Source organism: Magnolia sinica, chromosome 8 (assembly GCF_029962835.1).
Source record: "Magnolia sinica isolate HGM2019 chromosome 8, MsV1, whole genome shotgun sequence".
Classification (NCBI taxonomy): domain Eukaryota; kingdom Viridiplantae; phylum Streptophyta; class Magnoliopsida; order Magnoliales; family Magnoliaceae; genus Magnolia; species Magnolia sinica.
The window spans coordinates 21,293,117-21,365,205 of NC_080580.1; the positions used below are offsets into that span (position 1 = coordinate 21,293,117).

General features: G+C 40.3%; 2 protein-coding genes across 2 annotated transcripts; one reads left to right on the forward strand and one right to left on the reverse strand.

The window, feature by feature from the left end:
* Positions 1-779: 779 nt before the first annotated feature.
* LOC131254165 (putative receptor-like protein kinase At3g47110) lies at positions 780-31,172 on the forward strand. Its single transcript, XM_058255169.1, has 3 exons — positions 780-900; positions 28,599-30,307; positions 30,371-31,172. Exons 1-3 carry the CDS (start codon positions 780-782, stop codon positions 31,139-31,141), a joined length of 2,601 nt encoding a protein of 866 aa, XP_058111152.1. The 3' UTR covers positions 31,142-31,172.
* A 33,558-nt stretch (positions 31,173-64,730) lies between these two features.
* Positions 64,731-67,459, reverse strand: LOC131253061 (CAX-interacting protein 4). Its single transcript, XM_058253886.1, has 2 exons — positions 67,222-67,459; positions 64,731-66,140 (listed from the first exon to the last, which is right to left on the reverse strand). Exon 2 carries the CDS (start codon positions 66,115-66,117, stop codon positions 65,125-65,127), a length of 993 nt encoding a protein of 330 aa, XP_058109869.1. The 5' UTR covers positions 66,118-66,140; positions 67,222-67,459; the 3' UTR covers positions 64,731-65,124.
* Between the last annotated feature and the right edge of the window lie 4,630 nt (positions 67,460-72,089).

Consider the following 72,089-nt stretch of genomic DNA (forward strand, 5'->3'; position numbering starts at 1 on the left):
AAGCCTCCACATGCTTGGACGGGTCACCAGACCCAGAATATTGGATGACGGGAGGTATCCGGAACCTCTGAGGCATCACCTCACTCATGATCACAAAGGTGAAGGGAGGCTCAGTCTCTTCCATCATTGCTTGAACAACAACAGGAACTGACAACAGCTGCTGATTCCTTTCTAGCGTTAGGATCTTGTTGTTGAGCTCTGCGAACCGTGTTTCCCATAGATCTTTGTTTTCAGCCACTATCTCTTGGGTGTTTTCTATTTCGGGAGTTCTCCTTCTTCTCCTCCTTTCTAACTTGTGGCGGAGATCTGTTGGTGCCAGGGCCGAGGTGACCGAGGCATTCGTTGGAACCCGAGTTGCTATATTCCGAGCCAGAGCTTGGATTTGGGTTGGGGGAGGGTTCTTAACCGAAGCTGATGCCCGAGCGGGTTGTTGCTGAGACCCCTCGGGTCTCATACTCCTTGGCGTGGAATGGGCTTCCACCACCAGACTAACCATTTCCTGAACTGGGTCTTCCTGAATAGGACGTGGCCGCGGCTCTCGTTGCCGCTTCATTTGGTTAATTTCATCGTGTAGGGCTTATATCTTGCTTTACATAGCTCGATACTTGCTCGCCCGATTGCGAGAACGTTGGGAAGGCCCTGGGGCTGATTCAGTATGAAGTAGTGAAGAGGAACGGGTCTGATCATTTTGCTCTGGTTCCGCAGCTACCACTTTCTTCTTTCCTCTTGCCATTATGCTTAAGAATAGGAACCTGACCTTTCGTATCAGTTTTCCACAGATGGCGCCAAAAATGTTGATGAGTAAATCTGAATGGCTCTCCACTTTGACCCACGAACTCCGAACTGCTTCGACATCTCGAACCTGCACACTTGCAACGAGCAAAGGAGACTCTGGTCTAAGTAGGGGACCCTCTGATGCCTAAGTTAGGTCAAGGGAATTTAGGTCTAAGTTCAGGTATAGTTGGAGAGTGCAAGATATTGCGTCCCTGTAGCAATAGAGTCTCATCGTATTTATACCTGACTATCGGATGGTCTGGGTCCGTTAATCTTGGCACGATTCACTCAATTAGTGGGATACTATGATCGTGGAGATATTCTTCGTAATCCGGAGATCGTGTAACATATCGTGCGTATCTACGAGTGAAACGATCAGTCGTGTCCGCTTAAGGTAGTTTCTTAGTTTAGCGCATGGAGCGTCCACATCCCGCCTCGGCCTTGGATCGGGATCCCAAGCCAAAGAGGCCCTAACTCTGAGCCTCAGACCTAGACCAGCATACACATGGGCTTTTGCCATTGAGTTGTTAAGCGAGGACCACTTCCCGCGTCCGAGCCGAGCTCCGGCCTGGACTTATGGCGGACTCGGCCTTACTGTTTGTCAAGTATTCCGGAGATCTCCACTCCGAGCTCCGAGGTGGGCTGCAGACTTAACCTGCCGAGTTGAGTTTCCCCGCTACGAGTGACACACATGTGAGTGGTCGAACGATTCGTCTCTGGTCGAGCAAGTGGGACAGCCCAAGGTCTCGCAAATAAGTTCTAGAACGATCTTCATACCGACTGCCTTGGTCTTGGATTTCTCCGAACCGTCAACCTCAGTGCTAAAGCTCAACTAAGGCCGAGCCGAGCATCATCCTTCAGATCAGTCCAGTTTTACTCTTATGTATCCGATCCGGTTAGTGTGGCGTCAGATCTTGGAATTGAAGGGTCTCAGATATTCACATAACACCTATCATATATCCAAGTAAAGCATATATATTCTTATAACCCATCCGGGACTTGGAATTTCATCATTTCCAAGCAAAGTATATATTTCAACGGGCTTATTACAACCATTGTGTCAAACACACTAATTAAAAATATTAAAATCGATTTAGTAATTAAATTCAAACCCCTATATACCATGTATAGCTACTTTTGGATTACAAAGGATTTTAAATTTAAGGTGCCAAAACAGGAGGATTTCAAATCCAGGGGGTTCCAAATCCACACTCCTACATCTCTATTATATATAATGTAAAATGTTTACCATATATAACACGAGCAGTGACAATTTTCTAGCAATTAATTTTAGAAATGGTTAATTTATCAGGTTTTTTTTTTTTTATTTTTTTTTTTTTTTTATTTTTTTTATTTTTTAAATTTTATTTTAAAGATATGGGTATATAGAAAATTTCTTTCCTTCCAGCGATGAGAAAAAAGTTTGGATGCACTGGTACAATAATTATTATATGTTTGAGAATATAATGCTCCCCAACAAGTTGGGCTAGGCAAAGTTGAATTTCTATGGCTCATTTGTGGACAACCGCCCTACTGTGGGATTAGGTGTAATAATCAGAGAAGATAATGGAAAATTTGTTGCTGTCGTTTGTGATTCTTATAAATGGTGCTCCAATTACATGGCAGAATTTTACCTATTTCATGGACTACAGTTAACTAAGATAGTCCTGACCAAATAGATAGAGATTAAAGGTGACTACTGTTGATGTCTTAAATCTATCAACAATAAGGTCTTTCGATGCCATCAAGCAGATGTCAATGCCATTGATAGGTATTCGATTCCGTCAAAGTAAGTTCAATGCCATCGACAGGTGTTCGATTCCATTTGAGTAAGTTCGATGTTACGCCCCGAACTCAGAGACCGGGCTCACAAGGTTCCTGATCGCCGAATCCGGCGCCGACAGCCTCCATAGTATCTTATTCTCAGCTACCAGTGCCTATATGCCAGATTCCGATCCTAGGATCCTACAAGGAGGATTTTCAGAATGAATTTTTTTTATAATGGAGCATAACCACAAGTATGCCCAATTCACAAAGGCAACATCATCATCACGTATCTACTAATACAATCAATTGAATACGATGCTGAAAGTGAAATACATATATCAAAGCTCTAGAAGACAGCTGCACGCTCCAAGCTCAACGCTATTGCAACCTAACGCCAACTGCATGCATCTATCATGCATAAGCTTATAGAAAGCTTAGAGGGTAGTGAAAGTGTGTGTAAGGTAAGTGCTAAGCACACAAATATCAGAGTAAGCGGAAATACTAGCAAGTCTATAAGTCATTCAATGTCAGATATGCAGTGTAAATACATAATCAGGCAGTACCATGAACTGAGAAAGTAATGTAGATCAGCTATACAAATGCAGAAACATAGTAAGCCAAATATTAATCACCGAGAATACAATATAATATGCAACATCTAACAAGCCACAAATACCATCGGCCTCATCTAAGCCATGCAAAAACATAGTAAACCAAATGCTATGTGTTAAGGATAGATTATATGATATCAGAGTATGTAATGCGGATGGCCGAGCTATGGTGTGTAATCAGGAGGATATCGCGTAATATCGTAAGCGATGGGGGCCCATCACAAAGGACTTCTATCCAAACCAGTCACATACCTAAATTTAGATAGATAGACTCAATGTGGTAGACTCCTGATCTCAGGTTGGTCGCGTGCCCAACCAAAATCCTGGTCATTGTGAAGATACACATAATAATTTGGTTGTGCATCACCAGCTTGAGTGTATAGTAAATGAATGAATAAATGGATCAAGAGCTAAGTATGCAACTCCTATTAGCAAGTCCGCATGTGATCACCACAGTGTTCGATGTGGGGCAAGGTTTCGCCTTACTGTATGCACAGTAACCTGCCAGCACAGTAGCCTGCCAACTACTGGTAGCCGCCCAGGCCCTTAGGCCCCGCCCACATCAGCGTCCGCTCACGTGAGCCCGCCCACGTGTGTAACAGTGACGAATGATCATAATATCAAAACCGGACACCTCTGGGATCATCACCGGGGTCTAGTACACTACATACTAACTGCCGCTCTCCAAGCCGCATAGCTTAGCGAGCGTAAGAGACCTCACTACCTGCCCGTGGTCAGTCAATCACCAACAAGGCTCGGCAGTAGCGGACCCATTTACGAGCTGGTCAAACTCAGCCTAGCTACGCCCCCTCACTCAGGCGGGTAAGGCCACACCCCCTACCAACCGACCACGCTACAGTGGGAGATGCAACCTAAAGGTAAAGGCACTCGGGCGCTCATGTTTTTCACTCGATCTCGGCGTTGGGCCGTCTCCTGGTACTATGGAGGTTTAGGGGCTTTCACCCAAGGACATCCTAAGTGCCCTAAATGATCAAATAACATTTCCAGTGTCCCAACCGACCATCCACATTATGCCTGTGGAGGTCATGGCCCTGATGTCGTTAGGGCGTACGATGTTTATATCACAAAATGCTGAGGTATATGCGTCATATCATCCAGTCATGCAATAATCCGCCCAATAGCATGTGTTATGATCACTCCTCATAACACGCATACATATAATGCGTATTGCATGAAACATGAAGCTATGCATGATTATCGAACTTAACAATGATCGATCACACAATCACAATGGGCCTCTCACATCACAATGGGCCTCAACTAGTCACAATGGGCCTCACACAATCACATTGAGTCTCGTGCCATAGGCCTCATACAATCACAATGAGCCTCATACAACTTCAATGGGCCTCATACAAACACAATGGGCCTTATTCAAACACAATGGGCCTCATTCAAACACAATGGGCCTCACATGGTTACGATAGGCCTCAAATAATCACAATGAGTCTCGTGCAATGCACCTCATATATTCGCAATAGACCTCATACCATCACAACACAATGGTCTTCACACATCGCAATGGACCTCACATCATCACAACACAATGGTCTTCACCCATCGCAATGGGCCTCACATCATCACAACACAATGGTCTTCACCCAAGCAATGGGCCTCATACCATCACAATAGACCTCACACAATCACAATAAGCCTCATACAATCCTGACGGGCCTCATACAAATATAATGTTATGTTAACACATACCCAATGCGTATACTAACATAGTCGAAATCAATGATCGACCTACATACGGCGGGGTCCCTAGAAGGACAGGAGTTCTAATTCATAACATACCAAATTTGATACCACCGATCCTACCATCTACAGTGATGATGTACTGGCCCTATAACAAGGGTAAATCTAGATGGCCTACTCTTGGGCCTAATGATGGGCTTCTAGGTTTGGGTACTTCTACTAGCATTAATGGGGACCCAAAGAATTAGGATAGCCCAATAAGGTGGGATGGATCATACTAATAATAGTGGGGGCTCATCCGTTGGGCTAGCCCACTAAGGAGGGAATGAGAACGGGCCTAATCAATGGGCCCTAGTGTTCACTCCCCAAGTATAGGGTTGTGATGTAGTAATAAACTCGGTGAGACCGGGGTTGAATCCCAAGGGATTGATACCTGTACGTTATCTAAAACTAAGTAGAACTAGAACTAGACTAAGATGAAATCTAAACTGATTGTAATTTGAGGAATAATGGTGAAATATTAACCTAAAATTTAAGGAATTTGGAGGAAGGAAACTAGGGATTCAGAGGATCCACTTGTAGAGATCAGGGAGATCTTATTTGTTTCAAGAATTCAACTGAACTTATAATCCCATCTTCATCCAGTGAAGGGTGTAACCATGGAAATCAAAACTGAACTTCCTTTGATCAAGTTTTCAAGAGATGAAAGGTATATGAATTAGAATGGATTCCATCACCAAACCATGCCCAGGAGACAAAGTAAACAATAGAATTAAACTAATTACCAACCAATCAACAATGTATGAAGGTTAGGAAGGGTACCATCATCCGACCATGCCCAGGAGACGATGGTGAACAACGGAGCTACCTGACGTCATAAATATAAAAAGGAAAGGAACATGCTCAAAGCTATCATAGACCCATTGTAATTTTAGTCACAGCAGACCATTAAAAACTAAAAGCATTCCCTTAATTAAACTAAAATCAACATCAGTTCAATCTAAATTATAAAAAACACAAGCAAATAGTTCTCCCACCACGCTACAAGCTTCACCTCTTATCCCTAGCTAAGAGGTTTATCAACCCATAGACATGATTAACTAAAAGAAAACATATAGTAAAAGCAAAAGAAAAACTCTGTTATGGAAACTGTTCCACGTCCTGGCTTGGATTGCCTCTACGGCTGCACGTTCCAAAGGGATGCTGGATCCCTTGCTCTCTCTCTCTTTCTTTTATAGGCAATGGATGTGGTGGAAAGTTGTCGGTGGAAAACCGACCTTGATGGAGTCGGTGGAGTGCATGAACGCACTCCTTTCGTAGGTCGGTGACTCTGTTTACGCAGCAGAAAGCTCTTTACGCATCTGTGATGATTGGTGGGCCTATAATCAGTAGTGGCATGAAAATCCAGTCCATCCATCGATCTAATCATCATTAGTGGGCCACCACCTCCCGGAACTTCCAAAATTCTTGGACATGCGTAACTTTACGCACAGAAGCTGCGCTGATGCTTGGGGGGCCCACTTAGTCTTTCTTTCGAGAAATCCACGCCGTCCATTAGATGCGTCTTGAAAAACTAGTCAAGGATGGCGTGGTTCAACTCAGATTTAGTGTGGACCACGGAGTCTTTTATTACACCGTTCATCTTCTGTTTGAACCGTTGAAAATCCATCTCCACTGTCTTCTAGTAGCTTGACACCTAGGCTTCGATGAGCAACCCCGTAGGATTCCAATGGACAGTATGGATCAGGCTATTAATAGCCGGTGGTGACCCACAAAGATCTACCGCAAGCTCTGTTCGAGCTTTCGCGGACGAGGGAGATGAAGAAGGGATCGGTCAACAGCCCGTTGACCGATCTAGCTCATTTGGTGCACAGCCAGTGCACTTATGCACCGTGCACACGAACCCCCACGTGGGGTCCATCATGATATTTATTTAAAATCCGTGCCGTCCAATCACTGTGCCACCCCATTTAAGGAGTTGGACCCAACATTGAAGCATATCTAGATATCATGCGGGCCCCACTTTAACGATTTGTGGGCTGATCTGACTATTGGGCCACTTCCACAAGGATCTAAGGGCTGAAAGTCGATGTGTACAGTTAATTTGTGGTCCTCAGGCCATGTATGAAGTTTCGAGTAGAACAAATGGTGGGAACCCTGTGATCTAGCATTCTGGACCAATTTCGGGCCACTTGAGCTTCAGTTTCTCGATTTTCTCAGGTCTTTGGCGTGTAAATTAGTCGATCTTGGTCTCTTGGGGTCCGTTCCATGCTTTGGTGAATTCTGAGGGTTAAATCTCAGCTTTTAGCACCTTATTTCAGTCCAAGATCGTAAATACACCCTGTATCATAAATACGATTAAATCGGGCCGTTAAACAGTATTATGTTTGTAAATCCAGGCAATAACTGGGGTCTGATATGCAATATTTGACCCTCAACACAACCCCCAACCAGCATCTTGCTAGTCCCGAGCAAAGTATGCGAAAATAAAGTTAAGACTTATAGTAGAATTTCTCGAGTGATTTTTGAAAAATTATCCAGATCCCAGAATTCTAAGGTTCATGAATGTTGGGCATTACTTTCTCCGGGACTCAAGCGCACGATAAACTTCATAATTATGTTCAATGTATTAACCCATCAATTGGAAAAAATTCTAAACATTGAGTTTCATGGGTGTATAGTGTAATCTCGGCTTACCATCATTAAAATTCACTTCTCTATTTCAGGATATCATTGGTAACCAACAAGAGAATTCATGATAACCAAGGCTTAAACCAAAACTTGCTTCACAGATCACAGATCATCTTTTCATTCTTCCAGTTTTTAATTTTTCATTAAAAGTAACACCAAGAAGGGGAATCAAATCCTCACCTATAGGGAGCAAACCTATGGTGAAGATTGTACACCCAACCCTTTTCATATATCATCCATGGAGAATTAAATTTACACCTATAGGGAGCAAACCTGGGGTGAAGATTATTTGCCACCCCTTTCCAAAGGTTTTTTTTTTTTGGTCTAGGTATTTTCTTTTTCTACATTCTTCTTATTAAACATGATGGACAAATTCCTCAGGTTGGTTCCTTCCATGCTTAATGATCACCAAGTTACAATTCAATATCGAACTGAAACTTTAATGTGTAAGCGAGATGTGTCTTGTGAAATCATGACTCAATTAATGTTTAAAACTTCTAATCATAGATTAACAATTCAAACTTAACTATGAAATCTAACAAATAACTGAATCCAAGAGTTATAACTTACCAACATCACTTATCTTGTAATTCTAAATCAAAGATGGCTGTTAAATCACTTCGAATTCACCAGAAAGTCCAGGAAAATTTAAAAATTTTCACAATTTTTGCTCAAGACGAAGAAAACACTGATTAGGTAACCTAATCTCCCACCCCCAACCTAAAATCTACATTGTCCTCAATGTAAAAGATAGATGAGCATGCAATGCACATGGGACAACGAAAGTAAATGAGAAGTGATGGAAAAATAGTACCTGAATGAAGGAATCGAGAGAGATTTTTCAAAAGATCACAGTGTGAGAGCAGGTCAGCACGAGAGTGAAAACACGAAAGCAAACTATCTTAAAACAATGCAGGAAGCAAACTAACCTAATGGCAAAAAACCGTCTATCTTAGAACGGCATCAAGCAAACTATCCTAGTCCTATGAAAGCAGGGAAAAACTACTCGATCACGCCATAAGGTTTCTCTTCCGGCCAATATCTTGATAAGTTTCTCAGTAAGTTCCTCAACAAGATCATCCAAAAGCCATTTTTGCAATAGGCTTGGACGCCCTAGAGCATGACTTTCCAGAGAAACTTATGTACCTCATAAGAAATTTTTTGTTGAATTGCTTGAGGTATCCAGAGTATATACGATTCACCTGTAACATAAGAAGTTTCAATGTTAGTATCCCTTGGTGAATCAGAGACTACAAGTAAATAAAGTTCAGAAAACTTCTTAAGAAGTGATGTAGTCTCAACATATTTTGAAGTTCCAAACTTCGGTTCAATTTTCAGCTCATCTTCCTTTAAGGGTAGACATTTAGGATCAGGGGAAGAATAGGCTTCAGAATAAGGGTTCTCTCGGTCAGTGATGACTACCGAGATGTTTTCTTGCAAGGCATCCACCTTGTCTTTTGACATGGGATCGTTTGAATTTGCAAAGTGTGTCAAGCAATCATCCAAAGAGTTGGGAAGTTCAGCTGAGCGTGACTTATTTTCCACATTAGAGTTTGTGATGATTTGTTCAAGTATTCCATCGTCTTTAAATGTAGATGGAGGTATGCTCTCTTGCTCCAACCCTGCGCAAACAAATTGAGGGTCAAGAGACGAAGTATTGATGTGAGGATTCTGTTCATTGATACCACTCAGAAGAGGCATGGAATCATCAAAAGTATATAACTCAGATGGTGGCCTCAACTGAGTGGTTACAACTTCCAAAGTCATATCAGGTGGCTCGTTCATCTCCCGAATCATATCATCATCCAATTCAGGGGAGTGATCTAAACATGCCTCGCAAAGGTTGGAAGGTTTAGGTGAAAGTGGTTCATCCTCCACATTTAAATTAGCCATGTCAGATAGGTGGAGTAGAACTTCCTATGCCTTGTGATCACCTTCCTGGACCATAATTGAAGTTGATTCCAGTGAAATTTGGGCTGTGCTCTCATGAATCTCATCCCAATACTTATCAGCTTCCAATTCAGTGCAGTTAACACTTGGGATGTGATTGCTTTCCTCACATTCTATTCTTAAATTGTGTTGAGGTTCGAATAAACTGACCTCTTCCTCATCATTGAACTCGAGTGTGTCATGTAAGTGAAGTGTGTTATCATCATTGTATTTAAAAGACACCCATGTCTCTTCACCATTCCTTTGGACCGTCATCGAGATCGACTCATCAAGGAATTAAATCATTTGCTCATTAACACAATCCAACTCTTCATTCCAAATTCCAAAATTCTTCAAAAGCGAGTTAGGATCACTTTCCTCACATTGTATTTTTGGAATGAATTGTGGCTAGGATGACCGAGTCTCCTCTACCTTATCAAGGTAATTAAGCACTTCCAACGATTTTCTAATTTCCGTGAGACAGGCTATGCTATGCTGAATTGAATCCTGTTGGATCTTAAAGGTAGGGGATCAAAGAGAATAATCATTATAACATGTTGTTGGTTCATTTCTCCAATTTTGATGTTTCCATTGATTATAGTCATACGGATCATAGGTGAGAGAATCTGATAGTTGGTAATACATATTATCACTCATAATATAATCACGCATTGTTTTCTTTTTATTGGATGGGTGATAATAATTCTCACTCCTATAGTTATGATAATCCCCATACTCATGTACTGTTTTGTTAATCCGTGGGGTGTAATTGTTCTCCTGCATATGATCACGTAAGAACTTTTTAACTGGTGGATCTTTATATTCTGGTCAGTTCTTGATGATAGTTTTAGAAAAGTTTTGAGACATTGGTGGATTTCTATCATAATCATCATCCCAATATATGTTATTCTTCTCAGCATACTGACGTTCCCACTCGTGCATATACATGGTGAAACCCTAACTTTGAATCTAATTCTAAAGGAAAAATCCTACTGCAATAAGAAATCTAGAAATAGGAAGAGAGATACTTAGAAAGAAGTTACCAATTTGGAGGTCTATGTTAGAATCCTACAAAAGAAAACAAAACAAGTTAGTTTCTAAAAACAGAAAATCTAAAATTAGAAATTTTCTAAAGAACAAAGAAAAAGAGTCAGTTTCTAAAAAGGGAAAAAAATTTAAAACTAGAAAATAGAAAATTTATAAAATTAGAAAGAGTTTCTAAAAAGGGAAAATTTTCTAAAACTAGAAAATAGAAAGTTTCTAAAATTAGAAAGAGTTTCTAAAAAGGGAAATGATCACTAACCTAGATTCTAAAAGTAAAAGAAGAAAGTCTCTAAAAATAAAATAAAATAAAGGAAAGATGAAATAAATTAGGAAAATTCCTAGAACAAAACCTAATCTAGAAATAGAGGGTTAGAAAAACTAGAAAATCAGAAAGATACTACCAATTTAGAACATATATATTACAGTCCTACAAAACAGGAAAAATAGGTTATTTTCTAAAAATCAGGAAAACCTAAACCTAAAATCTAAGGTTAGAAAAGTCCTAATATTAAACTAATCCCAAATCCAATTAATTTCAGAAAAACGTATCCGTCAGTCCTCGGCAACGGCACCAAAAACTTGTTCACTCCCCAAGTATAGGGTTGTGATGTAGTAATAAACTCAGTGAGATTGAGGTCGAATCCCAAGGGACTGATACCTATACGTTATCTTAAACTAAGTAGAACTAGAACTAGACTAAGATGAAATCTAAACCGATTGTAATTTGAGAAATAATGATGAAATATTAATCTAAAATTTAAGGAATTCGGAGGAAGGAAACTAGGGATTCAGAGGATCCACTTGTAGAGATCAGGCTTGTTTCAAGAATTCAACTGAACTTATAATCCCATCTTCATCCAGTGAAGGGTGTAACCATGGAAATCAAAACTAAACTTCCTTTGATCAAGTTTTCAAGAGATGAAAGGTATATGAATTAGAATGGATTCCATCACCAAACCATGCCCAGGAGACAAAGTAAACAATAGAATTAAACTAATTACCAACCAATCAACAATGTATGAAGGTTAGGAAGGGTACCATCATCCGACCATACCTAGGAGACGATGGTGAACAACGGAGCTGCCTGACGTCATAAACATAAAAAGGAAAGGAACATGCTCAAAGTTATCGCAGACCCATTGTAATTTTAGTCACAACAGACCATTAAAAACTAAAAGCATTCCCTTAATTAAACTAAAATCAACATCAGTTCAATCTAAATTATAAAAGGTACAAGCAAATAGTTCTCCCACCACGCTACAAGCTTCACCTCTTAGCCCTAGCTAAGAGGTTTAGCAACCCATAGACATGATTAACTAAAAGAAAACATAAAGCAAAAGCAAAAGAAAAACTCTGTTATGAAAACTGCTCCACATTCTGGCTTGGATTGCCTCCATGGCTGCTCGTTCCAAAGGGATGCTGGATCCCTTGCTCTCTCTCTTTCTCTTTCTTTTATAGGCAATGGATGCGGTGGAAAGTTGTCGGTGGAAAACCGACCTTGATGGAGTCGGTGGAGTGCGTGAACGCACTCCTTTCGCAGGTCGGTGACTCTGTTTACGCAGCAGAAAGCTCTTTACGCATCTGTGATGATTGGTGGGCCCATAATCAGTAGTGGCACGAAAATCCAGTCCATCCATTGTCTTCTCCTCAGAATTTTAACTAGAGATGGAAAGTTTTGGTCGTCCGTTGATGCGGCCCAGGGAAGTAATCCTGTTGTAACGGCAGCTGACGGTCATCTGTTGATTGTTGTAGCGGGCACGTTTGCTTATGTGATCACAAATGGTCAACTAGAGTTCGACCTGCTCAAGATCATCTTCATGATAGACGGTCCAGATCATCGATCTAATCATCATTGGTGGGCCACCACCTCCCAGAACTTTCAGAATTCTTGGACGTGCGTAACTTTACGCACAGAAGCTGCGCTGATGCTTGGTGGGGCCCACTTAGTCTTTCTTTCGAGAAATCCACGCCGTCCATTAGATGCGTCTCGAAAAACCAGTCGAGGATGGCGTGGTTCAACTCAGATTCAGTGTGGACCACAGAGTCTTTCATTACACCGTTCATCTTCTGTTTGAACCGTTGAAAACCCATCTCCGCTGTCTTCTGGTAGCCTGACACCTAGGCTTCGATGAGCAGCCCCGTAGGATTCCAATGGACGGTATGGATCAGGCTATTAATAGCCGGTGGTGACCCACAAAGATCTACCACAAGCTCTGTTCGAGCTTTCGCGGACAAGGGAGATGAAGAAGGGATCAGTCAACAGCCTGTTGACCGATCTAGCTCATTTGGTGCACAACCAGTGCACTTATGCACCATGCACACGAACCCCCACGTGGGGTCCATCATGATGTTTATTTAAAATCCGTGCCATCCAATCACTGTGCCACCCCATTTAAGGGGTTGGACCCAACATTGAAGCATATCCAGATATCATGCGGGCCCCACTTTAACGATTTGTGGGCTGATCTGACTATTGGGCCTCTTCCACAAGGATTTGAGGGCTGAAATTCGACGTGTACGGTTAATTTGTGGTCCTCAGGCCATGTATGAAGTTTCGAGCCGAACGGATGGTGGGAACCCTGTAATCTAGCATTCTGGACCAATTTCGGGTCACTTCAGCTTCAGTTTCTCGATTTTCTCAGGTCTCTGGCATGTAAATTCATCGATCTTGGTCTCCTGGGGTCCGTTCCTTGCTCTGGTGACTTCGGAGCATTAAATCTCAGCTTTTAGCACCTTGTTTCAGTCCAAGCTTGTAAATATACCCTGTATCATAAACACTATTAAATCAGGCCATTAAACAGTACCATGTTTGTAAATCCAGGCAATAACTGGGGTCTGATATGCAATATTTGACCCTCAACACCTAGGAAGGATCACAAGATGGACATTTAACCACCATTGCCCTTACAATGTAAACATTTAACCATCATTGCTCCCAAGATATGCCCCATAAAATCTATCTCATGATGGGGCCCAAGGCTTATACTAACCAAGGGAATGATTGGGCAAACATAGTTATAGTGGATTTACACATTACAATGGCCTCATCACATAGGCCTCTTATATATCGCATTGGGCCTCAACAAGGGTCATAAATACATCATATCAGGCCTCTCTCAAGGGCCATAAATATATCATGTTGGGCCTCACACAAGAGCCATAAACATATCATGTTGGGCCTCATACAAGGGCCATAAACATATCATGTTGGCCCTCATACAAGGTTCTCATGAGACAACCCATGGCCCACACAAGAGCTGGAAAATTAATGGGCATCCACAATATTCTACATACCATGTTGGGCTCCAAGTAATGGCTCAAGGCCTAAATACATCAAAATGGGCTACATGAAGGGCAACCTATGGCCCAAAAACATCATGGCCAAGGGGAACATCCTACCCATGCATTATGTTGGACTTCATGGGTAACCCACATGCTCCAATTAAATACCCAAGGTGTAACCAACACCCACCAATGTGTACTTTACAATTCAGCCCAAAACTAGGCAAGTTGGGTGGGCGGCAAGGATTTAGACACATATATCATATTGGGCCTTTATGGGACGACCCATAAAAGCCACAAAATAGATGGGCAGCATGTGCAACACATACATCATAACAGGCCCTCATGGGGCAGTCCGTGACCAGGGAACTGATAAACAGTGTGTTTCCAATTCACACATCAAGGTGGGCCTCACAATTGTACAATGTGCAACCAATCATACAACAGATGGGGCCCTTGCACATCATATATGGCCTTACCAAAGGTGGCCAGCATGAATATGGTATATTCAATATGGTACAGCCCAATTGGAATATGGAATCTAACTCATAATGGGGTCCACGGCCCATACACAATCTGGTAAACAGATGGACAACATGTGCATACTACTTATTTATATGGCAGCCTCGCAAGGTGGCCCACTACCCCCAAATGGATGAATAGAATGGATATGACATATTCGTCATAGTGGGCCTCATAAGGCAGCCCATGGCCTAGGAAAATAGATGGAGAGCATGCATATACATATAACTCATGGCGGGCCTCACAAGACCATGGACCCACGACCCTAAGAACAAAAGAACAGTGTGTGTAACACACATAAATCATGGTGGGCCTGCATAAGGCAGCCCATGATTGGGCACATATATAAGGTGGGCCTCTCAAAACAGTGGGGCCCACAGCCCTAAACATGGATGAACGGTTTACATTTATCACGTACATCATAGTGGGCCTTACAGGTCAGTCCATGGTCCAACAAATTGGATGGCAACCTGTACATATTATGTATACAACAAGGTGAGCTCGATAGCCGGACGTCCAGCCCATCTGGGCCTACTAGACGTCTAGCAATCTAGACACCTAACTGGGCCCATATATATAAGGTGGACCTGTCCCACGGCCTTAGAGGTGTGTATATAATCATACTCATCATGGTGGGCCCTGGGACTTAAAAATCAAGTCAATCAGTGGCTTGTGTGGGCCACACCATGCACAACAGTTGAGACGTTTACCCTCCATTAGAGCTTTCATAATTATTTGTTGGGCCCACCAAGCTGTGGTTCACAATCCAGCCCATCAATTATGTGTGTGCCACTAGGTTAAGGGGTCAGACCGAGTTTTAGGTGCATCCAAATCTCAAATGGACCCCAACAAGTGCTTTTATATGATTTAACACGTCTTCACATGATTTTTGATGGTGTGGGCCACCTGAGTTCTGTGTACGGCTGATTTTTGGAGTGTCCTAATTTCTAAAGGGGACCCATCAAATGCACGGTGTGGATGTTTGACATACATCATGGTGGGTTCTACTGCTGGGTCCCACGGACCCAGCCATATATATATATATATATATATATATATATATATCTATATATCTATATATATATATATATATATATATATATATATATATATATATATATATATATATATATTCATGGTTTATAATCTAACTGGAAGTGTGACCCAAATGATCGCTGGAATGGCCTCAGACTTACAGGCCAAGCAATGGGTTCAGCTTTGGCCTGAATTTTACACTGATCTGTCGGGGACTGTTTAAAATGTTGATTTTGTCTGATCCAGTTAGGGGTGTATACGAATTGAGCTAGATCGGTTAGCTCGCTCGACTTGGATCGAAAAAACTTGAATTAACTTGATTTGAAGCTGAGTTCGAGCCGAGTCGAGCTGAGTTTTTTAGCTCAAAAATGAGCTCGAGCTGAGTTCTAGTTGTGGGCAACTTCTTGTACATCTTAAACGTAACTGAAATCTTCTATTATGTATGATTTATCCATTCTATGCTCATCTGCTTACTCTGATAATTGTATATATATATATATATATATATATATATATATATATATATATATATATATATATATATATATATATATATATATTGACATTTCAGATCTGAGATGCCGTGTAGTTGATGGAGAGGTTGCAATTCCGGCAGGTGCACCTAGGTTTTGAGTTGTGATTTCAGCCTGTGGATACCCGCTGCACACAACTCAGTGCTAACTTGACTCAAGCCGATATTTATGTTTTCCCACCAGACAGCCCTGCATGGCCGGCCGGCCATGCAGGTCCTATGACGGCAGCACGGCGGGCCCACTAGGTGGACAGCATGGGTAAAATACATGCATCAAAGGGGTCCATGTAGGCGGGCCACCCAGCATTGGACCAAGTTGATCTTTGTGTTTCCCTTTATCCAAGCTTGTCCAAACGGTCCAACAAGGTGGACCGGCTGGTGGACAGCAACACGCCCCAAGATATGGGCAACGTGAATAAAACCCATACAATCAAGGTGGGCCGCAAGATGGGAAGGAGAAAAAGAGAGAGGAGTAGAGAGAAGGGAAGAGAGAAAGAGAGAGAGAAGCACCCACCTTAAGGCTCTAGATCTCCTTCTTCTTCCACACTTGGGTTCTATGGCCTTCTAAGATCCTTTCCAATGGTGGAGATGGGCTTCCAAGGGCTAGATTAGAAGGGATTTATAGTGGAATGTGGCTGAATTTTTGATGAGTTTCTCTCTCTGGCTTTGGATGTTCATGGCTTCTCTTGCTAGGGGAGATGAAAATGAAGAGAAAGGGAGAGAGATAAGAAAGAGAGATGTGTAATGATGGCTTTATAAGAGCCTAGGGAAGAGAAGAAAGCATGCTTGTACTTATTACATGTAAGGCATGCTCATAAGGATGATGTCATCAACCTAGTCTAGATGGGCTAGGCTATAGGTAGCTCTCATAGGAAACGATGAACCTAGGGTGGGTTCACCTACGAAAATGTGCATGAGCACAAGGTGGGCCCCACATCATCATCAATAGTTCCAATGATGCGTGGCCTACAACTTTGATCTACAACTCGGATTGACGAATGAGACATGGCGTTAGGACCACGGCGATGATGCAGTCGCTATGACGCAAGTTTCGGGTCAGATCGGATCAGGTTTATAAGATGGAACTTAAGGATAATCGTAAATAAAATCTATAGGTCGCGGGTCGCCAGAATTCAACCGGTAGGACCGCAGGACCTAATGGAATAGAACAGATACCGGGTTAAGGGTCTAACATTCGATGCCATCGACAAATCCTTGATGGGTTGTTGATGCCATCAAAGGTCCCATCGAGTGTGCAAGGAGAGTTTTGTAAGTACGAAATTTATTTCCTATTCTGACTGTGATAGTATATATAATATCGAGTGTAATTGGGATTATGGATATCAAGGAGGTGTATTAGGGTTTTCTAAATTGTTCATAAGGGTTTTAAGGGAATAGGTAGGGCTGGTGAATTAGATTGGAGGCTTGTTCGAATTAGTAACACCCTATCTCTTGTAATTTCTATTTTTATAGTGCATTACTCGTCGCTTTTTGCCATGGTTTTCTCTCATATGGATTTTTCCATGTAAAATTCGAATTGTTCTTATTTGGACTTTGTTGTGTGAATGTGAGTACTTTGCTTGATTTGTTTTTGAGTGTTTTTGTGGTTCTCCAATAGTGGCTATACATCCTAGTTGGCAACACACTCAATGGTGAATGAGACCTGTTATGGGTATAATTGGACTGACTTAATACCTGGAACGAAGAAGAGAGATCATGGAAAACTCCCTAAGGAAGGGTTAGAGTACCGACCCGACCTCATGTGTTGACTTCAACCTCCGCGACCAGCCCAAGTGGCAGCAGCAAGTGCCAAGCTCAGCGTACTGACCTCGACCACCAAAGCTGCCAAGTGTTGAGCTCTATGTACTAACCTCAACTGCCAAACTAATATCTCACATAACAGTCTTGACCATCAACCTTGGAGGTCCGCTTTTCCTGTCGAACATAAGGAACGACCTTGGCCGTCAACCTCGGATGTCGGCTTCAACTAATGTCCTCCGCCTCGGCCTCGAGTACCAATCACTACCTTGGGATAGAAAGTATCCAGGGAGGATCCCCACCATATGCGGGTGGGATTGCCCACCAAGATCTTAGTTGAAGATCACGCCAAACGAGGTATGATCTATCCAGGGATAGATCCATTCCACGATACCGGTCTATCTGGCAAATTCATTACGTACACGTAAGTGATCCAAAAGGTTTATAAATAAAGGCCCCACTGAAGAGAAAGGTATGCGCAACCACTCTAATCCAACTAAGCTGAATGTATGTATGCCCTGACTTAGCCATCGGAAAGTTCCCGGCTATAACCGGTGCCCCTAGTATCTTCTTTGTTTTGTAGGTGCGTGACGGGATAGCAAGAGGAAGTGTAGGACCGACCGGATTACAATATTAACAGTTTAGGCTAGCAAGAGGAAGAGTAGGACCGGCAACATTGACCTAAGTTGGGAGGCCAGCATCCTAGTTGCAAGCTAACATAGAGCTTCTAACAGGCTTTGACAAGTGGAGCATATTCATGCAGTTGCTGATAGCCTGGCTGCTGTCCATCCACATTCAACGCATATGGTTTGGTATTCCCCTTTTCTTTTTCTTTTAAAGTATTGTAGGATACACGTCAGCGCTTACGTACGTTTGTTCAGCGTGTGTGCGCGGATACACATTCTTCATGCTGACTATACACCCAAATTATAAATAGAATTGTCTGTGCCCCCTCATGCTGACTATACACCCAAATTATAATAATCATGATAAAAAACTTCCATGGGACACACCAGAGGAAGTAATGTATGATCATACCTAAAACTTATACATTCGTATGGTTTGGCCTGCTTGTGTTTTACAATGACCTAAGTTTTTGTTTGTCTTTTCATCCTAATGGTGATAAATGGGTTGGATGGTAGATGTCACATTCCCCTTGGCCTCTATTGTTCTATTTGGTGTTGCCACTTGAGTTACAAATCAAGCTGGGTTATGAGATTTAGGACTACTATGCTGAGGCACATCTGATGGGTTGGATGGCACTCCCACATTACAGTGAACCCACACAGCTATCACAGCCACCATATATTCAAGTGTACATTATTATTCATTTTCCCCTTAGCAATTCACTTCCTCTATTCATCGATTGCACCTGCTAAACCATGACCTCGATTGTTGTAGCCTGAATACTCTGTATTTCTTCTCAATTAGATACAATGAAGGTCAGTAATTGGCTGGACTTAGGCCTAGTAAAATCAAAATTTTTAATAGATCTGACCCAAAATTCCTGCAACCTAAACCATTGCCAGATCAATATGCAATGTGATTTTTACTTCGTTTCGGGTGAACAGAGAATTTGTAGATCACGTGATGTTGGTTTGTGGAAGATTTTCTTAGCATTTGGAATGCAACGGAAAAGGCAATAGAAGGCTTGTTCCGGGTTCTCTCTAATCCTAGATTTTGATCTAATCAGGCCAATTCAGATTTTCCATATTCCTTGGCCTGGGACCATCACCAAAGCACACAATGACTTAGATCTTCTCTATCAAGTCCTTGCTTCGAAACTAACTTAAATCCAGCCACAAGAAGGGAGACCACTTATAGGCAGCCAGCTTAGCAGGGACAAAAGTCTAATGTCCAATCACATTTAAGTTGGCCCACTAGAGATCCCTCCAGAGCCATCTATAGAATGCCCAGTCTGATCAAACCGCTACTTAAATCCATGACAATGATAAAGACTGCGATGAGAACAAAATCCATTCTGGGACTGTAGCATTTGAGGAATTTTGACCCTGGCCCATGATTTCCAGGATAAGAAAAGATCAGGGCTATTAGTTTGTAAGGTGCAGACCGGAACCTGACCTAGCCCATTTGTTTGTTTGAGGCTGAATTCTTCTTGTACATTGAAAAATGGTCTGAAATGCTTGAACAAACGCAGGCCATATTGACATTACAGTAATGTGATGGGCCCAACTCACATGATCTCGTACGTGCACATCTTTGAGGTATCTCAATCTAACGGTTCAAATTGCTAGACATACTATTGGCAGGTCGTAATTCAAAAATCATATGAATGCAATAACTAACATTCAACAAACAAATACACAGCAATCAAAGTTTGGTATCCTCCAATTACTCTGATTTGATCTATGCCCCTATCTAAGGTGGCTCCACTGGTTAGGCAGGTTTAAAATGCACTGGCCGTGTGCATGAATTCAAATTATTATGCTCCGCCCTGCATGCCAGTCCTGTCATTTCAAATAAACAAATGATCTTCTTGTGGCTAGAGGTGTACACGAGTTGAACCGAGTCAAGCTTGGCACAACTCGACTAGGCTTAGCCACTTGCTGACCCCAGCTCAAACTCGGCTAGGCTCGGTCCTTGAGCTTGACTGGCCAGCTCGGCTCAGTTCAATCAGTAGCTCGAGCCAGTTCGAGCCGAGTTTGCCTATGCAGCATTTTCACAAACACATGGGCTGCAACTTCAAAATCTTATGCATGTAAAACACAAGCAGTGGTTTTACAGGTATTTCATCAAACACCTTGTAAAGAACATAAAAATCAATAATAAAAATTTTTTAAAAAAAAAAGATATTTGTTTCATATACTTACCTTCATTGCCACCGGCCACACTTCATTGAGTCATTTCATCAAACACTTGGTGAACAACGACAATATCAAAGCAACCGAGTCATCGAACTGGTCCGATCCGAGTCGAGTCGAGCTCAGGCAAGCTCAAACTCGGTTCGAAAATTTTCCGAGCTAAAAAAATCAGCTCGAACTCAGTTTCGAACTGAGTCGAACCCAGCTTTAGCTAACTCTGCTCGTGTACAGCCATACTTGTGGCTTATCTTCCTGGGGAGACGTGAACTGAGTACCATAGCCCCTTTCATTTCTTTCTTTTTTTTAAAAAAAAAGAAAGCAGTCTTGGTCTTCTCATAGCTTATCTAACCGCAGATGGAGAGAATTACGAGCGAGTACCAAAGTCCTTCGTCTCTAATAAAATAAAAGACCTTGGTCTTGTTATATCTTGTCTTCTTGGATGTGAATTGCCTGGTATCCAACACCTTCCATGAGGCTCATTGTGATGTATGTATTTTATCTATGTCATCCATCCTTTTTTCCGGTTCATTGTAGAGCACGATGCTAAAATTGAAGCATATATAAAGCTGAATTAGATCACCAAAACATAAAAAATAATGGGAGAAAGATGTCTACTGTTGAAACCTTCTATAGGGGCCATAGTGATTTTTATTTATCATCAGACCTGATCATGAGGTCACACTGACATAGATGGTTGTAAAAAGCAAATATCAGCTTCATCCAAAACTCGTGTAGACCACAAAAAGCTTTCAATGTAGTCGTTAAATCCAAGTCTTCTCTAGTTGGGACGACCATAACCTTTCATTGAAGTCTATAACAAATAGGCGGTTACAAAGAGAAATATGGAAATGGTCCACGTTCAGCTAGGAAAAAGGCCAATAATCAGTGGCTAGGGCCATGATGCGTCCATGGTGGAGCCCATCAGACCATTGATCTGATCATTGAACCATCGATCCCAGTCCACAAGTTGAAAACTCGAAAATATTTTTTGAAGTATCGTGGTGTCAAGGATAAAAAAATTCCTCATACGTATAAGATATGTGGGGCCAGGTGGGCCCCATATATCACCACCGATGCTTCACTACAAATATGGGGCTGGGCAATGCTTGAAGAGTACAGCCCAATATCCTCCTTTGGAATGGAGGTGCCTTCTGTGAGTCCAAAGTTATTTTGGTCATTTCTGCTCCATACAACTCTCTTCTTGTGTCTGATCTAACGGTCCAGATTTGCCCCCGTCCCAACAAATGAAACCGATCGACTGGCTCTGCTCGCCTTCAAGGATCGAATAACCAAAGATCCTTTGGACGCCATGAGCTCGTGGAACCATTCTCTTCATTTCTGCACGTGGCGGGGAGTAACGTGCAATCTCAAGCATGAGAGGGTTGTTGCTTTTTTGTGGTTTAAAAAATAATTAAAAAATGAAAATTCAAAATTTTCAAAATTTCAGGATTTTCCCGCCAAAATACCTTTTTGAATTTTTTAAATTAAAAAGTGCGGTGTGTGTGCTTTGTCCCACATCGGAAATGCAGAGAAAAGTTTTGTGGTTTATATGAGATGTTGAGAAGGGTATTCTTACTTGGAGCTTTTTGGAAGAGATGAAACACAGGTTGCGTGTTCCAGTGCGAAACACTGGAACACACGCACGCACGCACGCGCGCACGCGCTAGCGCTCGGGCACGGGCGTGGGCAGTGAGGCAGTGAGGCAGTGTGGCTATAGTGGCGCTAGATGGCGCACTTTGCACTTCGCACTTGCGCATCGTGTCGCAAAGTGGTCGCTTCCTCGTGACCTTACTCAAATCGGTGCGAACTCGGTGCGATCTCGGTGTGATGGGTCTGGTCAGAGCCTTAGGGCAGTGTGGATCTGAAATGTTGGAAATGAGCTTGGGTTTTATAGGTGACTGAGAACGGTCGAATCTTAAATCCGAAACGTCTAGCCATTTCTTAAACGGATAGCTACCTTAAAAGCCACAACGGTCCGAAAATGGACGGGCCAGGATGATCCAACGGTCAAATCTACAGATCTAATGACCAGAAACGTCTGAGATTAATGGACAACGGCCAGAAACGTTTTTCAAACGTTCTGGACCATTGAATACCACACAGCAACGGGTCTAAACCTGAAACCTATATAAACTGGATCATTCCAATCCGATTTCATCATCTCAACACACCATCTCCCCATCAAATCAGATACAGTCCATAGCTTCATACTAGAATACTGTTATCATCTCCATAGTCTGCCAGAATAAATCTACTGCGTTAAAATTGTTCCATAGTGGACCTATCGTGATTGCTGCACGCTGGATCCAGATAAGGCTTGTCTTATCCTGGAAGCAATTCGCTTGTAACCCATCAGCAGTTGATAAGGGGGCGAATCACGCTTTAAGGACAGCGTATTTTATACGTGATTCAGCCTAGTGATAATTTTATTTATTTTATTATTTATTTTTCGGTGTATCCAAAAGAAGTTTTTCTAACAATCTTAAAGCGTGATTATGGACACCGAAAGTGTTGCATCAATCAAACTGATGAACCAGGATCTGATCCGATTGGACCGATTCGATGGTTCAAATTTCACTAGATGGCAGGACAAGCTGAAATTCCTACTGACCACGCTGAAGATCTTCTACATCTTGGACCCAACTCTCCAGCCTCTGCCTGAAGCAAAGGACACTGACACTCCAGAACAGATCGCTGCTAGGATCAAGCGACAAGAAGATGAACTGGTGTGTCGTGGCCACATCCTCAATGCTCTCTCTGATTGATTGTACGATTTGTACACGGGGACCACATCAGCAAAAGAAATTTGGAGCGCACTGAAATACAAATACAAGGCTGAAGAGGAAGGTACACAAAAATTTCTAATTGCCAGGTATTTCGACTTCACGATGGTAGACAATCTACCACTGCTTGCCCAAATCCAAGAACTGCAGCTTATTGTAAATAAAATAAAAGCCATAAAAATCGATCTTCTTGAATCCTTTTAAGTCGGAGCTATAATCGCAAAGTTGCTCCGAGCTGAAAGACTACAGGAAGAAACTACTGCATAAATCCGAAGAGTTCACCCTAGAACAAATCCAGAAGCATCTTCATATTGAAAAAGAATCTCGTAACCGAGATAAAAAAGATGACGCTAATGGTGCATTCTCATCTAAGGTGAATGCAGTAGAAAAGACATCCCAAAATAATACCTATGAGAAAGTTTATTCCCTTTTATTCCCTTAAACCTAACAAAGATCAAGGAAAATTCAAGAAAATCCAAAAGAAGAAAAATGGCAAACCTAAGGGAGCTTGCTATGTCTGCGGCAAGATCGGGCATTTCGCCCGAGTCTGTAAGGACCGAAAAAAGCCTAAGAAAGAGGCTAATGCAGTAGACGATGAAATCGTAGCCATGGTCACAGAAGTGAATCTAGTTCAAGAGAAAATCCCTGGTTGGTGGTATGATACAGGTGCCACAATCCATGTATGCAATGATCGATCTACTTTCAAAACCTATGAAAATGAGATCAATGGTCAAGAGGTTCAAATGGGAAATGAAGGACGATCGAAAGTTATAGGCAAAGGAACCGTGGAATTACTCTTTACCTCTGGAAAGAAGGTAATCCTGACCAACGTACTGCATGTCCCAGACATAAGAAGGAATCTTGTCTCACGGGATCTCTTAAGCAAGCCTGGGATTAGGGTTGTGTTTGAATCAGGCAAGCTGATCTTGTCTGAGAATGGGAACTTTGTGGGTAAGGGATTCGCTTGTAATGGGATGATTAAACTCTCTTTAAATGAAAAGAATTCTTCTGCTTACATGATTGAGTCTGTAACGCTATGGCATGGTAGACTAGCCCATATTGGTTACAGTACCATAAAACTTATGGCTAAGAACGGCCTAATATCATACAATGAAAGTGACAAAGATAAATGTGAAGTATGCATACGGTCTAAAATAATAAAGAAACCATTCCCTAGCGTTGAGAGATCGTCTCAAATATTAGACCTAGTGCATACTGACATATGTGAACTAAATGGCGTTCTTACCCGTGGAGGTAAAAGGTACTTTATAACTTTTATAGATGATTGTTCGAGATATGTATATATATATATATATATATATATATATATATATATATATCTGTTAAAATCGAAAGATGAAGCATTTAATGCATTCAAGATCTATAAAGTTGAAGTAAAAAATCAATTAGATAAAAATATTAAAATCCTTCATAGTGACCGAGGAGGAGAATATTTCTCTAATGAATTTTCTGACTATTGTGAAGAACACGACATAATACATCAGTGTACAACACCTTATACACCACAACAAAATGGTGTAGCAGAGAGAAAAATTGGACGTTAGTAGAAATGGTCAACTCAATGCTAATACAAGCACAGTTGCCATTAAACCTATGGGGAGAAGCGTTGTTAGCTTCATGTCATGTTTTAAACCGAATTTCATCTAAGAAAACCAAGACCTCTCCATACGAAATATGGAAAGGAAGAAAACCAAACAAAGGGTATTTTAAAGTGTGGGGGTGTCTTGCATATTGTAAAACTCTAGAACCTAAAAGAACTAAATTAGGACCAAGAGCTATCAAGTGCATCCTTGTGGGATATGCACAACATAGTAAGGCCTATAGACTTCTAGACTTAGACTCCAATATAATCATAGAGTCTAGAGATGTAGAGTTCTTTGAGAATTCTGTATTCACGGAGGAAAAGAATGCTGAGATTCAATCTCCTAATGAAAATATAAAAGAAACACAAATAGAAGAGAAAACTCCTAGTGAACCTCGTAGGAGTCAAAGAGCAAGAGTAGAAAAGAGTCTTGATCCTGATCAAATAGACTCTCAACGACTCTCTTTTCATCTAGTTAAGGGTGATAGAGAGAAGGTGATTAGGAAAATACCTATGGTTTTGACTATAGAAGATGAACCTAAAACCTTTAGTGAAGCTATGTCTTCAAGAGACTCCGCTTTTTGGAAAGAAGCCATTAACGATTAAATAGATTCTATAATATCTAACCAAACATGGGAATTGGTAGATCTACCTACAGGTTCTAAACCAATAGGTTATAAGTGGGTGTTTAAGAAATAATATCACACAGATGGTACAATTCAAACTTTTAAAGCAAGATTAGTTGCTAAGAGTTTTCGACAGAAAGAAGGAATTGATTATTTTGACACTTATTCACCAGTAGCTCGAATAACATCGATTAGGATCTTATTCGCTCTTGCTTCCATGCATCATCTTCATATCCATCAAATGGACGTGAAGACAGTATTCCTGAATGGTGATCTCGATGAGAAAGTTTACATGAAGCAACCAGAAGCGTTTGTTCTACCAGGAAATGAAAGAAAAGTATGTAGACTTGTTAAGTCTTTGTATGGATTAAAACAAGCACCAAAACAGTGGCATGATAAATTTGATTCTAAAGTTCTGTCTTATGGTTTTGAACACAATATTACTGATAAATACATATATTCAAAAGTATGTAATAATTATGTTGTAATCATATGCTTGTATGTAGATGATATGTTAATAATCAGTAATAAAATAGAAGGGGTAACTGAAACCAAAAAGTTTCTCTCTTCAGTTTTCAAAATGAAAGATCTTGGACAAGTGGATACCATATTAGGTATCAAAGTTAAAAAACATAGTGGGGGTTTTGTATTATGCCAGTCTCATTATATTGAGAAAATAATAAACAAGTTTAATTACTTGAAAATTAAAGAGGCAAAGACCTCATTTGATCCAAGTATCAAGTTAAAAGAAAACAGTGGAAGAGCAGTTGCACAACTAGAGTATGCTAGTACTATAGGTAGTCTTATGTATGTATGCAATGCACAAGACCGGATATAGCATACGCTGTGAGTAAACTAAGTAGGTTTACAAATAATCCCAGTGTTGAACACTGGAAAGCAATTAGTAAAATTCTAGGTTATCTTAAAGAAACCAAAGAACTAGGGCTATTTTACTCAGAATTTTCAGCAGTATTGGAAGGATATACCGATGCAAGTTAGATATCGAGTGCAGGGGACAACAAGTCCACTACAGGGTGGATATTCACCCTAGGAGGTGCAGCTGTATCTTGGGGATCCAATAAACAAACTTGCATAACGCACTCAACTATGGAATCTGAGTTCATAGCTTTAGCTGCTACAGGCAAAGAGGCAGAGTGGTTAAGGGATCTTCTTTTAGAAATCTCATTTTATGCGAAGTTTATACCGGCTGTTTCACTTCATTGTGATAATGAAGCTACTTTAGCAAGAGCCTATAGTAGTACCTATAATGGAAAGTCCAGGCACATAAGTTTGCGACATGACTATATTAGACAATTGATTCAAGATGGAATCATTGCGATCTCATATGTAAAATCAAGTAATAACTTGGCTGATCCTTTTACTAAACCTCTAACGAGAGAGGTAGTAAGGACAACATCTGGAGGGATGGGGTTGAAACTCTTTACTTAAAGTTTCACCAGTGAAAGAAACCCAACCCTAAATTAGAAAATCTCTAAATATTGGGTTCAATGGGTAACAACAATTCACTGATAAGTGAAAAGTTTCAGCACTAAATAAATTGATAACATCATCCAGGATGATAGTGCTAGCCATTATAAAGAGGGATGAGTATTGAACTCTTAATGAAATCCAATCAAACAAGACAAGTGTTTTAAACGGAAACACTGGAAGGATTTCACCTATGTGAACGTAGAAGTGGTGTCGCTTCTCATGAGACTTCGAGTTATCTCGGGATCGTTCATGAAACAGGATAAGCACATGGCCATAAAAAGTGCTAAGCGAGATTATAAAGGAACACCTAACGCATAAGCTATTATGTGTGTAGTATTTTCAGTTATATCATAAAAGAATAACTGGTTCAATGCTGCGGCAACCAGAAATTTCGAAATAACTTTAAAATGCTTACACTAAGGAAAGATTTAAATCGCAAGACATCTTTCTTTATGCATAATAACTATTATTATTCTGGCAGAGTTTTTATTATTTTAAAACCAGTGGGGGAATGTTGCTTTTTTGTGGTTTAAAAAATAATTAAAAAATGAAAATTTAAAATTTTTAAAATTTTGGGATTTTCCCGCCAAAATACCTTTTTGAATTTTTTAAATTAAAAAGTGCGGTGTGTGTGTTTTGTCCCACATCGAAAATGCAGAGAAAAGTTTTGTGATTTATATGAGATGTTGAGAAGGGTATTCTTACTTGGAGCTTTTTGGAAGAGATGAAACACAGGTTGCGTGTTCCAGTGTGAAGCACTGGAACACATGCACGCACGCACGCGCCCGAGCTCGGGCTCGGGCACGGGCACGGGCGTGGGCGAGGGCGAGGGCGTGGGCAGTGAGGCAGTGTGGCTGTAGTGTCGCAGAGTGGTCGCTCCCTCGCGACCTTACGCGGTCCGGCGCGAACTCGGTGCGATGGGTCTGGTCAGAGCCTTAGGGCGGTGTGGATCTGAAATGTTGGAAATGAGCCTGGGTTTTGTAGGTGACTGAGAACGGTTGGATCTTAAATCTGAAACGTCCAGCCGTTTCTTAAACAGATAACTACCTTAAAAGCCACAACGGTCCGAAAACGGACGGACCAGGATGATCCAACGGTCAGATCTACGGATCTAATGACTAGAAACGTCTAAGATTAATGGACAACGGCCAGAAACGTTTTTCAAACGTTCTGGACCATTGAATACCACACAGCAACGGGTCTAAACCTGAGGCCTATATAAACTGGACCATTCCAGTCCGATTTCATCATCTCAACACACCATCTCCCCATCAAATCAGATACAGTCCATAGCTTCATACTAGAATACTGTTATCATCTCCATAGTCTGCCAGAATAAATCTACTGCGTTAAAATTGTTCCATAGTGGACCTATCGTGATTGCTGCACGCTAGATCCAGATAAGGATTGTCTTATCCTGGAAGCAATTCGCTTGTAACCCATCAGCAGTTAATAAATGGGCGAATCATGCTTTAAGGATAGCGTATTTTATACGTGATTCAGCCTAGTGATAATTTTATTTATTTTATTATTTATTTTTGGGTGTATCCAAAAGAAGTTTTTCTAACAAGGGTCACCGTCCTCAACCTAACGTCCCTTGAATTGGAAGGTTTTATTCCTCCCCAAGTAGGCAATCTCACCTACCTCACGGTAATTACCCTCAGAGACAACAGCTTCCGCAGCGAAATTCCACAAGAAATAGGACGCCTTTTCCGTCTCCGGCGTCTCAATCTCCGCTCCAATTCATTTGGAGGAGAAATCCCATCCAATCTCACCTACTGCTCAAACCTCCGAGTCCTCGATTTTTCATTCAATGAGCTAGTAGGTGAGATTCCCATCGAGCTTAGCTCTTTATCGAATCTCGATGGGTTATCTCTCTTTAACAACCATCTCGTTGGAAGCATACCACCTTCTCTAGCAAACCTTTCGTCCCTCACTCAGCTTTCTTTAGGAAGAAATTACTTACAGGGAAGCATCCCAGGCGATTTGGGCCGCATCCCGAATTTAATAGCGCTCCAGGTATCTCAAAATAATCTGTCCGGCACAATCCCTTTCTCTATTTACAATCTCTCGACGCTACTTCTATTCTCAATCACCGCGAATCGGCTTCACGGCACGCTTCCTCCTGACTTAGGCATACGTCTTCCTAATCTCCAGTTGTTTTATGTGTCGGCAAACCTGTTTACTGGTTCGATTCCTGTTTCACTAGCCAATGCTTCAGTTCTTGAAGATCTCTATTTCACCAACAACGATTTCACTGGAGGGGTGCCTATGAATCTTGGGACTCTTCGATATCTTTATATACTCACCATTGGTGGTAATCGCCTAGGAACAGGGAAAGAAGATGACTTGAATTTCATCAATTCCCTGCCCAATTGCAGCTACTTGGAACAATTTGGATTTCATAACAATAGTTTCAAAGGCATGCTGCCTAATTCCATAGCCAATCTATCGACCCGGCTCCATTGGCTAGCGATGGGATTCAACCACCTGTATGGAAGGATCCCTGAAGGAATCGGGAATCTCGTCAGCTTAACCCAATTGAATCTGGATCATAACAATTTCACAGGTGACATTCCTTTCAGTATTGGGAAGCTTCATAAGCTGCAATTTTTAGACTTGTCAGGAAACAAATTTTCTGGGCAAATTCCGTCGTCCATTGGCAACTTCACGGAACTGAATGAATTTTCCTTGCAAGAAAACAACCTATCTGGTAACATACCTTCGAGTTTAGGAAATTGTCAAAAACTGATAGTTTTGAACCTTTCCCAAAATAACCTTAATGGTACAATACCCAAACAGCTTGTTAGCCTCACATCTCTGTCAATATCTCTCAACTTGGGTAGAAACTCTTTGATTGGGTCCTTACCCGTGGAAGTGGGTAGCTTGAAAAATCTTCAAGAACTAGACGTTTCGGAGAACAAATTTTCAGGCGAAATTCCCGAAACGCTAAGCAGATGCCAGAGCTTGGAACGCTTGCACATGGAAGGTAACGCCTTTCAAGGGACCATTCCCAAGTCTTTGAGGATTTTGAGAGGCCTTGTAGAGTTGGATTTCTCGCGGAATAACTTGATTGGACAAATTCCAGAATATCTAGAGAGTTTTACTCTGCAGAAACTAAATCTTTCTTTCAATGATTTTGAGGGCCAAGTGCCTATCCAAGGGGTGTTTGAAAATGCAAGTGGGATTTCTGTGATTGGAAACAGTAAACTCTGTGGTGGTATCCCAAAACTAGGCCTTCCCAAATGCCTTGTTCTGAGATCCAAATCGCGGAGGTCTTTAAGCCTGAAAATAATCATACCCGTCATTATCGTTGCTGTGTGTTTGATTTCATTATTGTTGTGTTTCGCCCTTCTTCGGAGAAGAAAATCAAGATAGAAGCATTTACACACTTCCTCCTCAGAAGACCGGTACAAGAACGTCTCTTATGCGGAGCTTCTCAAAGTAACAGATGGGTTCTCTTCACACAATTTGACCGACGTGGGAAGTTATGGTTTTGTTTATAAAGGATACTTTGTTTCAGAGGGCCAAATTGTTGCAGTGAAAGTACTCAATCTTCAAAGACAAGAAGCCTCGAGAAGCTTCCTCGCAGAATGCGAGGCATTGAGAAATGTCCGGCATCGAAATCTCGTCAAGATCTTAGCATCCTGCTCAAGCATTGATTTTAAGGGCAACGATTTCAAAGCACTAGCTTTCCAGTACATGCCGAATGGAAGTTTAGAGTGGTTGCATCCAAAAATCAACGAGGAACATCGATCAAGGACTTTGAACCTTATTCAGAGGTTAAACATAGCCATTGATGCAGCTTATGCTCTGGATTATCTTCATCACCATTGTCAAACGCCCATTGCTCACTGCGATCTCAAACCAAGTAATGTTCTACTTGATAATGACATGGTGGCCCATGTGAGTGATTTTGGCATCGCAAGGTTCCTTTATGAGGCTGTCGATGATCGCTCCACAAATAGAACTAACTCCATTGCAGTAAAGGGATCCATTGGCTATGTTCCCCCAGGTAACAACTCCTTCCATCTTTCTTTCATTCCTTTTCTTAGTGTTATTTTAAAAATTCTCAATAATTTCATATCGCTAGATGCTAAGATGAAGCTAAAATCAGCATTTTGTCTATTACACACAATATGTATGAGTTAGCTATACATTTTACTTAAAAATGACATTTATGCACTACTTGGGTGGACTCCTCACAGAGACTTCTCGAATCCACGAGGAAAGAAAGCAGAAAATAGAAATAAATTCTAATAAATTCGAAAGTGATTGATGAATGAATAAAAACGAGTTCACAACCCTTTAAATAAGGGTATCAAGCAATGGGAAAGAAATCATAATCAAACTACAACTCAAACTCCTAGAATCCGCGACTTACTATAAATAGTAAACTTACTATTTATAGACGGTCGTGATGTCTACTAGTGCGCAAGGTTTTGTGCCAAAAATAGTAAGTGTCCTATTTGGCTTCACCAAACCGTTCCCCTAATTATTCTAAGCTCTTTTCACGTTGGGCGCAACTCCTAAAGCCCAACGGATGAAGAGTTATAATCAAACTAAAACTTACTATTTATAGTAAAAACAAAATTAAAACAGGAAAACGACCGTCAATCAAGGGGTTTTTCGCAATTGGGGGCTGCGCAACCCGGCGTAGCGGGGTTGGTTGGCTAAAGTAGCTCGTTCACCTCAAAATCATATATTTTACGTCAGCTAACTCATTCCAGATTGCGAGATACGTCCGATCTAAGGTCCGATGGTCCGGATCACTTCTGTCGTCGACCGGGCCTTTTCTGATCCATCTTGGCCATGAAACTGTCGGCGACCCGCTCTACATCACACACACAATATGTATGAGTTACCTATACATTTTATTTAAAAATGACATTTATGCACAACTTGGGTGCCCAGATTCGTTCATCTCCTAAGGCTCAACAATTTTCAAATTTTCATTTTCTTGGAAAGTACTTGAAATTCCATGCCTACTTTTCTCTCCTCATTTCTCCCTGTGGTCCGGCCCACCTGAGATTTGGATTAGGTTGATTTTTGGGTTTTGAGACCAGCATCTAATGGATAGCTTGGATGGCATATCCAGATCACAGTGGGCCCTACACAAATCAATGGTTGGTGGACCAGATGTGAAATCACATGTGGTTGAAGTCGTATAATTAATCATTCCATGTTCTTTGAAACATGACATCTTCCAGAAAATATTGACAAAATTTCATTTCTTTCACGTGGTCTACTTTTTCATGGAGGTCAGCCCATCCATCCATCGATCCATCCATCCATGTAAATCTGCATATAAATACTGAAATCTCTAACCCAAAACTAGTTGGTGTGGGGTCCACGGTGCTGTAGGTATGGAATACAGAAGGTCTAACACGGTACCCCATCAAAATCATGCCCGTCCAATCATCATGTTGGTATAATTTTAATCTTAAAATGACTTTTCCTAGCCCGACTAGAGAAAATTCCGATTAGCTTCAGATAATTTAGAGAGAATGGGTTGTGCAGCCCTGCTGAGTTGCGTTGGAGGCTCCATGTTGGCACTTGCTCTGAATTTCTGCAGCTGTATTGCTCTGCCGCGTTTACAGACTGGTGTACGTCAGGCATGACTCGCTCATGGGCCGATATATATATATATATATATATATATATATATATAGATATATATATATATATATATATATAGATATATATATATATATATATATATATATATATAAAGTGAAGGTTATAATGTATGCTGAGATATAGAGCGGGTCACAGACAATTTCATAGAAAAGATGATGCGGACAATTTAATCACATGGGTCACCCACCCCGAGTGTGTTCCCGCATCCCACGGGCTACCTCACTTGAGCCCAGTGTGAAATGCACATTAATCACCCCTGGTAAGGAGTCTCGAACACGAGACCTCCCCCGTGAGCCCCAAATTGCATGGGTCACCCACCTCGAGTGTGCCCCTGCATCCCACAGGCGACCCCACTCGAGCCCAATGTGAAAATGTTCCTGCATTAAAAGATGGACCAGAGAAGGCCCAGGTAGAAATGATTTGGATCATCAGAACCTTAAAACAATGGTATCTCACAAATTGGGATGAGTTTTCGGACCTATCATATAGGATTTTGGTGTAGGAGAAGTTACTTTACGAGATCGAAGAAGCTGGCAGGGAGCCCCTTACCATCCCAGATATACGTGAGCGCTTCAATGCTCTCCAGGCCGATGTAGTAGAAATCAAGGAGAGCCAAGCAAGGATCGTGGAAAACCAAGCGAAGCAGGAGAAGTGGAACAAGAAGATGTATCGGGCTATAAAGGCCCTAATTTGCTGTAGCAAGGGGGAAGAAGCACCGCCACTTTCGCCCGACTCGGACAAGTAGCGGCACCACCTTATTGATGATTAGTAGTTTGCTTTCAGTTATTTATGTCTAAGTCTCATGTATTGGAAGATGGTTAGGACCTTTGCTTAATTAGCTTGAATTTCCTTTGCTTTTAGCCTATCTAGTTATGCTTGAAATCCATGTTGTAACATGTAATTGGTCATACCTATGGCAATTTGAAACTTATGTAAATGTATGGATTGCCTTACAAATTCCTTGTCGCCATGAGAATACTTGTATGTGAAGTTGCCTATGCCTACAAATAGAGTACAGATATGGATCTTGTATATGTACGCATGACCTTGGTATGAGCAATGTATAGTACCTAACCTATACTGGGACGTTCTTCCAGGAAATGCCTCTGTGAGAGGAGGGTCGATACGTCCACCTACCTCATGGCGGCTTGGTCGAGAGGGACCTCCTCCCCGACGATCAACAAGGCCCCCAAGGGGGGAATGGTTCCCAAAATATGGGTAGCACTACCCAGGAGGCGGCCTCGAGTGCTCCGCCACTACAAGCCGCGCACTCGTTCCTCCTACGCCACAGGTTATGGATCGAGTGGACCAGATGTTGCTCCTTATGCAACAACAGCAACAGATGATGGTCACTAATATGCAACAACAACAACAGATGATGGCCACTATGATGGGGGCCATGGCCCAGAACATGGGTATGCCGCAACCGGCATAACCCGGCTTAACTGCACCAGCAAACAACGTGAACAACCTATTTGAGCGGTTCCAGTGGTACAGGCCGCCTACATTTGCAGGCACCCACCGCCCCGAGGAAGTGGAGTACTGGCTCAATCGAGTCACCAAACTACTTAGGCCTCTCCATTGTATCGAGGCAGAGAATGTTGAACTCATTTCCTACCTCTTTGAGAATGAGGCGGACTTATAGTGGGAAAGCATTCTCCGCTCCATTCCCGAGAACCACGTGTGGACGTGAGAGGCGTTTGAGAGCCGTTTCAACGAGAAATACCTCCCTCAGACATACCAGCATGAGAGGAAAAATGAATTCCTCCACCTCCAACAAGGAGGAATAACTGAAGCGCAATACGAAAATCGATTTACGGAATTGTCGCGCTATGCTTCCGAGATGATCGCCAACGAGGCGATTAAGATGAGGCGATTCTCGGCGGGGTTGAGGAGCGGTATTCGCTCCAAGATGTGTTGTGCCAGCATCAGAACATATGCCGAGCTCGTTAAAATGTCGATTCAGGCAGAGCAGGATGGGGAGCATGTCTTAAGGACCCGTTCACGGCTAGGGCCACGCAACAGGATGGAGGGACCGTCCTCTTCTTTTGTCAAAAAAAGGTCGCGCCCAAACTCTCCACCCCGTCTAGCCACCACATCCGCCCCTTCTGCACGGCCGGCCCAGATATGTAATTACTGCAGGAGGGCGGGTCACTCTGAACCCTACTGCTTTACCAGAATGAGGGATCTTGGCTTCACGCCACTGCAACACAACAACAGGCCCTCACAGCAAGCATTACAAATTTTGCCCCTACAGGCGATGGGCCCTAACCAACAGTTCTGCCGTCTACCGTTACCTTAGGTTAGGCCACCATAACGGCCCATGTAGCGACCGAACCTTCCTCAACAGGCGCGAGTTCATGCCTTAGCGGCCGAGGGCCAAGATGCAGACATTCCCAATCCTACGGCCTTCGAGGTGACTGCCCACGTTCAAGGTACTCCTATATTTCTGCTAGTGGACACTGGATCTACTGTTTAGCTCGTATCGCATACAACCGTCAAGCGCTTAGAGCTATGCCTCACTCCTATCATAGGAGTGAAAATCATTACTGCAGCCAGAACTATTTCTTAAGCAACGAGGATGTGTTTTGACTGCCTCATAGACTTGGGGGGCAAGGTGGTACTCATCGATCTGATCACAAATAAGATTTTTCATTACGACATCATCCTGGGTATGGACTAGTTGACACCGATGAAGGCGGAAATCGATTGTGAAACAAGGACAGTGAAAATATACAAGGGCGACAAAGTTCCCATCATGTTCTCATTCCAGGTCAGCCACCAAGAAAGAATTTTGTGTTATGCTTCATTGGAGGAGGGTTATGATGGACCCTCAATAACGGACACACCCGTGGTCCAAGATTTTTGGGACGTGTTTAAGGCCATACCTGGACTTCCACCTCGACGTGAGATAGACTTCACGATTGACCTGGTTCCGGGTGCCAAGCCCATCTCCTTGCCTACTTACCGCATGCCCCTATGTGAGATGGACGGTTCTCCGCCAGCTTGAGAGGCGGGATGGGATCACTGAGCAGGGGGCTCAGTTCTATTCTTTTTTGACTTACTATCCTTTTGCGATTTTGTTGGGTAGCGTCATGTGCGACCCATTTATTCTTTTGGTCATGTATATATATATATATATATATATATATATATATATATATATATATATATATATATTGTATTTGGTCTCTTTCATTTCAGTGGACTTGTGTGGATGCACTTTATGTTTCAGGAGATTCCAGGCTGCGCATTTAGACTGGATCGCATATTAATAAAAACCGGCTATAAGTGACCCCGAGAACTCGGGAGTCAAGTATATACATGACCACCGATTTCTAGGGCGTTACACTCGTCATCTCGAGTACAACGGGATTTGAATGACACTTGGTCGAACACGGATGACATGATGAATGAAACTATGGATCTATCTTCAGATAATTTGGATGACTCAGGACCAGAATTACACTACTCAACTAACAATCACCATTCTAATTTAAATTATTCATTTCACAATAGTCCAACCCCAGCTTCAGCTTCTGATAATACTCATAGCGGTAGCTCTTCTAAGAAAAGGACGTGACATGCTCGTCCCCGTGAGGTACTCGGTGCATCTATAGATAATTTTGCCAATGCAATATTTGAATTTGGCATTTGCATGGGTGACGGTAAGGAAGCTAATCGAATGGCTGGAGTGTTAAGTACCTTAGAAGAGGTAGAAGGACTAACAAGTGTTAAGTGCCTTCGAAGAAGTAGAAGGACTGACACAAACTGACCTATTCAATGTCGATGAATTTCTCTCCAGGGATGAGCGGCTTGCAGCCATGTTCGTTAACCTGCGAGGACAACATCAGGATGATTGGCTGTAAAAAGTTGTTCGAAATGTATGGGGCTCACTTGGTGGAAATAATCTGCCTTAAGTTTCCACACCACGTCCATTGGAATTTCACGCTCCATTTCTCTTTATCGTAAAAGACAAATTTCAGTTTTAAGTTTAGTAGTTGTGTGTTTGAGTAAAAGACATATTTTGAATTTGCTTACATGTTATTATGATATTTGGATATAGACTTAACATAGGTGGACTTGTAATATTTTTACTTTTGTATGTAGTGGATATGACACTTAAACCTCTTGGACTTTATAATTTACTATATCATTTTACTCTCTATTTACTTAAATTAATTGTATAACTATTGGTATGTCATATGTGTTTATCCTTGTATTAGCAATATTGTATGTTCTAATTGTTAATGCAGATTCTGAAGGAAAAGTATTATGTTGTATTAGTTGGTCGTTGGCGTAGCATATATACTTCGTGGGAGGAAGCATAACTGCAGGTCGAAGGATTTAATGGCAGTAATCATCATTTGTTCAGACGTTTGAAGGATGCGACAGAGAAATGAGCGAATTTTTGAAGCTGTCGTACAACAATTGGATCAGGCCAGAGACGAGTGATGGAGATGTCTCCCCATGCCGACGTACGGTCCTACGTAAATAATCGGACTCCAAACTCAGACATCTAAACTTACATCGAACGTCAGACGACAATAATGGTTCCACAGGATACATCAAATGGAAGACTTGGAAATGACATTCGAGACGCCAACAACAGTTTTAAAGCTAACACTAACGTGAATCCAGCGGACATGCTAACCAAGGTGGTTCCTAAATAAAAGTTCAAGTTATGTGAAACTTCTTTGGGCTTGGTGAAGGCATAAAAGGAGGACGGAGTGTGCACAAGAAGCAATGATGGAGCTATGATGTAAGGCAGGATTAAAGACTGAGAAAAGAAGCTATGAAGGATGGTGACTGAAGACATGGTGTAGAAGGTTGATAAATGTCTTAAATCTATAATTCAACAGGCTTTCGATGACAAGTTCGATGCCAACAAGATTTTTTGAAATAAATTAATTTGATTGCTGGACACTTTGGTGCCCTTTTCGATGTCATCGAAGACCGTTTGATGTCATCAAAGGCCTGGTCAATGTCATCGGTAATATCCAAATTTTCATATTTATTTGTTAGAACATTTTGGTATTTTTTGATACCATCAAAGTGGCTTCGATGTCATCAAAGGTTAAGTTTCGATTACTTTGAAGTGTTCTCGATGTTATCGAACGATTCCGCACAGATTTTCGCAGATTTGCGAATTTGTAGGATTTATTTCCGATTTTGATCGGGATTCTCCTATAAGTTATATATAGGAGTATAATCGGGATTGAGAGGTAATCTAAGGCTTTCTAATTCGTTCCTGGGGTTTGAAGGGCTTGTAAAGGGAGATTATATAGGCTTGTTCGAATTGGGTATTCTCTTTATCTCTTATAATTTCTGCTTTCACAGTGCTTTTTGTCGCTTTGTGCCGTGGTTTTTTTCCCACAAGGGTTTTTCCACGTTAAATTCGGAGTGTCTATGTAGTGCTTGCTTGGTACTATTGGATTACTCCATTTGTTCATCTCTGTGTGCTTTCGAGGTCCCCCGCCTACCTGACAATAATGAGAGGCATAAGAGAGAAACTAAATAGAACTCTCTAAAAAAAGATAACATTTGTATTTTTCAAATGACTTAAGAAGGATATATTTAGAGGGTTCTTTTTCTATATACACCTAAGGTATAGTGGGAGACCCAAACTACTTCTACTTTATCAAAACTTACTTTTCTATGCTCAAAAAATATTTTTTTTTCTTTAAAAAAAAAAACAAACAAACAAAAATAACCTTACATCGATATTCCATAAGAAAAACTACACTCCTACCATGATACTCTCATGCCTTTTAATATCACATTCTCCTTCTTACTCACTCAAAATACTACACTCTAGCAATCTACTGCAAACTATCATGCAAACTACTCTTGCCGGCTACTAATCTTTTTCTGTTATGACTATTCTCTCTCAAATTCTCCTTCTTTTATGACTACTCTCTTACTACTCTCCACAATTCCCTTTTCTTCTTTTATGACTACCCAAACGTCATAATCAAGTAAGAAGATGATTTCTTTCATGACGATGGTGTAGGTTTGAATATGTGATCAATGAATATTAAAAAAGATGTTAAAAAAATTGAGAAACAATCATATCAACTTAGAAGCAGACACATACACCAATGATTCTTGCATTGCTAATGGTTAAAGGGTCGTGATTATGGGTTTCTAAGGTTTAGGTTGTAAGGGCACAATAGAAACTTGTTCACTTTAAGTACATCCATTGCTTTTGGGAACATTATTGAAAGCAAATGTGAGCGTATACTGAACGCGAGTGAGTGTTTACTAACGCGAACACAAGCCTATAGCGAACGTGAACACGAGTTTATGCTAGATGTGAAAATGAACTTTTGTTTGAAGCGAACGCAAACTTGTACTAAACGTGAATGAGAGCTTGTACTAAAAGCAAACATAACTTTATACTGAAAGCGAACTATATTTATTTTTTCTTTTTTATTTATTACGTTTATTTTTTGTATTCAATGATTTTTTATATTGTTAATAATGCCACTGTCATGTATTGAATTGTTTGTTTGTGCATGTATGCCTATATTTTCAATTTACGTCTCAAAAATCCATCTTAATCATTTATGATGGGGAGTGAGTATGTAAAAATGAGAGATTCTTATACAGGGGTGGGGCCTCGAAACTTAACTATTAGCAATGAAATTATTTAATAAGAGCTCGTACCTAGAGCTGGACACCGAGTCGAACTGAGTCGAGATGGGATCAGCTCGGCTCGGATCGATCAGCTGCCACCCCCAGCTTCGACTCGGCTTAGTAACAGCTCATTTGGCCAACTCAACTCGGCTCGGCTCAGTGATAGAGATCACTTGGCCAATACAACTCGGCTCGGTCAATAGCTCAGATCAGATTAATTCAAGTTCGAGCTCAAACTTTTAAGCTGACTTTGAGTTGAGTTTTCGAGATGAGTTTGAATTCGAGGTTGAGCATTCGAGTTAATGTTGTACTTGTATATAACATTTAATCAATAATACACTAAAAGTGAAAATAAAAAAACAACTTACAAACTGAAAAGTAAAAATGTTATAATTAAAATTTTATAAATTTACAACAACTTTAGATGTGTTTCTTTACTGTCGTTATTTACTACCGAATAGGAGATTCGTTTGTCGAGCTATAGCTGCTATCTAATTCTTCATATACACACTTGTTCACCTCTCCTGAAGCAAAAGGTGGAGAGAGCTTTTCATCGCGCTCTTGTATAATTTGAATTAGATTGTTCAAACTTTTTTGTGAGCTGATTTATATGTAGTTCTCAACACCTTGTAAAATGTATCAAGACTTGAGAGAAAGTTGGATGGTTCGTTACTCTTCTTTCTTTTATTTGTGCAACTTGATCCTATGTCGGCATCATATTGTCTTAGAGGACATCGTTGATGTCTAAAAGCTTCTTCTATATCACGTTTCAAAGTGGGTTGGAATTGTTCTTCCAATACCAATAATCTGGTTTCCTTCTCTGTCTTAAAACGTTTCGATGGGGGATGAAAGATTTTTTATTCGAATCAGTAAGGGCCTGAAAAATAAGTTTGACTTCCTTTGGGGCTTTAGGACACGGTTTTGCATATGCACCCTGACATGATAAGTGTAACCTGAATTAATTAGCTTAGTTAACAAACTTGGCCACATACAAATGACACAAAATTTTTAATTTTTCGAACTTTAGAGAGTGGACTAAGGAACTATAGTTTCAAACGTCGGTCCATAGTTCAATTGAAAGCATATCTATACTTTGTGTTGGAGAAATTAGTATTTTGATAATAATAAAATATGAAAAATATAAGAAAAAATGAAATATAATAAATAAAAGTAATAATGAAATATGAATTATAACATTAAAAAATATAATACGAGAATAAAATAAAAGTCATTGATGCATTGCACTTATAACCTCCATCAACATTAAATACAAGTACACATTACATTAATTTCAAGTTTCAACATAATAATAATAATTTTTAACATAACATTATTCACGTTATTATTGTTATTGTTGTTGCGCATGTAGTCGTATATAAATTAATGTTTCAAATATTTTTGTTGAAAGAGAGCTTCGATATTTGCTCACGACCCTACTCTCAATGCTAAAAGAAGATTCTGATGCCACCGTTGAAATTGTGATTGACAATATGTCCCGTATCATTGCCGATAGTGTAAGGTATTTTGCTTCACTAATTCTCAACTTCCACAACTCCAAAACATCGAAGTCTGAATCCTAACGCCTTATGATTGACTCTTTAAAATACAAGTCTAACTCTGATTTTGTTGTCTCATTTTCTGTATCTTCTTGTGCTAAGGAAGACATGTATTTATTGTTAAGCATATTATCATTGCTTGTAGAAATATCAGGAGCTCTAACTTCTTTATCACTTGATGTGGTTGTGTACGTAGTGTACAATTCTTGGATTGCGTCACGAGCTTTGGAGGTTTCGGTTATCTCCATTTGATCAAAATAAATCTTCATAAAAATGAACTTGACATTTCTTATATTGCACCAATGTCAAGAACAACCACTAGGGCCATTAACAAATGACATTCGTCCCAGTACTTATCGAACATCATTTGTATACCAAATGTTATAAGTTGTAGAAAATATGGACCCTCACTGGCTCTTTTTCTTTGAGTTTCATTGATATTCCAAATAGATGAAAGAAACATATTTATTGTGAGATACTTATTTTCAAAAAATATCTTTTTACAACCATAAAAAACCTTGAAAAACTTGTGAACTTCTTTTGCTTTACTCCAACCATCTTCAGTAGGCAACAAGAATACATTCTACCAAACATCGCGTATTCATAAAATACAAGTACCAATTCCATGGCCAAATTCAATATTTCAAAAGTTAAATTAAAACGCGATGTATTTTAACATTGGACTATATCACTACATATCACTGCATACATCTAACTTCAACGATTTTTGAGTCTTCACATTTAAACGTTGGACTATATCACTACATATACTCAATCTTAAAGGTAACCCCCTTATGTATTTTACACTCTTCCCTATATTCTCTATAGTGAACTTAATTATTTTTAGCCCTTCTTGTACAATTAAATTTAGTATATGGGCACAACACCGAATCTGGAATATTTTTTCCTTAAAAAATAAATTGTCGGTTGCCTTGTCCCATTACGTAAGAATGAAATTACATTGTCATTGCTGAAGTATTATCAAAAATTATTGAAAAGATTTTATTTTCGATACTCCAATCTCGTAGATAATTATAAATACAATTTGAAATAATAAAACCGGTATGAGGAGGAAGGTAGCAAAAGTTCAAAATTCTCTTACAAAGTTTCCAATCTTTATCAACATAGTATGTGGTCAATGAAATATATCAATTTATTTTATTAGATATTGTCTACAAATCATAAGTCAAACTTATTCTTGAGACTAATGTCAAAATTGCTCTCAGTTTAATTTTCTCACTTGTGTACATTTTCATGCACTCCCTCTTCATAGTAGTGCGGGAGGCCTTCTCAACCTGAGGATTAAGAAATTTACCGTATCCCATAAAAACTTTGCCCTCTATCATTCTAAATGGGTTTTTTTATCAACAATCACAAGTTTTACATACCACTCTTTCAACTTTTCTTTTTCAAACTCATGAGTGGAAAGTTTACCTTAAGACTCATCCCCTTCAGATTTACTAAATGAAAGCAGCTGTTGGCCTAAAATTGAAATTTTTAATTTTTTTGAACAACTTTGCCTGTGTTTGTTTAAATGAGTAATTGCCTCCAAGGATTCTTATCGTATAATGATTTGCAATGCATACATTTAATCTTTAGCATATTATTAACTAAAACTTCTTTAAAGTTATCCTACATAACTGATCTTTTCTTTCATTTGGTTGCAGTTGCAGCTAAAGACCCCTCTCCCTCTGCAATTAAAGGAATTGTAGCCGACGCACTGGCACCAGGGATATTTGAGACTTTCTCACAAGCCATGTATGCATATAAAGATAGAAAACTAACTTTTAGGCACTTATCAACACAAGTATTGTCTACTTAAATATTCTCTAAATTTTTTAAAAATTTCTTAAGTATATAAATCAATCATTCATTCAATGTTGAATAAATTAAAATGTTTTAATTTTTCAATTTAAATGTCACGCCAAAATTTCGACAGCATCTCCCATTATCTCTCCATATATATTATTTAATAATGTATTTAATTCTCACGTTAACTATCCACACAAAGTGTGGATATTCAATGGTGGAAACAAATGAAAGAAATATATCCAAATAGAAGAGGAGAGACGAACCGAAACTGGCATACACATTTAAATTAGAATAAATGAAAGCATTGTTATCTATCCAACATTGACTTGTCTAAAAATGGAACAATTTGAGATTTTTTTTGCCTCCAAAAGCACACTGAATATATGTTCGGTGATATAAAAATGTTCAAATAAACAACTGATTATCTTATACTAAAACATTAAATAATAATAATAAATAATAATAATATAACTGATTAAATAATCACATTATTTTAAATTAACATTAACAATCTAACATTGACATTAACAATAACAAAAAATTAATATTAACATTAATTTAACAATTTAACATTTAAATTCATATAATTGATAACTAACAATAACATTATAACAATATGTCAATAACAATAACAATATAACATTAAGTCATTAACAATCTAAATTCTAACATTAACATATATGAATCGCTTACTAATATAACATTAATATATAATAATAATATATTTATTATACAATATACATCATCCATCCATCCATCTATATAAAATTTTTAGGGTTTTTAATATATATATATATAATATAATATAACAATATAAATATATAATATATATTAACAATGCATCGACCAGTGATCGGGCTGCCATGGACACCATTTCCCTTGTTATGATTGCAGTCAAGCCATTGTCGTCTCCTCAGTTGTGATTTTAATACAGGAGTAAATCCTTCTTAGCTTTGAATCTTATTCACAATTAGGTTGGGAATAAAACATCCAAAATCTCAAACCCTCAAAAATTCTCAAATCCTACAAAATAAAGCCACACGCTAGTGTGAATGGAGATAGGGTGCCTAACCCCTTCCTTGTCTATCACTGGGACCTTATGAGAATCCTCGGTAGCAGGACAACTACAGGAATCATTTAAATCGAGGGGTTTCCAATTCACTATGATGTTAAGGTATTTAATCAACTATAGATTTCAAAATTAGTAGCACCTGATAACTCCAAGTCAATCATTCCATTTCGAAAGTAACCCTCCACCTGAGACAACAAAAGAAGAGATGGAAGTGTGGCAGACCCACTTGTGCGCATATCCACATATTGGGGACTTGGTAGTCACTATCTAGGCCCGACTTAAAACGTGGTTTTTTTTTTAAAAAAAATTATAATTTTAATTATGGTTCATTTATTTTTCAACATTTTATTTCATGTAGTAATTTACTTTCTAGCATTTCATTTCTTGTATCCTTTGTAAAGTAAGAGCCATTACACAACTAGCATTTCATAATGTGAACACCACCCTACAATGTAAAAACCTATTAGACTTCGATGTTATTTCTTAAAGCTTTTCGTGTCGTCTTGTAAGAAATGATGAATGTTATTATAGAATGCAATAAATTCTAAAGTTATAAAAAACTATGTTATTTTTCTTATAAGATTTCGGTCTAGATAAGCCCATGTTTCTCAAAACACGAAGAAAATCTACTTTCTAATAATACTTATAGTAGATCCGTAGATTATTGTCGATGTCGATCTGCCAACACAGGTAGTATCTCCCATATCTAGCCCAAATAAGGAGAGATGAGAACTTCCGTTTATATCTTGGTGGGGGCTAGATCAGACCAGATTCATCCATATGATGGACCCCACACAGGAATGTGTGGACATGTGGGCCTAAAGGCGTGTGGGCGTGGCATACCTGCTCTCCCTTTTTACACTCTTCTCTCTTGAGATGACATCCATGGGGTGGATGTCAAAGCTCTCTCTCACCTCTCCCTCTAGGATAAGATCTTATATAAGAATGGGCTAGGGTATTAGGGGATGCACATCCTATGGTGTTCCACCATCCTACAGACATACATATAGCCTACCATTAAGGATGTTTGTCTACATTTCTAATCCATACACCCTAACCTCCAAGTCGCTCCACTAGGCGTGGTCACCATCCTTGGGCAATTCCCATGCCACCAAGGTATGGATCAAATCATATCTCAATCATTAAATGTCCATCAAACATAATTTAAAATAAATTAACAGTTAAAAATAAAAGTTAACAGTTGAAAAATCACGATTAATTAATTAGAAAACTCAATGGTGTCGCTCTGCTTATTAAACACTTGCTGGATGATATAAACCTTAAAATCAACCACATTTTCATGTCCCGAGTAGACCAAGTAAATCCCATGTTGAGTCATGCGTACTTTAAGAACCCTGGTGAAGACACCCATCTATACCGACTTTTAATGGCAATGCAATAGCTACATAAGCGGAGCAAAACATGATCAATTAGAGCATCTCCATTCACACATCCTTAGATTATGGGAATTTGACGAAGATAGTACAACCCCAAGCTTAAGTTTGGGCAAAATGGGTCTCCCAAGCTTGATACTTATAAGCAATCTTTACCAATGCAGGTGACTAAAGGGCCTACACAAGAATCATCTAAGGGACACTTACATACTAATGTGGGGTAGGGAAGAAGGAAAAATCAACAAAAAGTCAAACCCCACCGGGCAAAGACTATCCATCCCAACATGAAGTCAGTCCCATCACATGATATGACTATTTAATCATATCATAGGTATGCTTAGGAACTTGGATGATTAGGGCTAGGGCAATGAGATCCATAGTCCATAACTCTTTCTTAGTTTCCAAGTCATTGTGTCCAATCTTAAGTGCCCAAGAGCATTAGAGACCATACCTCTCAAACCTACATAAATATGTTTTAGAAGAATCAATCAGAAAATGTATCGTGTCATTAATTGAGGTCTAGTAACATTGGTTTTCCACAACACAATCCCCATAAGGGACACCACCTATTAATTCATTATTGCTCCAATCATTGGCCTCCAAGGGATGGTACCCTTAGCAATCCAGATGCCACATGCCCTAGCCAGATCATGGCATAATTGTAGTCAACAGTCTTTCTCTAGGGAAGGCTTGGTTACCCATATCCATTTCAAGCAGCCAGTCTTTCTCCGATGAAGGAGCCTAGCTCCCAAGCCTAGTCTAACTATCTCAAAACCACTCATTGTGCTCCAAGGGAGGACACCCTTGTAGGTTCAAATGTTTCATGCCCTAGTTAAAACAGGGAGCCATCCTTGCCAACCTATTGTCCTTCATAAGGCTGGATCTCACTTATACGAACGCAAGAACAAGCTATACTATATGTGAATAAAATCATGATACCAATCATTATAAAAAATTAAATTTAAAAAAAATGTTATTTCTATCCCTAAAATCTGATATTTTCACAATGGTTTTAAGTTTTAGGTGAATTTGATACAATTTGTCAAAGTCAAGTCAGACCATGGAATTTTCAAAAAGGTTATATAATGTAATAGTGGTAATCATTACACATTAGGAGGCCAAAACTATTGTATAGACACAATGGCCCTCCATAACAGACACCGATCCATAGCTCATGTGATAGACTAAGTGAAGATAACCTCGTTTCAACAATGAGGTATTGTTATGGATTCCCAAGTGGAATGTGGCTAATAGTGGTGTGTGTGTGTGTGTGTGTGTGTGTGTGTGTGTGTACTAATATACTAACTAATAAAAAAAAAATAGTCCCTAACAAGACTAGAATATATTATTTTTCTAAAAAGAAAGAAGAAAGAATAAGAATAGTTATTACAGCCTGTATCGTAACAGTAGCCAGTGTTTATCATTGCCACCTTTACCGTTATAAATATCCTGAGTTAGACTGCAACGTCCTGGATTTTAACTGTTTTGGATTTCAAAAAAATCTTTGACTTTTTTTTTTGTAATTAACTTATAATATCACTTACTGACCATTAGCACTCAATGTTAGTTTATACATAGGTGGTATTAGTAAAGAACTGCATAAATCCAATTAATCAATCGTAGGAGGCCAACAAATTCGCCTGATCACTTGAACATCAAGTTTAGCCCCATGATTTACTTGCATAGGACCCAAATCTAATCGACCCATCACTAACTAATCAAGACAATCATAACTAAATTAAAGATCTAACCGAATCCAAGTCGAATAAGGCTTGGATCTTGACTAATAGACCAAATCAACTCCGCTAATCTTTTAGCCTAAAACTGACGGTTTAGAGTAATCATGACCAAATCTCCACTTTCATTAACTATAAATAGGCCACACTATGAACATAATTAATCCAAACCTGAATCATTGCCCATGAGAAATCTTAATACCTAATCCATTCCAGAAATGCCCCGATTTTTCGAACAAGCTCTAGACTGCTCGTTGGTGAGCCACTAGTTCCAAAACTATAAAATAATGTCTGTCTTACTGGGCTCGACGTCCATCGAGAGAGTCGGACCTGGCTACTGTCCAGAACCGCTCAACTTGAGTCAAAGGACGAGTGCATGAGAAGTATAAATACCTTAACGGAAGAAGCTGAAACTTAAGTGAATTGGGTCGTCCACTCTTATGCAAAGTTAAGAATTTTGGACCATCGGTTTACGACCAAACTTCACATCTAGAGTAAGTATATTTTCCTGCTCATATCTGTATAGCCGCAGCCCCGATCAACCATCGGTGACTGTTGAATAGACTTCTAATCATATCTGTCGAGCGGCGCATCCAAATAGCGGGCCGATCATGTCCATACGTAGATCATTGTCAAGGCTAATTATCCTACGATGTATATCAATATGTACGCCCCATAGTGGGCCTTAGAGGTTTGAAAGACCCTCTCATAGGGCTAGTATAGTAAAAACCTAGCCCTTGGGGCCATTTACACCAAATCTGGCACTGTATAAGGGTTTCATTTGGGCACCCCTCTCCCCATATGAATTTACCCTAGAAGAAAGAAAGGGAGAAAGGGAGAAGAGAGAGAAGAGAAAAGAGGAGAAAGAGAGAGGGAGAGCTTGGAAGCATGAGGGTTTGTGCACCTTCACCCTCTCATCTCCTTTATACCAACATTATCCTTCATTGGTGTCGATTCGGCGAAGATTGAAGGTAAGTATTGAGTTATGTTTGTAGGTTTATGTCTTGTGTTTAATTTCTTCCAATTCTTACAAGCTTATATGCTTATTTAAGCATTTCAACAATGATTTCCTAACACTCTAACCCTACGGGCACCGTGAATTGAGTGGTTCATCACAATATATGGACCGTTATCCCTAGGTGGCCAAGTACCAATTTTATAATGAATTTAATGATTTTAAATGCTAGAGTGATGTGCATGAGTGATTTGAGAAAAACCTAACTAGAAACCTACATATTAGGTCCACCAACATCCATACAACGATAAATTGCTATTTGTTTGGTTTTCAACATGTTTGAGCATGAAATTGGTGTTGCATGATCATCTCATATTTGATTCTTGCATGATTTTCCCTATAACATGTATGATTGTATTATTTCTTGTTGTATTCTTGTACTATGAGTAGTGTGTTGTCCTTGGTCTCTTCGGTAATCCAGCACCACACGCACACACGTCTAACTCATGCTCTTAAGAGTAGTTGCATTTATATTAACAACCTGAGACTTCATCCTCGATGTATTGTGCGCATGATTTCACTTGTGCTAGAAGATGAACTCTTAATTGTTGAAGTGACATTAAATTCAATTCATTCTCTGGGTTAGTCAGGAACTGAGAATTGTGAGGTTGGACCACCCTGTGACCAGACTGACTGATTTGGGTGGACACGAATGGGTGACAGTAGTGGGACTACATGGGTTGCTTACACCCGATGTCGTGCGTTAGATGCTCGCCTGAACTTGGGCAGTTTAGTCTACTGATTGACCAACCATGCTTGTTAACCATGTTTGCTCACGCCTGTTTGGAACTTGGAACACCCCTCGCCCACTAACACTCACTGATAATAGCTGGAAACTGATCCACAGTCTCGTGAGCCGAGTATGGTGGAATGAGACACTGTATCCGAGCTGTCGGCCTACACTGAGGTGACGAGCCTCCTCGTAATGACCGCGAGCGACCAGCACTCCCCACATGCTTGCAATCGGGGGTGGGGACCCTGATGGGATCAAAGATCGCAGGGTGTGGCCTCGAAAATAGATGAGAGCATTGATATCGTAGGGGTGTACCAGTTTTCCCAACCTGTTGGATGAACGGAATTAACTAAATACTCGACTAGCATTATTCATGCATCACATTAGCTAGGATTTGACGACTCGGCAGTTGAGGTCGCAATGAGGGAGTGTTGGTCATGCGCGACCGTGAGACGAAGTTGCTCGAGGGAGTGTTGTGGGTGAGGTCATGCATCATACACAACTCATGCATACGCATTAACAAATATTAGTTAGTGATTTATGAATGTGTGTTTTTCATTAAATTCATCATGGAATTGTTATTTGATGTAACTTATGGCTGATGGCACCCACTGAGTTAGCCACTCACTCTCACTCTGGGACGGTATTTTAAAACACCAACTAGACCCTTTACTAGATGCAAGTAAGGCGGAGCTTGACGAGCCGAGCGAGGTGAGCATGGATAGGGAAGAGGAGTTTTCCTACTTCTAGCTTATGGGTGGATCACCGTAGACTGTGCGGGTTGATTATGGGTTGTTGAGCTGTGGATCTAGCGCACCATTTCTTTTGAGCATTTCTTATATAAATTTTGTCGGGCAACGCCTTGTGCGACCTATTTGATATTCCTATAGAATTGTATTTTTTAGTCGCATTTATTCCAGTAGATTAGTTCTGGTTGTGGTTTATGTTCCAGTCGATTCCTTTATTGCTCATTTAAACTGATTTATGTACAAATTACCATAATTAGGATATAAGTGACACCCAAAAATTTGGAGGCCGAGTTCCTACACGGCCCCTGAAAACCCGGGGTGTTACATAGACCCTGTTGGATAGAGGTCAATACTCATCATTATCATTGAAGCCTATCCCAACTAATTAGGGTTAACTACACAAATCCAGTTATGCATCTACTCTATCATAGACCATATCCTTATTTAAACCATAGGTCCCCAATTATTTTCATACTACCTCCATGCACATCCTTTTGAGCCTTCTCCTTGCCCTTTCAACTTGAACTAACTAGCTCCTGACGAATACAGTTATTAATCTCTGTTGCACATGGCTAAATGACACAGGGAAGAGAGTAAAGGGATACTGAGAAAAACCACCGTCTTCCTTAAGTAATTAAAACTTTGACTGCACAAGGTAGTTTCTTGAATCCATGAGAGAGAGAGAGAGCACTAAATTTTTATTGAATAATGTCTAATAATGTCTAATGTTCTCAATTACACCATTAATAAATAAAAATAAACCAAAATTCGTAATTACCCAAAATAGCTAGATCCCAACCCTAACAAAATTCTTAATTCTAACAAAACACTTCCAAAACCTAATTTCTAAAAATAAAAATTCTAGATAAACTTTTGCTAGAAAAGTCTAGCACGACTACAAGTAATTTCTAAAAAATATATATATAAAGATCTAAAACTATAAAAATAAAAAAATATTACAAAAATCAGAATTATTAAAAATAGTAATTTTTTCTAAAATTCTGTTTTTGAACTAGAGGCATACGTTTTCTTGCGAAACGGACAGATACAACCCACTGTGTGGGTCAATTCACCTCAGATGGCTTTTCCAATGAAAATTCATAAGTCGCACATCCTGCAACAATACCCGGATCAAAAGTTACGATCGATTTATGATTCACACTTCAAATGGTAATTTTTTCCTATTCATATTGAATCTCTTCGATCCAGATGCACTTGCGCTTCTGTTTAGGCTTCTTTTAGTATAGTCGTGCTAAGAGTGCATCTGTGCCACATCCTAAATCACTAAACCATCTAAGTATACTTTTGCACATCTTACTACCTATTGGTGCTACTCCTAAATTCCCTTGAATGCATTAATTTCTAATTCTACCCTTGTGTTGCCACACATTTATCTCAACATCCTCATTTCTACTATGCTCATCCTACGGACATGTTGTTCTTTGATTGCCCAACTTTATGTCTTATAAAGTATGGTTGGTCTTATAGCCATCTCATAAAATTTTCCCTTTAGTTTTGTTGATATATTGTAGTCACATAAAACTCTATGTCCATCTCTACTTCATCCACTCAGCTCTAATTCTATGAGTAACATTCTTCTCAATCTCTCTTTGCTCTTGTACCGGGACCCAAGATGCCAAAAATAGTAGTTTTGTGCACCTTTTGGTCAGAAATCTTCGCTAATTTCTGATTTACACTCCTTAGTTACTAAAACTGCATTCTATATGGTATGTATTTGTCAGAGTGGATTTTAAAAACCTTTAGAGAGCATCACTCCATGGTTCTTCTACCTTTACGTTTATCCCTCCCTCATCTCAAAAACATGTTATCTAAAATTAATATATACACAACGGAATCTCTTCTAATAAATGCTTCATTAACTCGTCCATGTAGAATGGGAAAAGTCACTGGCTCAATATCAGCCCTTGGTGCAAGCCTGTACTAACTGAAAAATCACTCTTTATCTCTTCACTAATAGCCCCACAATTGTTGCTGCTCGCTCGTAAGTATCTTTAATTGTGTTAACATATCCTCTTGAAAATATTATCTTTCCTAACACCCACCGGATTAACTCTCTAGAGATCTAATTGTATGTTTTCTCTAAGTTAATAAAACTATATGAATATCCTTCCTTCTCTCTCTCTCTGTCTTCGTTAGTTGTCTAAATAGAAAAATTGCCTCAATGATCGACTTTCATGGCGTGAAACCCAACCCATTTTCTCCATTACTGAATCTTAAAAACTTGGGGCAGCCTGGAGCTGACTGGGATGAGTCATTTCAGACACCAACGATACAGTTGACTCATGCCAAGCCCAACCGCATTTCATCCGGCTGAGAACTCGTACAGGCTACTCAGGGTTTCACTTCTGGCCAATCAGGCCCATGGTTCAGCAATCCAGACCATTGGTATGTTATGGATCACGACGGATGGACCACGCTCCACACTATTTGCACGTTTAAGCATCACAGCCATCAATATGGTGGATCTTTTTCAGTTGTGTAGACGGTTGCTGAAAAAAGGTCCTAATATAGGTCGGGAATGTTACTTAAGAGGCCCATCTAACAGAGTGAATTTGGGAAGAGAATCAGCTGCATGATGGGGAGCAGATCCAGTACATCTCAACGCATGAAGAAATAACCTTCATGGCATGGACGGATAAGATCAGACAGTTCTTTCAATAGTTCCCATATGGGTCTTGGACCAAAAATCACTGCTTGGTTAGTCCTCACCCTCTTAACTAGGGTGTGCAAATGGTCACCGGAGACCGTATCCTCTACATGGTGACTTAAGAGAGCTCTCTTTCCAACTCTGCTCGTGGGGCTCACTGGTTTATTCAGGAAATCCAACCCGTCCAAAGGGGTCGCCCAAAAAAATACGAATCGATCCAACCATAATGGCCCCCGCCTCATGAATTTTGAAGCTTTTGGGCAGATGACCATAGTTCTCTATTCTGTGGCCCACAAAAAGTTTGTATAAACCATACTTCTCACTATCTTTGGTGGGGCCCACTTGACCTTATTTGATTGAGCAGGTCATCATCATGGTAGGGCAGCATACACGACAGATGACATTTATAAATAGGTGAATAAGTTACTACACACGTGCAGGTGAATGAGAGTTGGAGAGCTCTCTCAGCAACATTTGCTGATAATCTGGTTTCATTACTAGATTTAACAGAGATCTCTCTCACCAACATTGGTTGATAATCGCGTTTCATTACTACTTTTAACATAATTGTGGTGTGACTGGGCTCAACTGTGATATCGGGAGCATTGCAACTCCACTCATTGGTCTCAAATCAATACCTGAGTTGGGGTGACACGTCGGAGTCGGGTCAACCAGAAATGCTATACTTACACATAAGACTATCCCCCTTCCCGAAAGCTTCAGGGGGGCTACTTTACGACGCCGGACAACCACCCGTGGGGGGGTTTACTGCACAAAGCCCTTGCAGAGGAGAAGCTTTATCCCAGCGAATAAAAGAGTATTGAACCGGATCAGGTCAGACCGGGTCCTAGTCAACACAGGACTCGTCCAAGTCTTAAAATGATGGTTGTTAGTTTTAATTATTACTCATTCCATGCTATCCTTGCAGATTGTTGTCTTCCTCTTCCAGCTTCTTTTAGAGTGTGAAGGCTAGTGCAGACTGCACTTCCCATCAATTGCTTTCCTAGCAGCTGGAAATCTCCTTTGAGCAGGTTGAGATACTTGCATAGGAAGGATGGGATTGTTCATTTGCTTTGGACGGTGTAAAGAAGAAAGAAGAAGAAGAAATTTCATCAGCTACAGTAATCATTGGATAAATCATTGTAGATGAGTTTTTGATCAAGGTCTTGCAAATGGGGGAAAAAGAGAGTGCTTTCTTGAAGAGTTTAGCATATTCAAGTTCCCAAAATCATAAGGTCTATAAGAGTGTGATTTTAATTTATATTATCTCGGAGACAATGCCATTGTTTGTTGCCAGTTCATCTGTAAGACCATCTGCACTATGATTGAAATTTACCTATTCTTTAATCAATAGTTTCATGGAATGCACATGGGACCAGAAACCAAACATTTACTAGCATGCAAGGATGCATGGCATATTTCATAAACCATTTCCTCACAAAAACGAACATCCTCGCAAAACTCCCATCTAATTTGCCTAATATCAGCCTCAAGAATGCTCAAAATCTGATCAAGCATGAAAAGAATTGCAACCGAACATCCAACCGGGAGCTCCACGAGCATGAACTGGACTTGCACAAACAACCATAGAAATCATGTAAATTGATGGCTATAACCACGCTGCAGATTGATTTTCCGAATGGTTGTTCACTGAAAAGATGCATTGATTCCAACTGAATTTATGCATATGATTGAAAACAAGTCAGATAAAACATAGAGCACAAGAGAAGAAAAAAGATGCAAATGGATTTTGCACAAATAGGGGCACCCAAATAGCAAGACAAAACCATTACAAAGGCCAAAAGGCCCATCTTCATGTTAACCCAACCAACAAAAAACCTCCACCCATTTGAAGAAACTCCAACCTCCACACTTCCTAGAAACGCCCTGGATATGAAAATCTGAGAGATGAGGCAGCAACCCATTCCATGAATCGACCTGACTTCACACTTGTATAGGTGAGGGTCCTGTTGAATAGGCAATGATTGAGCTCTCAAACCAGTCAGTGTGGACTAAAAATAAATAAATATTTAACTTTTCGTCTTTAAAATTTTTTCCGTCATCGTTTTTGCCGCTTTTGGTTTTCTAAGGGTTGGGAACGGCCACATCTGCTTGATCTGAGGGCTGATATCACACCCACATTTTCAAGCGTACAGTGCTAATATGGTAAGCCACCGAAGCTGTTCTCTGAAAGTGGATACCAATATGGTGAACAGCAACCTCAAGGGCCTGTTATGGCACTTCTGCAAAAGGGGTATTCCTGCAAATCGAGTCCGTATCGACTTTGTTGGTCAATTTTCCACAAAAACAATCCAATTGGATTAAGCGAGCAGGCTTTTTAGCGCCTATTTCAGCGAGTGGGGGATCGAATGGGGTTCATGAAAGTGCATCCAAACACAACACAAGTCATTTAAGGGTGCACCAAGCATTCAAGAGCCAACACATGCCTGTTTTTTTCCTGAACCCAATAATCAGTCTGACATAAATCCACCTTAGCAGGTTCCTGTTAAATGCCTTCTCAAAGAAATTGAGTTGACAGCAAGATGAAATATCATATACCACCCCTAAATCCCACTGTTAAAAAAAAAAAAACAAAACAAAACAAAAAAGGACCACGTGGTATCATACTTCAATTTGTTGGTGATCATTTCTCCAAAAAAGAGGGTTTTTGTCCCAAACCACAGAGCCATAAAGTTTCAAAACAAGACTCACCTTTCCAGTTCTCCTACATCTGTACACCTAGGAAACAATTCCATGGTAGCCACATGCTATCACTTCTATTCCCAATACCATTTTCTCCAAACAAAGGCCAGTCCACTCGGATTGCAAATCTGGTTAGTTTAGTTGACCAAGCCGCTTTAAATCAACACACCGAATCCGGGCAAAAATGGAATTTTCTTTTCCACTGAAAAGATAGCTGGCAGTTTAAATATGTTTTTCCAAACAATAATCAGTACTCTTTATCCATGGTCGACCATGAATTATCTGGCACAAGAAACAAGGTGACCGTTGTTTAATAAATTTGAGGATTCCACTTGCTATCCAAACGGGCACCCATTTTTGGAATCCTATTCCTACAGTGATCATGGAAATTATCATTCGGTAATCGTTATGTTATCCACAGCATCTAAATGGAATCCACGGATCCCAACATGCCCTTAGCATACATCTCAAGTCTTCAAGACCCCAACACCCAATACCATCTCACGAATTCAAAACTAACTAGCTAATTTCCACCCATTTAAGGAATGATACGTTCGAACTAAGAAGTAGACCTACAGAAATATGTCAAATAGTTTCACGCATTTAGAAGCATGCCAGGTAATTCGGTGAATTTGTGGGAGAAACTCGAATGCTAGAGACCAACAACTCAACAAAACCTCAAAGTTATTGGCCTCTTAGCATCACTCCCAAAGGAATGATAGGTTCAAACTAAGAGCAGACCTACAGAAATATGTCAATTAGTTTCACACATCTAGAAGCATGCTAGGTAATTCGGTGAATTTGCGGGAGAAACTCGAATGCTCTAGATACCAACTCAACAAAACCTCAAAGCTGTTGGCATCTTAGCATCACTCCCAAAGCCGTGTGGAATTCTCTCATCAAGACCATATATACATATTTGGTCTTTAGAAAGGGGAGAAGGGGGAGAGGTGGTCCTCAATGAAGATCCTCTCCTGGAACGTTTGAGGCTTAGGCTGCCCTCATAAGCAAATTCAGGTTAGGGAAATGTGCATTACTTTTTAAAGCCAAGGTCATAGTCTTATAGGAAACTAAGCTCCAGTCAATGAATGGTAGTCTGGTTTGGTCATTTTGGAAAAGAAAAGGCATCAAATGGATTGATTGCTTTGTTCGATAGGGTAAGCGGGAGGAATTATTGTGCTTTGGGAGTCTTCTTCTAAAAGTGAAGGAAGACAGCTGGATAGGGCAATTTTCTGTTAATGTGGTGTTTCGCGAGGTTTCCGGTTTTCGTTGGATCTTCTCTACGGTCTATGGCCAGTTGACAGCAACCAAGCAGCCTCTGTATTGGGCAGAACTGTCCTTTGTGGCTTCCAAATGGTCTCTCCCATGGGTTATTGGAGGCGACTTCAATGTGGTGCGCTTCTCTTATGAAAAGCTTAACGGGAAAGGCATTTCTACCTCTATGAGAGACTTCACAGACTGGGTGGCTACTCATGGTTTGTTAGATTTGCCGATGGGCACCATCAAGTTTTCCTGGTCTAGTGGGCATACCCCCCCTTCTATGTCCCTCCTTGATCGGTTCCTTGTCTCCTCCAATTGGATGCACCATTTTGCTTTTGCCCACCAGAATGGCCTTCCGATACCTGTGTCTGACCACTGCCCAATCCTGCTCGAAACTGACGAACTTAACTGGGGTCATAAACCATTCATGTTCGAGTTGGCTTGGTTGGAGGTGGACAGATTCAGGGAATTGGTTGTCGATTGTTGGAACTCCCGGTTTTTCCCTGCACAAGAAACTCCAAATGTTGAAAGGGAAGCTCAAAGCTTGGCACAAGCAGCTGTTTGGGCAGAGGGAATCTGAGATGGCTTCCATTCTGGTGTCCATTCAAGAATTTGATTTAGCTGAAGAGGGAGGGAGGGCCTTTTGTTTGAGGCAGATAAGGACTCCAAAGATCTTCGCTCTGCTAAATATTGTGCAAGGTTAAAAAAGGAAGAATTGAAATGGAGACAACGCTCTAGAGACATGTGGCTCAGGGAGGGGAATCACAACACCAAATTTTTTCTTGCCATGGCTAATGTTAGGAGGAGATCCAACCTCATCTCTTCCTCTTGTGTCGAAAATGTGATCATTTCTGATAAGAGCTCCATAACCTCCTCCATTGGGGGGTATTTTATTATAGCCTTCTCTCTGCAGAAGAGGTCGCAAGACTGCCTCTTGATGATCTGCATTTCAGGTGTATCTCTGAGGAAGTCTCTGTCCTAGAAAGGCCCTTTCAGATCGAGGAGGTTAAAGAAGTTGTCTAGTTGAGGCAGAGGTAAAGCCCCAGGCCCGGGTGGTTTCCGTACCAGTTTTTCTGGGACCTGGTCAAGGCTAAGCTAATGAACTTCTTTGGCGATTTCTACGAGTTCAATAGGCTGGATAATGAACTAGGCAGCACTTTTATTGTGCTTGTTCCCAAAAGGGAAGGGACTCATAACATTAAGGACTTTCGGCACATCATTCTTATAGGCAGCCCCTATAAAATTCTGTTGAAAGTGTTGTCTCAGAGGCCGAATGTTATTTCTAAGATAGTGTCTCCTTTTCAATATGCTTTTGTGGAAGGGAGACAAATCCTAGACCCTGTCCTCATTGCCAATGAATGTTTGCATTCTCAAGCCAGATCCAAACTGCCAGGCATCATGTGCAAGATCCTAGACCCTGTCCTCATTGCCAATGAATGTTTGCATTCTCAAGCCAGATCCAAACTGCCAGGCATCATGTGCAAGCTTCTTGATTTAGAAAAGGCATACGATCATGTCGATTGGAATTTTTTTTATTATATGCTTCAGAGATTGGGTTTTGGTTTCAAATGGAGATATTGTATGAAATCATGTCAGGTCGGTTAAATTTTCCATCCTCATCAACGGTTCTCCATTTGGGTACTTCAAGGGGTCTAAGGGTCTGTGTCAGGTGACCCTTTGTCGCCTTTCCTTTTTGTGTTGGTGATGGAGGCTCTTAGTGGTATGTTGTCTTGGAGCCAACAGGTGGGTCTCTTTAAAGGCTTAGGGTGGAAAATTTTGACCTCCCAATCAGCCACTTGCTTTTTGCGGACAATACCCTGCTCTTTTGTGAAGCAGGGGAATCTATTGTGGCTAATTTAAGTATGACCATGTGTTGGTTTCAAGTGGTTTCAGGTCTGAAAATTAATTTGGACAAATCAGAGTTCTATGGTATCAATCGGGAAGTGGAGGTTTGTTCTTCTCTGGCTAGCTTGTTTGGGTGCAAGGTAACTACCCTTCCTACCATTTACTCAGGTTTACTCTATGTTTGGGAAAGCCTCCCATAAATCTGTGGAATAAAATTCTTGAAAGGTGGAACGGAAACTTTCCTCCTAGAATATGAATCTGTTGTCGCTGGGGGGTAGGTTGAATCTTATTAAGGCATCCCTATCTAACCTTCCCATCTACTTTTTATCTTTGTTTAGATGCCCTAAATCTGTGATTTTTAAAATTGATAATATGTGAAGAAAATTCCTATGGCAAGGTGGATCGAAGGAAGGTAAGTTAACTCTTCTAAAACAGAAAGAGGTTTGTTCCTGTACGAAGCAGGGGGAGCTAACATTAAGGACCTCGGGCTTGTTAACGAGGCCCTTCTGGGTAAATGGGTCTAGAGGTTTGGTAATGAGGAAGGCAATCTTTGGCAGGATCTTATTGCCGCTAAATATGGCGTTTCTAATTCTGGTATGTGGACTATAAATTCTTCCCTTTACCATGCCTCGTTTCTGTGGAAAGGTATCGCCAAAGTTTCCCGTGTTTAAAAGAATTTCTTTCATGCTGGGAAATGGCGAGAAAATCAAATTCTGGATTGATATCTAGTGCGAAGAATTTTCCATTGCCCAATCCTTCCCTACTCTGTTTGTAATCACCTCCCACCCGAAGGGGACTGTTAAGGAATGCTTTTGTCTCGAGGGTAGTCTGGGCGTTTCGACTCCCTCCATCTGAAGAAACCTTTTTGGATTTTGAAATAAAGAGTTTACTCAGCTTCTCTTTCTTTTGCAAAGTATTCCCAGCTCTTATCCTTCGTCTTCGGAGGACTGTATGCACTGGTTGTTGTCGCCTCCAAGATTGTTCTTTGTACGATCCTTCTACAAGTCCCTGTCCGCTTCTTCCTTCTCCTCTCCTTCCCACACTGGCCCAGTGTGGTCATACGTAGTCCCGCCTAAAGTTATTGCTTTTAGATGGCTTGCGGGTAGGAAAAGAATCCTCACTATCGACAACTTCAAGAAGAGGAATGCAAATCCCGAACGTGTGTGCTTTGCCTTCAAGCGGAAGACAATGTAGACCATCTTCTGCATTATCCCTTCTCTTCAGATATCCGGTGGAGTGCCATCCATCTCACTGGGGTTTTGTGGGTTACGATGAATTTTATACATAAGTTGATCTATGCATGGCATGCGGATCCTGGAGGAGCTATGGGCAAAAGGAAATGGAGGATTATTCTCCTAGTTGTCTTATGGGCTATATGGGCGGAGCGTAAGAAATGTTGCTTTTTGTTCGTTAGGCTTTAGTTCTCTTCTGGGATTGGGCCCCGTAATTTTGTTCGTTGGGTTTGGCTGTCACGGGGCAGCCTCCTTGTAGTTTTTGGTGTTTTTTTTTTTTTGTTTATGTTGTTTTTTCTGTATTTTGTGCTTCTTTTTTGTGTTGTCCTTGTGTTGTTTGCTTTTTCAATAAAATTCTCATCTAATTTTATTTTTTTTTAAAGAAAAAAAATATCAGCATGTATGCAATACGTAAACATCAAGTTGGTCATTCATTTCGAGTTTCCAAAGAAATTGAGAATTGCAAGAAGTTAATCTCATAAGGCAATTTCTGAAAAGGTACAACGCAATGTCAACAAACTGCAGTTCCATTGAGGACAACATTAGGAGGTGAGTCTCCATACTAAGAAGCGATTGCTCCCATGAGAACGAATTGTTCGACATCACTGGCAGAAGATGTCTGCAACTTGATAAGAGATGTGTGCCATCTTTTATATGACCATCATAGTCTTCTCCTTCCACCACTTAATGCAGACTATTTAACTCATCCCCTTCTTATCATGTTCCCTATTCTCTCTACTGAAATGTTGAATACTAGAGATTGGTCTGAATAGGTGGTGGGACGCACAAACAAGTATGATACCTCCTACAACTTAGTTCACCATCTTCCTGAACAAATCAAATAACGATTTGCATCTATTTCACATGTGCATGCAGGATCAATATTGCTCCGAAATGGCAAGGACACTAATAGACTTCAGTCTCGGAAAAGACAAAATTGCTCTAAAATATGCATAAAATCTCATACATTTCTCATATAGCAGAATGATAAGGGAAAGATGCAATCCTAATTGCAACCTATTAAGTTCTAAGAGGCAATCCAAGCAACAGTGACTTGGGAGTGTTGCTCCGAGGGCACCCTGGTTGGTTCGTGCGATCGCCCTCCGGCATGCTTACGACTCGACAGAGTGATGCCCTCACTTTCTTGGCTTTTTCCGTCTATCGATTCTGATTTGATTTGATTGAATGTAAGGTTGACTCAGATGTTGAAGTGTGTTTGACTTGGATTTGTCACTAACCAGAACATGACTTCAGAACCTACAGTTGGCTATGACCCGTAAAGTCACCTAGAGAACGAGAAATCTAAAGTACTCTCGAATCAAGTGATTCCCGCATTGGTCTGCACCGTATATTCTGGGTTAGGCATCTTTTTTTGTGCTTACGGAATTATACAGTTTTTTTAGAGATTCAGAGTAACTTCCACTATAATATAGTTAAACTATATTATACTAGGTCGTAAGGCCAGGGTAGGCAAGGTAAAGTAGCAGCGTATGTACAGTACTAAGCCATATTACGCAAGTTTTTTAGGACCTATGTGGGTGAAATAATAAGGAAAATGAAAATAGAAAAGATGTAAGCGAGTGTAGATCTTATTAGTGCGTAAGGTATGTACGGAGTGGAATACGGCTTGATTCGAGATGTGAGAAGGAAAAGGGAAAACCAAATACCATTTTCAGTCAAAAGGGATGGTTGGATGTCCCGAATCCCAACCCTACTCGTTGACTTCAGTATGTCTTCAGTATTTTTTATTTTGAAATTGACAGAGAGTATTTCTCGAGATGACAAAGCGAATTCGGCTATTCATAACTTTGGAATAAGATGAAAATGATGCACCTAAGTCAGCTTCAAATTTTTGGATGGACGAAATTCCTGCAATTTTTTCGTTCCTTCGAACTTTCTGCCTCTCACGACACTCTCCCATAGCGTTTCCATGTCCTTCCTTGTCTGTCTTGGAGAGTTGATTAAATAGATGAGGATGTCTCGTACATCGACATCAGATGACCTTGTTGATGCATCGCACGACGACGGTGGCAGTGCTGATTAGTCAATACCGCGATTGACATAGAAACATGTTAAGCCCCGAAGTGGGTAGTGTGCAAATATGGTGGTTGACCCACCGTATCTACAAATACGATTCACGTACCACTGTATCTAGTTCTGACATTGTTTTCAATTCGAGGTGCTCCGTTGGTCATTGTGGATTTGTACTCCCTAATGCAATTTGCCATTAGTATGTTCTAATATTGGTCGATCCAACTCGATGGTTGCCTCCATAGCCCATTTTAGGCCATACAATTGCTTCAGTTGGTGACTAACTGAAGTCGACGAGTGGGCTTGATTTCATCTAAGGTAGAGGTGATTGCACATTGTAGTGATGCCACCTAAAATGGTGTACGTGGGACCGTTTCTACCTTTCCAAATCAAAATGTGTTATCCTTGTAAGGCCGCAAAAAGTGCAGGGTTCTAACCACCCATAATCCAAACTCAGGGACTCTTTTGATGCACACATGCTAATCACGGCATGAAAAGGTTGCAATTTGATGCTCGTAAAGCCGCGAAATGCGCAAGGACAGATTGCAACATTTTCCACAACCCTCGTGAGACATCCAAGTTTAATCGTTAACCAAACAAGCTTCTCGACAAACGACATTCCGATGAGGAATAGACCAGATCGCACCTATGTCTATTCCAGAGGTGGGGTGTCCACTCACTTTGGCATCCGGACGCTCGCAAAATTTGCCAAAGGGGGGCATATGTAGACACCCCCACCCTAAAACAGCCCCGTGTAAACCGTTTTAGTAGAAATGGTCCCACGTATACTGTTCACTATAACGTGCAAGCACCCACACCTTAGATGAAATCAAACCCACTGGTCGACTTCAGTTAATCACCAACTGAAGCAACTATATGGCCAAAAGTAGGCCCCGGAGGAAACCATCGGGTCGGATCGACCAATACCAGAACATACAAATGGCAAACTACATGAGGAAGCATGATCTCGTGATGACCAGCGGAGCACCCCGAATTGAAAAAGATGACAGGCCCAGATACGATAGTGCATAATCTGTATTTGTGGATACAGTAGGCCGACTACCATATTTATGCACTAACCACTCTGAGCTCGACATGTCTCTATGTTGATTGCGGTACTGATCAATCACCACTGCCACTGTCGTCGTGCAATGCATCAATAAGGTCATTTAACGTCGATGTAAGAGACACCTTCATCTATTTAAGTTTCTCTCCAAGGCAAAAAGTTCGGAGAAACAAAAAAGTTGCAAAAATTCCATGCAATTAGATTATTGAAGTCGACTCAGCTACAGCATTTTCCTATCCTTCCAAAGTTACGAATAGCCAAATTCGCTCTGCCATTTCAGAAAATACTGTCTTACACTCTGTCAATTCAAAAATCAAAAACACCGAAGACATACTGAAGTCAACAAGTAGGGTCGGAATTCAATACATCCAGTCATCCCTTTTGACTGAAAAGAGTACATGTTTTTCCTTTTTCCTTCTCACATCTCGAATCAAGTCATATTCCACTCCGCACATACCTTACACGCCAATAACATATACACTTGCATCTTTTATGTTTTCATTTTCCTTAATATTTCACCTAGTTGGGTCCTAAAAAACATGTGTAGTATAGCTTGGAATTGTACATATGCCGCTACTGCTCTATCTTTTTTTAACCTTATCTTGCCTACCCTAGCGCTATGACCTAGCATAATATAGCTTAACTCTATTATATTGGAAGTTACTCTAAATCCCCCAAAAAATCATACAATTCCGTAAAGTAGAAATTGTGCATTGCACGGGCGAAAAAATCGTGCCTAACCCTTTCCTTTTCCATAACTGAGGCCCTTACCAAGAATCTACAGTACAAACCAACGCAGGAGTCACTTGAGTCAGGAATTCTTCAAATTTCTCGCTCTCCAAGCGAATCTACGAGTCATAGCCAACCGTAGATTCTGAAGTATTATTCTGGCTAATAATGACCCCAAGTAAAACACACTTTCACATCTAACTCAACCTTACATTCAATCAAATCAAACCAGAACCGACAAACAGAAAAAGCCAAAAAAGTGAGGGCATCACTCTGCCGCGTCTTACGCGGGCAGGAGGGCGTTCACAGTTTGTTACTAGCTTGTTACTTGGACGAAAAAGACCATCAGTTTATACATTTGAAATCAATGTGTTGGGTTGAAGGTCTACTATTACGATGAGCTTACAAGGCTCATGCCAATAATTGTTACTGGGGAAGAAGGTTTTATGTAATCCAATCCACAACTAACCGTATGTTGCTACTTCTCCAATGGAGGCGGGCAGTTTTAGTGTGCTAATTTGCTGATCTTAAAGAAAGAATGCAATGGTACAAAAGAATTTTCAAGGAGTTCAATCACTTAATTTACAAGTTGCAACTACAAGACAACCATTTCTACAGATCATCCTTATGAGGGGCCTACCGGTCAAGTAGGAGAAAGCATATTGACAGATCAAACAAAGACTCCTAAACATTGAATCGAGAAGATTCATTTCTCCTACCTGCCAAAGCCAAGCATCTCTTTCCTTTTTCTTTCTTTTTTCCCCCTTTTTATATGGGTAAAGCCAATCATCTTATCAAAGTGTGGTCAGCTCAAAGGCCTATCTTTATTCTAAATCACAAGGACTGAAGCCATAAGCAATTTAGACTTAACTACACCATGCAAAAGCACCACGACAATGATTTCTTAACAAATTGACGTGGCAAAAAAGTTGCATGCATTGAGTCGCCCAGATTCCAAGAATGACTAGTCACCTCATATGAAGGAGGAAATACTACATGTGCCTTCTTTAATTTGAGTTTTGGGAAGAAAAGGTTCATGTTTGATTCGTGCTTAATTTCAAAACTGAAAAGGCCGAAAGAGATCCCATAGGGTGTGATTCATTTGGGATGTCTTTTTTTTGTTCTCCGATTCAATGGCCCTAGCCCATATATCCACTGAAGAATGCAACGGCAATTTGGCATCAATTTAATAGGAAAAACCAATTACGCATACTCCTTACAATGTTGTGAGCCTTTCCTAAACAACCACATCTCCACATTTGAAGCAGGTGGACTGGAAATAGCAGATCTCTTCCAAGCACAACCTCCGAGAATGGAACCTAATCTATTTTTTTTTATCATAATGGGAAACATCCTAAGATCTAGAAGCCTCACTAACCCATTGATGAATTACAAGAGATCCTCTTCTGACTTTTTTTGAATTTGCAACATCAAATAAGATTCGTGCCATTCTTCTCATACAGGGTTATTCAATGCCTCTCATGTCTCAAAAAGAATACATAGCAAATGAGTTACAAATAGGTCATCCCAATGCCTGCCATCGAGATTGCAAGGCTCTTAATTGCGCCATGTGTTTAGGTTGCTCAGAATCTGTTTGCATTTTCACTTCCCTATGGACTATCACCAAAATAAAGAAGCGAGATTTACATTTAACTTGTTCAGTTAATTTTGTACAAGTATCAAAAAGCAATTGTGCACAAGAAAGAGATTTTTATCAGCAAATGAGATCAAAATATTGACAGTCGGCATAAATGATTTTTACCATTCATTGAGAATTGAGGGTCTTCAAACAACTAATTTTCAACAGCCTTGATCGCAAATATCTGATTCTAGAGAATAGAGATTATAAGTAATTATAGTCTGCAATAAACTAATATGCCCATATTCCATTAGAATAACACAAGAATCCACATATTTGACATTTGCATTACATTTTGTTTATAACAGAAATCCTTTCTCGGCGACCACAACCAATTTCATTGATCCAATCACCAAAACAGTCATGCATTGCATATAGAAGCAGGAACAAACCAACAATACCATGAGGGAATGTAAACAGACAAACAACTGCTCCACATAAAAAATAAAAATAAAAAAGGCAGAAAAAGAGAAACCAACACAAATCCGTCTCAAAACAAGCATCTTAAATGCATTTTAATAACTTTTAAGATGCATTTCAACGAGTAATAGAAGGATTGGTCAAATGTTATATGATGAGATTACCATCGAGACACTTTTCACATCACCGCCCGCCACTAATGTTTCCTGCTCCTCTTTCCTGACCGCTTTGTTCCCCTACCAACCCGTGTATCATCAGAGCTGCTACTTCCAGAATCTTTAGATGATGCAGACCTCCTGTCCTTCCGCTTATGATGCTTTTCCTCCTTAGAATCATCCAAATCATCAGAATGATGATGACTCCTTTTCTTCTCCTTCCTACTCCGATGCCGATGTCGATGCCCATCATCTTCATCATCTGAGTATCCATGACTCTTCTTCTTCTCCTTCCTCCTCCTATGATGGTGATGCCCATCATCCTCATCATCTGAGTAATCATGTCTCCTCTTCTCCTTCCTTCTCTTCCTATCATTTTCCTCATCATCCTCTGAATCACTACGAGCTCCTTTTCTGCTTCTCCTATTCTTTGACCTACCTCTCTTCCTCTCCTCTCCAGAATCTGATCCGTCCTCCACCCGTTTCTTTCTCGATGACGACTTCACCTTTGTACTGCTCTTCTTCCCAAACCGAGCAGCAATAATCCGCTCAATCTCTGAATCCACACTGGAGTCCGAAGTCTCGCTCTCCTCGGAGCTCTCCTCCGTGCTCTCCTCAATGGCATTGCGGCCCGCTCCATTTGACCTCGATTTATCTAATGCCGACGCCCCGGCCTGAAGGGTGTCAGAATCTTTCTCTTTGTCGTCACACTTGACACTGAGGAAATTCCGGCACTGGAAGGTGAGGTGGCCAACGCGGCCACATTTCTTGCAGGCGCCGCGGGCTTCATCGGCATTGGAACTGGTGACACGGGCGAGGGCAAGCAGCCCTTGGAAGCTGGCATAAGCATTCTCAGCCTCCGGTTCAGAGGAATTTGAAGCCTTTATTCCACCAGCCTGCTTAGAGTCATTCTTGTCGGGAGCATACGGATCATAACCAATCGCACTCTGCCAGATACCATGGGTTTGTAGGGCCGCGCTACTGTGCACGCGGTTGTTCGCGGGCATGCGAACCCTACCTGCTGTCGCCGGCATTTTGGAATCCCAACAGGAAACACCTGAAAGATACAAGGAGTAAAGAGGGCTTGATGTCACTATAAGAGTTTTAACAGCCAAATGCAGTTTGAAAACAGAAAGGAATTTCAGTTCTCATAGAATAATTAGAGTTTCAAGAAAATGTGTATAAGGAGTCAAACTCATCTAAAAGCAACCAACACAAAATCAAGCTTTCTATTCAATGGAAGAGGCAATTTTGAAAAATACGCCAACAGAGAATCAAGAACAATGGAAGGAGAAGGAATCAATGGTTCTGAGATGAATCTGAAAGAAACTCAGCCAAAATTTCTCTCTACCCGAAGCAAAGTACAAAACCAGAAATCGTTTTTAAAAAGCATCCGAACCAATCAAGAAGAATAAGGTCTTTGGAGTAATTTTCAAATAACATAGATCTTCTTTAGCGGCAAAGTGTCTCAGAAGCTTGCCGATATATGGAGGCGATGGAATGAGATAACACAGAATAAATGAATAGAGAGATTCAGAAGATTGCCATTATCCCTATTTGCATTTATCATGGGCGAAGGAAGGCGAACACAATCAAATCAATGCTTAGCGGAAGATCCACCACTTGGCTACTTAGTTGTTGGAAGAGCAACCAATGGGAAGAGTTAAGCAGAAAGGAAAATGAACCATCTCAGATCTGAAGAAAATGGCGGGAATTAGCGTTTTGAGAGGTTTCGAAGGATTCTACAGGAATTCAAGAGACATACAACCTTTCTCACCAATGCCAAGTGCCTGAGCCGACAGAAAGGGGTAGGAGTTAGGATTTCGAGAACGCATGGATGGGAAGAAATTTAGGGTTTAAACAGCAATAGGGTTTTGAATCTTTTGATCAAGACAGAGAGAGATAGATTTAGGGCTTCAATGGCAATTAGGGTTTTGAATCTTCTGATTTCGATGGGGAGAGAGAGAGAGAAAGAGAGATTTAGGGTTTCGATGGCAATTAGCGTCTTGTGACGGAGATTTAGGGTTTCAATGGCAATTAGCGTCTTGTGACACACACACACAGAGAGAGACAGATTCAATGTTTCAACAGCAATTAGGGTTGAGAGAGAGAGAGAGAGAGAGGGAGATGCATTCAACCTGAGAATGGAGATGCGTAGTTTCCTGAGGATGGAACAAGGATGAACGATCAAGATCGCCTTCTCAATAAATAGCCTGGAGACGCAGCAGCTGGAGCCTGAATAACCTTCTCGGTGCCAAGAGATGCAGTAGCTGGAGCCAAAATGCCTTATCGGTGCCAAGAGATGCAGCAGAGAAAAGGGTGAGGAAGGAGTGGAGAAGAGGGTTTCAGAGAAGAATCGCAGAGAGAGGAATCGGATGGACTGACGGGAGATGAATTTAACCGTGTGAGTAGATTAGGTACGGCCCCGGACTCACAAAACAAGGTATGGCCCTGACCGTGGGGCCCACCTTGAGTTATGTATTGTATATCCACGCCGTCCATCCGTTTTTCGAGCTCATTTTAGGGAATAATACAAGAAAGATAACAGATTTAAATCTAAGGTTGAGTACACCATACGAAACAGTGATGATTGAACGTCTAGCATTAAAAACTTTATTGGGCCCACCTTACGTTTATTTTAAATCCAGCCCGTTGATAAGGTCAAGTGTATCTGGATGAAGGGAAAAACAATTATCATCTTGATCCAAAACTTTTGGGGCCCATAAGAAGTTTTTAATGGCCAATCACCACTGATTCCTTTGGTATGGTCCACCTGATCATTGGATCTACTTCGTTTATGGGCTCATGCCTTAAAATGAGCTGAAAAAACGGATGGACAGCGTGGATATACACTACATATATCAGTACGGCCCCATAATCAAGGCCGAACCATGTTTGGTGAGACTTTCAACCATCTGTCAGTGGACTCGGATTGCGTCGCACAAACCACGGACTTTGGTGCTGCGTTGAAGCACCGACTTGCTCCACCAAGATCTCTGCGTTATGCCAGTCAATCCATTTTTCAGAGCCGATGAGTCCGGGGAGCGGACTAGCTGTTACCCGGATAACACGTTAGTGGGTGTTACCCTTGCCCTGGGTCCCACCTTTTTAAATGTATTGTATATCAGTGCCGTTCCTCCGTTTTTCTAGCCCATTTTAGGACATGTTTCCAAATTTTAAGTAAATCTAAATCTGAAGTGGACCACACCACATGAAGCTGTGGTCATTGAATGCTCATATTAAAATTTCCACATGCCCGGTTGTAAGAAAACATGTAACGTTTATTTGTCATTAAACCCATGGATAAGTTTAAAAAGATATGGATGAATGGAAAATACAAATAGCACCTTGATTCAAAACTAATAGGCCTTACAAAAAGCTTTTAATAATTATTCATCACTTCTTACAATGGCATGGCCGAACCAATATTTGGATGTGTTTTATTTTTGGAATAACTTTGGTAAATGAGCTTTAAAAATGGATGGACATCATATACAAATAATACATTCATCAAGGTAGGTCCCATATTGTAAGGATTGTTAGTGTACTTATTTGTACACTTTCTTTGTCGATTATGTGAGTCTGTGTGCCATGGAGTTGATTGAGCCCATGAAAGCTGAAGAACGAAGACACAAGCGGACATGGAGCATCAAGGAGCAAAAAACAGGTATATGAGGTGCTTTCTTGACCTTAACATTGACCCAAAATAACCTTGTAACTCTAAATGATCATAGCTTAATAAGTAAACTTTTTTTTAATCATTCATTGGCCTTAAAAACTCCATTTGAACATTTAAATAAGCTATAGAGGTCCCGATATATTGTTAAACCAAACTTTAAAAAACAACAGACTCATGGTGCCATCAAGCTATCCTCGATCGGTCGATCGATCAATCCTCGATTGATCAGTCTTTAGTGATCGAACATAGCCCAAATCTTCCAGTAAGCTTTTGGAAAAATGTTGGAATTATAGCAATCGATCGAAGGGGAGTTCGATGAAAGAGGAGTTCGATCAATTGAAGGCTCAAATCAAACTGGCCATTTTCTATCTCTTATGTTGTTGTTGGAACTTAGTTTCTTTATAAATGGCAGACGAACCTTCGGAAATTTGATAGGTTTTTATGCAAATAGAGATTAGGTGCTTTCGCACTCATACAACATATCTTAAACCTCTAAATCCATAAGATTCAAGTCTCCTTCCTGAGCTTCATCACTCTAATGAGGATTTCAACCTCAATGAAGAAAAGTGCTTAATCTCCATCATTGTTGTAGATATTAAACTTGAACTAGTAGTCAAATTATTGTTTAAATCCTCTAAGATACTCATCTAGGTAAATACCCTAAAAATTTGACTATTTCATTAGTTATATGAAATTCCACCAACCTCTCATCAAATTGGTCACCTCAATGGAGCATCGCATGCAAGGTATTTTCATCTTGAAGCTAAAGCACTAGCAAGCATCGGCATCAACGGTCATGGGAGCGATTGAGGAACGAATTTAAGTACGGGAGAGCTTTGAAGAAGTGATCCAAGCATAACGTGTCAAGGGGGCTCAGTACAACAAGTGAGTTGTTAATTAGTGAGTACATACTCTCTTTCATTACGTAGGATTGAGGGTAAGAGTTTATAGCCCAAACTTGATAGGTTATTGTGTAGGACATGGGCTCTTGTGTAAGGCCGAATTCATCAGACACGAGTGCATACGTGTTAGTATCCGTGGGAGCCTCCAGCGAGAGTGGACTATGACTAAAGTTGTCGGTTAGCTAATAGAAAACCAACCAAAGTCACTTGTGGGAACATCCGACGAAAGTGTGTATTAAGTTCTTGTGTATGACTGTAAAGGTTAGAGATGAATATGTTAAAAAAAATTGATAGTGAATATCGATACACCCAAGAAGAGTGAGTCTGTTAGGAGTGAAGTAGGGAAACCGAACCATTATATATGCTTGTGTTTGCAATTATGAATTGCATACATATTTAATCAATACTTATGTGTTTTATTAATTAAATCATTTAAATGCTTAAATTGAATTGTATGCTATGCACCTAATTTTTAAAACATACACGAGTATACTATCAGTTATATACTAGTTGTAAGAATTAGCATATTTATTATAGTGCATGTGATTAGACCCACTATTAGCTTAGAAGTCTCAATGTTGAAATATCTTACTTCATTTGATTGGTAAATTAGTTTAATTTAGACAATTGTGTTTTAATTGGCATACTATTTAAGTGGTCTTATTCACCCCCTAGACACAGCCATTCATTTCTTCGCTTTACCAAGCTTTTGCACATGCATAGCCCGTGGGCTCATCACACGCAATTTCAAGGGTAACACCCGCTAAAGTGTTACCCAAATAACTGTTAATATGCTTTCATGAGTCAGATACGAAGCTCAAAGTGAAATGAACCATATATAGAAGCTAAAATGGAACACAACGTGGAAAGAAGTGAGGATAATGTGGCCATAGTTAAAACCTTCACAAGGCCCATCCTGATGTTTATTTCTCATCCAACTCGTTCATAAGGTCATGCATGCCTAACATAAGGCAAAACACAAACATTAGCTTGATCCAAAACATTTGTGGCCCAAGAAGTTTTCAATGGTGGGCGTTTAATCTCACTATGTCTAGTGTTGTGGTCCACCTAAGTTGTAGATCTGCCCATTTTTTTATCATGTCACAAATTGTTCTGAAAAAATGAATGGACAATGTGGATGTAGCACATACATTATGGTGGAGCTCATAAAGCTTTACCACGTCAACACATGCCATCCTTGGTGCTATGTTCAATCCGAGTCCATGTAAGTCCAACTCTATTGTAACACCTTAATTTTTAAAACCTGAGTATACTAGTCATTTTCCAAAAACTTGAGCATTAACTTAGAATTAAAAGTATAAATTTAAACAATATTGTCATCGATCAAAGTTAGCAGCAATTATTAGCAAAGTAAACCGTGCATTGAGTAAAAGTTTTCCATTCATGATAAAAATCCAAATGTAGTGCACATACATGGCTCATACAACCCAAATAACAAAAGTACACTATTCTAAAATGAAAATTTATCAACTAATGATGAAGCTCAATATGTCCCACTATGACCTCGTCTATCTCCCCAGCTGTAACACCTCGAACTTTTCAATACCCCAGTGTTGAAAGTTCTCGAGTGTTACCATGAAGTTTAACCTAGTATGTACATATGTACGATACCAGTTTAGTTATCCTAACCTTACATCTATTCTCTAACAAGAATCCGACCTTTAAGAATGATCTTCATCCATAGATCAAGTCATCCGACCGTTGATTTTAAGACAAGATCATCATATGTTCAAATATTCTCACTTGTCTATCATAGTCAACCGTTCAGTCAACTATCCACCGATTGGTAAAGATATCTAACCGCCTACTTTGAGTTTGGACCACCTGATCATAGTAAACTAACTATTTGATATCTACATCCACTCATACAAATATCAAAATGAGATTTTGATCCAATCATCTTGTTCACCACCTATGAATATGCTTGTATAACTCATCATCAGAACTGTAATTTAAGAAACTTATGCATGCGAACAAGTCACTTGAATTCAATAATATACATGTTCTGCATCTTAATTACTCTAAAAATCCATTTGTGTGATTATGTCCATCCGTTTATGAAACTGATCGTACATCCACCTATGTACATGGTAGGAGCACTAACCATCAAGTTTTCTTATTTCTAGCAAGTCATCTGACCACTCATTATATTTGGATCCACCAAACGGGTCACACGAACATTGTGATAAACCGATCATCATGAAGATCTCGGGGTATAGGTCTAAACCACATGGTAACTTATTAATTAGATGTGTACAAACATTATTTTGAATTACGGAGTGTGTTAGCCATTAAAATAGCATTTTAGTCATCCTTGAGGGATCATGACCCAAATTTAACTAGCTGAGAGGGCATGTAAAATAATGATCACCCATCAAAATCTCATCGCGTTTGGACAGTGAAG

What these genes read in the sequence shown, in the direction of transcription:
- LOC131254165 (XM_058255169.1), top strand. Translation starts at nt 780, where the DNA reads ATGGCGCCAAAAATGTTGATGAGTAAATCTGAATGGCTCTCCACTTTG. An exon ending in CAAAGGAGACTCTGGTCTAA is followed by an intron (nt 901 to 28,598) that starts GTAGGGGACCCT and finishes TTGAATTGGAAG; the next exon opens with GTTTTATTCCTCCCCAAGTA. An exon ending in TACCCGTCATTATCGTTGCT is followed by an intron (nt 30,308 to 30,370) that starts GTGTGTTTGATT and finishes TCAAGATAGAAG; the next exon opens with CATTTACACACTTCCTCCTC.
- LOC131253061 (XM_058253886.1), bottom strand. Translation starts at nt 66,117, where the DNA reads ATGCCGGCGACAGCAGGTAGGGTTCGCATGCCCGCGAACAACCGCGTG.